We start from the raw sequence: 72,089 nt of genomic DNA, 5'->3' as shown, positions 1-72,089 counted from the left end.
AGGTTTAAATTACTTTTTAAATTTGTTTGGCTTTTTCTCTCTCCTCTCGGTAATCTCTCACCTCCATACAACCTTTCTCTCTCTCTTTAGAAGTTTACTTTTTAATTTATTTGGCTTTTTTTCTCTCTCCTCTCCATATCTCTCACCTCCATAAAACCCTTCTCTCTCTCTAGAAGTTTGGGATGGCTTTTAGAAAATGCATGTCTTTTTAGATTTATTTACCTAAAAAAATAGGTTTAAATTACTTTTTAGATTTGTTTGGCTTTTTTTCTCTCTCCTCTCGGTAATCTCTCACCTCCATCAAACCCTTCTCTCTCTCTAGAAGTTTGGGATGGCTTTTAGACAAGGCATGTCTTTTTAGATTTATTTACCTAAAAAAGCAGGTTTAAATTACTTCAGGTTTAAATTAGAGGGGTTAGAAGAAATAAAATCTACGATTTTTATGCTCAAAGATATCTTTTAAAACCTTGAGTCTATTGCGAAATGAAACTTAAAAATAGAAGGTATGGAGATATTTTCCTTGGATAAATATATAAAATAAATAATATAAAGTCTAAAAAATTGAAATTTTTTTTTTTTTTGGATCAAGTTATTTGAATATAAGATTTTTTATTAAACAGATCATTCTCAAAATGAGAACATGCAATCCTCGATCGATAAAATAAAAAAGTGGCGTTTTTTTTTAAAACTAAAAAAAGAAAGCTAGAAATTAAAATACTATATATTATATAATATATAAATAATATCACCATCCAAGTCGGATTTGGGTTGGGTCCACACGGACCTGAACCCAAATCCAAATAGTGTTCGAGTTTAATATTTGGACATGGACCTATTCCGTTGGGTTCAATTTTTGAACCCATACCCAGACCCGGGTTGGGTCTGGGTCCATTGCTGCCCTTAGGTACGAGGAATGACCATGATTGGATGTGTTGTTTTTTTTTTTTGTTAAATTAGTTTTCTAAACTAGCACCGTATAAAGATTTTCTATGCCTGTAAATCCATAAATTTGAAAGGATTGCTCACAATAATTGTACTAGCCAACCATCCATTTTGAATGGAGGGTTAAGATGGCCCCAATCACAATGTCACATCTCTATATTATTTTAATTTTAACTTTTTTTCTATAAACTATTTTGACACCAAATTTTGGTCGTCCAATCCTCTATTAAACTCGCACATCTAAAAAATATAAAAACAATATTCCCAAAAGTAAAATGGCCATATTCCCAAAATTAAAATGGCCAAAATATCTTTGAAGGTTTTGATGGGGTATTTTGGTCATTATATTTTATCACAAAATTAATTTTGGCCAAAATACCTTTGAAAGTTTTGAGGGGGTATTTTGGTCATTATATTTTATCACAATATTAATTTTTAATGTTTTTTATAGGTGCGTCTCAATGAGAAAATGACACATACCAAATTTCATATTCATACAATTTGTATAAAACAAATTTAAAATAAAATACTCTCAGACATCGGATCTAAGATCAAAGGGTGAGTGGCTCAGTTGATCAACATGGCCGGGTGGATGATAGGCGAAGCATAAATCTTCTACATTGCAGAGAAAATATATAATTATAATATGATATAATAGTATTATACATATTAAATATATAATATTATAATAATATTACATACTTTAATATATTAATATGATGAAATCCAATAATTTATTATATTATCTATCTATACAACATCATTAAACCAAAGTTAAAAGATGGACACACATGTCAAAAGAAGAAGAATAAGAAGGGACCCTATATATAAAAAAATTGTGGGTACATGTTTTCATAATAGATCCTAACAATAATGTCCCCAAATTTGAATGTATAGAGAGGAGAGAGAGAGGAGAGTGCGTGTCCTAAACCATAGGCGAAAGATAGAGGGTTGCCTTAAGAAGGGACCCTATATATAGAAACATGTTTTCATAATAGACCACTATAATGTTCCTAAATTTTAATTTATAGAGAAGAGAGAGAGGAAAGTGCGCGTCCTAAACCATAGATGAAAGATAGAGGGTTGCCTTAAGAAGGGACCCTATATATAGAAAAATTGTGGGTACATGTTTCCATAATAGGCCCTAACAATAATGTCCCTAAATTTTAATGTTTCCATAATAGGCCCTAACAATAATGTCCCTAAATTTTAATGTATAGAGAGAAGAGAGAGAGGAGAGTGCGTGTCCGTGAAAGAAAGAGGGTTGCGTGGAGAGAGAGAAGAAGTTTATTTTTTTAGAATCTCTCCAAATTTTGAGAGAGAAAATTAAAGAGATATCAACTCTAAAAAAGAAATATTAATGAGATATCTCCTAAAATTTAGAAAGATCTTGAAGAGAGAACTTAAATTTTAGCGACACGGTACATGTTTAGAGAGAGATAGAGTCTATGGATTCTAAAAGGGAAAAAGTTTATATAAGAATGTAACCTTATAATGTAGAACTACGGATGCATTTCAAAAATCCATCAGAAAAAGGTAGAATGTAGAACTACGGATGCACCTCAAAAATCCATCAGAAAAAGGTAGAATGTAGAACTACGGATGTACTTCAAAAATCCATCAAAAAAAGGTAGTTTTAATGTTGAAAAACCTTTGATTGATCATCTCAATAATCTTCTAAATGAAGATTATTTTTGTAGTCTCCCAAAATCTTGCGAGAGAGCATTAAGGAAGTACCATTCTAAAAAAGAATCATTAATGAGATATCTCCTAAAATTTTAAAACATGCTATTGAAGAGGTATCCTAAAATTTAGAAAGATGCTAGGTAAGGCGATTTTACACAGAGAGACTCCAAAGCCATGAGAGAGGGAAACAAATAGAGAGAGAGGAAATATGCAAAGAGAGAGATAAAGATAGAGAATATCACCTATTTTAGTGGGAAAATATAATTTAATAAAGAGAAAGAAAGAGAATCGTGTACCTATCTTTAAACATACCCTAAATCCATCTCCAAAAAACGTGGAGCATGTCTTGAGCGGAAGGGATAGATAGAGAGTACCCACCTAAACAAAATTTCGAGAGAGAAATTTAAGAGAGAGAGAGAGAGGAGAGAGACACACCTAACAAAACTGAAATATTTTTTTTAGGAGACCAAAATTTTAATAGAATTTAGTTTATAGAGTGATAAAAAGAAAGTAGAGGACATAGTTATCCTTTCAAATAATGCATATATAATCTATCTTTCCTAAGACCTATTAGAACTCCAACAACTTTTTAGTTCCCATGATCTCCCTTCCCCCAATTTTCAGGTACATTCTCCATTGGTTTACTTTCTCTCTTCCCTATATTTTTAGTTGCTTTTTTAACCTTCATTGGTTCGGTTTAGTTTCATGGTTTTTTATTTAGTTTTAATTTCATGATTTAGATTTATTTTGTGGTTATTGCTACAAATTTTATTCTGGATTTGGTTAAAATTATGCAAAAAACTTGAAACGAACCACTTGATCGGAAAAAAAGGGCGAGGTGCTTCAATACCAAACATACATCATCGATGATGTCTCTTTGTTGTGTTGATAGGAAAAAGGTCCAGGTGCTTCAATACCTAACATGGTTCATCGATAACGTTTCTTTGTTGTGTTGATAGGAAAAAGGTGTAGGAGCTTCAATATTAGGAAAATGTTGTCTTGATAGGAAAAAGGGGTAGTAACTTCAATATTAGTTCAATGTTACTTCATCTGTGGCTTTCATCGATGATGTAGCTTTGTTACACAAGAAAACAGCTATTGAGTTTTTCTAAAGAGAGCTAAAAAAAAATTAACTTCAGGTATTATTTTCAAGTAATTCATAGGTATTCTTCCCGTTTACAAACACATTCATCTTTAAAAGCAAATTGTTGTATTCATCTATTATTTATTTTTAAATTTTATTATTTCATGTATATTGTAGAACAAGGTTAAAACAAGGATTGGAGTTGTATAGTTATTTTATTATTTCATGTATATTGTAGAACAAGGTTAAAACAAGGATTGAAGTTGTATAGTTAAGAAAGGCTAGAGAAACCTAGCCTTTCTTAAGCTATATAGTTATTTTATTTCAACTTCATAAGCACCTGTTACTTCATAATCTTATTTTGAGGATGTTCTCTTTGAAGTAAAAGTAATAAACAATACAACCGGGTGTCATGGCTCATAACCAAAAGGCCATGGGACAACAATGAGGTTGTTTTGGTTTTAGTATAGGATGTTATGCATTTCACGTTAACATTCATGGAGATTGGCAATAGAAATCTTTTAAGTAGATTCTCCACCTATATCTATCATGCATTATGTGTGCTCATGAAATTGTTATTCATATATTTAGTATATGTTATTTGTTGTCATGCATTACCTAATTAATTATCATCATATGTCCGAAATTAGTAATGCTATTATGCCATAATAGAAAATGTGTAATATTTATGTGATTAATTAAGGGATTGGTTTATGTATTGCATATCAACAAAATTATTTTCACGATATCTTAATTCATTGTACATGCAACGCATGTAATCCAATTAGTAATAAAATTAATACATTAGATATCATATATTATTATATCATATAATTATATTACATATCATATAAATTTATTATTATGTTAGACGTAATATATTATAATATATTGATATGATATAATCTAATAATATATTATAATCTTATTTATTTATTTATTAATAAAGCAGATCTATTACTCTAAGACTATGTAGATAAACACTATAACTATCATATATATATATATATATATATGTAAGTATCTCAAAGAATCCGTAGAGAACACTATAACTATCAAATATATATGACCAATGATTTCATGCAATCGTAGTATAGTAATATGATGCAATAATTGTTTGATTCAAGACTTGAAATATACCCTCTTTTTATTCTAATGAACAATTAAAAAAAAGAAGAATTTGAAAAAACAACCGAGAAAGTATTTTTTTAGTCTAATTAATATAGGCATTTCATTTTGGTGAAATGCTTAGATCTAGGTCTTAGAAGAATTTTTTCATTTCCAATTTTTTTAAATGACTTTATTATCATTAGATGAAAATGTTAAAATAGAAAAAAATGATTTTAAGTTTATAAAGGCTAAGATCTTGAAATTCACAAAATGAATGGTCTAGATTCATTTTTAGAGGGGACTCATTTTGACCATATCTAGTATTCAAATTGAACGTTCTTTTTTGGGGGGATTGATTATTGAGATAAAGAGAGTGTGTGTGTAAAATTTGGGGTCATACAAATACCACAGATATGGTTTTTTAGAAGTGTCCTTGCATTATACTATGATACAACTGTTGCATTAGATCATTGCTCAATATATATAGGATAGTGTTTGTATAGAGCCTAGGCTCTAAACAATCAAATTAGAGCCTACCTTCAAATAGTGTCGAGAAATGTGGTTTCAATATTGGAAATCTTTGTCATAGCCTTAAAATATATTTTAATATTTAATTATAAAATTTAAAAGCTTAAAATATATTTTGATATTTAATTATAAAATTTAAAGCTTAAAATATATTTTGATATTTAATTATAAAATGTAAAGATTCAAAAACAACATATCTATGAAAACTTCAAATTGCCCTAACATGGTTTTGACATATACACTCTTTCAAAAACTTCAAATAGCCCTAACATGGTTTTGAAATATACACTCTTTTAATATAGAAAATATTTTTTAACCTAATTAACATAGGCCATCCATTTTGATAAGATGCTTAGATCTAGGCTTTAAAAGGATTTTTTTCTTTTTCAATTTTTTTAGATCGTTTTATTATCATTTAGATGAACAATGTTAAAAAAGGAAAAAATGATTTTGACTTTATAAAGACTAAGATCTTGAATTTCACCAAATGAATGGTCTATAGATTCGTTGTTGGAGGTGACTAATTTTGATCATATCTAGGGTTCAAATATAACTTTTTTTTGGGATTGATTATTGAGATGAATGGAGTGTGTGTGCAATATTATGGGTCATACAAATGCCACAAACATGGTTTTCTAGAAGTGTTGATGCATTATAGTATGATACAACCGTTGCATTAGATCACTGCCCTATATTATATGGGAATATATCATTATAATAACATGATTGGGGTTTTTGTAACAAAATAATATCTCCTCCTACGCTTGAATAATATATATATTTTTTAATTGATTACGTGGATCTAGATTCCTTTTTCTGAATGGGCAAAATTTTATTTCACTTTAGAGCTTGTAATTTCTAGTTTCGAAATCCAAAAAAAAAAAAATGAGGCTCTTTTCTTGAAAAAAGAGGGAGGAAAATCTAGTCAAGAAATGTAGCAAAATCAAGAAGATTATATTGAAAAAAAAAAAAAAAAAAAATTAAGAAGATTAGGATTTATCTTAGTCCCTCAAGAACACAAACACATTTTAATCCTATATATTATATGCCAAAGCTAATCTATTTAGGATAAGGCATTTATCTTAGTCCTATGTACACAATGGTGACGTCATTATTTATTAGCACATAAATTAGAGGAGTCCAAATAGAAATAGAATTTATTTCAAATTCTAATTTAGTTACTCCTATCTATACAAAGGTGTGGAGTCCTGAGAGAATTAGAGAGTCCAAACTAATTTCGTTATTGGATGAGCATATTTTTAGCCATGAAATCAAATACTGATAGAACCCTTACTCACTGTTACAAATTTCAGCAATGGTGTCTTGGAATCTGGAAGAAGTATTGCTTGATTTCGGCCTAACTGCTATAGATATCGGGATGCTTGAATTTGCCATGGCCATTGGCGGGCGTGCTGAGCGTAGTATAATTCTCGGGATCCTGATATTTGAATTTGCCCACTCCATTCGCAGTTGTGGTATACTTCTCGGGATCCCTTATTTCGTCTGGTTCTTCATCTGGTTCTTCATGTATGCAACGTACAGGAAAAAAATGTATGATGATGCAGTGAATGAAGAATTCTTTGATGATGAAGTGGAGATGAACATGAAACGGTCACTCGCACCAGAGATTATCAATAGCATACCAGCATTAAAGATTGGAAGTGACACAATGTCTTCACCATATTTCTCGAAGAACGACTTCTGCCTAATTTGCTGGGAGAATTTCATAAAGGGAGAGGTCGTGAAGGAATTGTATCCCTGCGGCCATATCTTTCATGGTGCCTGCATCGACAAGTGGCTTGGCCAAGCTAATTACTGTGCATATTGTCAAAGAGTTGTATCCCTGCAGCCATATCTTCCATGGTGCCTACATCAACAAGTGGCTCGTCCAAACTAACTAATGCGCATATTGCACATGCACAAGGTTTATCGTGCTGCCATGAAACATATAATTAATTTTTTTTGGTTGTAGTGTGAACTCTTTTACTTTTCATTTTTATAATATCTTTGATTTTGGTTACAATTTAAACTCCTCTCTTTTACTTTTGGTGTTCAAGAGCTTAAAATCGTTTTTTCTTTTTTTTGGTTGCAGCTTTTTTTTTTATCTAAAAATTCTATTTTAGATAAGAAGATCGTGCTATTTCTTTTGGTCTCTTGATCTTTCTTTTGGTATATATCTCTTGATACAATTAGGTATGAGACAAGTTAAAGTTACTTGGTCAACCTTTACTCAATCTCTAAGAATCATATCATATTTATCTCATGTAATTATGTCTTCTATCTCCAAGAATCATACCATATTTATTATTTATCTCTAAGAATCATGTGATTGTCCTTTATCTCCAAGAATCATGTGATTGTCCTTTATCTCCAATAATCATACTTTTTCTCTAATAATCATACCATATTATTTATCTTCTGTAATTTTGTCTCCAAGAATCATACCATATCATATTTATCTCCTATGTCTCCAAGAATCATATGATTGTCCTCTATCTCCAATAATCATATGATTGTTCTCTATCTCCAAGAATCGATTGTTCTCTATCTCCAAGAATCATACCACATTTATCTCATGTAATTGTGTCTCCAAGAATCATACCATACAATATTTATCTCATGTGTCTCCAAGAATCATACTATATTTATATCATGTAATTGTGTGATTGTCCTATCCTCTATATATAGATGTACTTATAGAGGTAAACATTCATCAATATGTACTTATTGAGACAAACATTCATCAAAATAGTTTCGTGATATAACATCATACTGTTTACCTCTATCTTTAAGAATCATACAATCCTGTAATTGTGTGATTGTTCGATACTTATTGATGTAAACATTCATCCAAAATAGTGAAGATGGTCATCAAGTTAGTTTTGTGATACGACCTCATACTATTTACCTCTATCTCCAAGAACTTTTATCTCCAAGAATCATATCATATTTATCTCCTGTAATATTTTTCATCTATATATAGAGGTACTTATTGAGGTAAACATTCATCCAAAATAATAAATACTATCATCTATATATAGAGGTACTTATTGATGTAAACATTCATCCAAAATAGTGAATATTTTTAGATGTACTTATTGATGTAAACATTCATCCAAAATAGTGAAAATTGTCATCTATAGAGAGGTATGAGGTAAACATTAATCCAAAATAGTGAAGATATAACATGTTGGACTTTGGATCCGTGGATGTGGTACTTACTGAGGTAAATATTCATCCAAAATAGTAAAGATAGGTAAACATTCATCCAAAATAGTGAAGATATACGTATTGGGCTTTGGATATGTGGACGTAAACGTAAATATTCATCCAAAATAGTGAAGATATAGCATGTTGGGCTTTGGATCCGTGGACGTAAAGTTTCGGCCTGAACCACGTAAATGTTATGTTTTCACTTGTCCATGTAAATGTTGTGTTTTCACTTCTCCACGTAAATATTGTGTTTTCACTTCTCCACGTAAATATTGTGTTTTCTCTTCTTTAAGTAAATGTTGTATTTTCTCTTCTCCATTCTCCATTCAATGTTTGTGCATGTATGCTCCCTTGAATTCTAACAATTTTGGTGGTCAAGAACTTAAAATCCATTTTTTTTTCTTGAAATAAACATTTGATGATAGCTTAATGGACGATCACATAAATCCTTCCATGTTGTTGTTGATGTTTTGCCTGAGGAAGTTGTTATACAATATGCTCGTGTAGAAGCTCACTATATATGGATTGCATAACAAGTGCTAGTGATGAGGGCCAATTTTTGCGGTCAACGAGATTTGTGCTCATTCTGAGATATTATTTGTTTCAAGATTTGTTATTAAACAGGATAATCTTACATAGATAAAAAATATATTTATCTAATTCTGATCTAAATTCTTATTCCCAACTGGGATTTTTTAAATAAAAGAAGGGATTTTATTTTTCTTGAAGAGAGAATGCTAAGAAAATCGAGAAAATTATGTTGCAAAGAAAGTAAAGAAGATCGGGAATTTATCATGTCCCACGAAATAAATTATCTTTTTAAATGATTAAATGAAGTCTCTCTCTCTCCCTATTTGATGCAATACGATCTTCTTTTTTTCAAGATAACGAGGATCTATATACTTGATAGATAAATATGTAAAATAAATAGAGAAATGATCCTATAGGACCCTCCCCTACCTATGTGTGTAGGACTCCAAAGGACCACCATTAAATTTGGCACTTGGTACGTATCTATAAAAAAGTCATCTGTACCAATTTTAATGGCGATCCTTTGGGGTTCTATACACATGGGTAGGGGAAGGTCCTATAGGATCATTACTCAAATAAATAATATAAAATATCAAAATTTGAATTTTTTTTTTAGGGATCTAGTTATTTGAACACAAGATTTTTTTTGTATTAAACAGGTCTATCTAAAAATGAGAACATGTAATTCTCAATTGATAAAATAAAAAAGTGGTGTATTTTTTTTTCCTAAACAAAGAAAGCTGGAAATTAAAATATTATATATTATATAATATATAAATAATAACACTATCCGGGTCGGATCTGGGTTGGGTCCACATGGACCCGGACCCAAATAATTTTCGAGTTTAATATTTGGACCTGGACCCGTTCCGTTCGGCTCAATTTTTGGACCCCTACTCGAATCCGGGTCTAGGTCCATTCATGCCCCTAGGTATGAGGAATGACCATGATTCGATGTGTTGTTTATTTTTTGTTTAGTTAAATCAATTTTCCAAACTAATAAATCCATAGAGATGTAAGGATTGCTCACAATAATTGTACTAAATTATCAAGATTTTAAATCTGACTCTCAAAAGGTTTTAATTTTCTGTCTCTTGAGATTTTTAATCTCTCACTCTCTATCTCATGGTATTTTTTTATTTGCTAAAACTATCAAAAAATTAGAAATAGGCTGTCCGCTATATTTTCCAAAGATTGCCCATAAAAAACCCAAAAAAAAACTATTACAATTTAAAAAAAGGGAAAGGTTTCTATATTTCCTTTACACAGCATAGAAGATCTATGCTTCCCCTACCATCCTGCCGTCCAATTTTGATCAAGTGAGCTACTCACCTTTTGATCTTAGATCCAATGTCTCAAAGTATTTTATTTTTATTATTTTATACAGATTCTACGAATATGAAATTTGGTACGTGCCATCTTCTCCTTGGGGCGCACCTACAAAAAATATTTAAAATAAATTTTCGATAAAATATAATGACCAAAATACCTCTTAAAAATTTCAGGGATATTTTGGTAATTTTATTTTATTGAAAATATTTTTTTAATATTTTTTGCTATTGTGAGTTTAATAGAGGATTGGATGTCCAAAATTTGGTGTCAAAATAGTTTATAGAAAAATAATTAAAAATAAAATAATGTAGAGACGTGACATTGTGATTCGGACAATCTTAACTCGCCATTCAAAATGGACGGTTGGATAAGGAGAAGTATATAAGTTTCAACGTTAGGGAAAACATAGAAAACTTGTCCTTAAAAATAATCTTTACTCTAACTAGGACTCCTAACTAGAATGGAAATCGAGACTTGGGTCCTTGCACCTAACTTATCCAGAGTTATTGCTTCTAAATAGATTTCTAGAGTTATTGCTTCTAAATAGATTTTGAATAAGTGAAAATCAAGATCTGAGTCCTTTTTATATAACTAATTTATCATGAATTAAATCTTTTAAGTAGATTTGAGTCCTTTTTATAACTAAATTATCATCTATCATGAGTTAATCTTTTAAGTAGATTTGAGTCCTTTTTATAACTTTTGAGTCTTTTTATAACTAAATTATCATGAGTTATGTTATGGATGCACTTGCACTTGGGTAACTTATTTTTCTCTTTCCTTCATCTTCAAACCACCATCTACCATTATCCTTTATATAAACCTACCCGAAACTTCATAAATAAATAAACCTACCCGAAACTTCATAAATAAAGGCTCCCGAACGTATTATAGTTGTCTACCATTATTCTTTATATAAACCTACCCAAAACTTCATAAATAAAAGCTCCCAAACGTATTATAGTAGTCTACTATTATCATTTATATAAACCAACCCGAAATTTTAGTTGTCTACCATTATCCTTTATATAAACGTACCCCAAATTTCATAAATCGAAGCTCCCAAGCGCTTAGCAATGGTCCCTTTGAATCAAATTCTGAAAGAAGCGTTCAATCAAATTCTGAAAGAAGCGTTCGTAGCGAAACATGTTATAATTCTCGGGATCCTTGAATTCGCTTCCGTCATAGGCGGACATGGTATAATTCATGGGATATTTGATTTTTCTCGCCAATTAGCAAACATGGTGTAGCTCTCGAAATCCTTGAATTTACCAGGTTTCTCCTCTACGCATACACAGAAATGACTGATGATGAGGACCAAGAAATGAGTGATGATGAAGAGGACCCACAACCCCGAGACCAAGTAGAAATGAGTGATGATGAGGGAGAGAAACACGAAGCAGGGGCTCACACCGGAGGTTATCAATACTATCCCGGCCTCAGAGATCGGAAGTGATGCAATGTCTTCACCATATTTCTCAAAGAACGAAAACTGCGTAATCTGCTTGAAAGGTTTCATGGCGGTGGAGGTCGTCAAGGAGTTGAATCCCTGCAGCCATTGTACCTGCATTGACGAGTGGCTTGGCAAAGCTAACTATTGGAGGGTTTCATGGAGGTGGGGCAAAGCTAACTATTGGAGGGTTTCATGGAGGTGGGGCAAAGCTAACTATTGGAAGGTTTCATGGAGGTGGGGGTCGTGAAGGAGTTGAATCCTTACCGCCATATCTTCCATTGTACCTACCTGCATTGACGAGTGGCTTGACAAAGCTAACTATTGCCCATATTGCAGAACGTCTATCATGCTACCATAAAACATGATATTTCTTCTTTTGGTTGTAGCTCTTTTTAACTTTTATTAATTCTATTTTGAGAACAAGAAAAAGTAAATCTTTAAAATCCAATTTTTTTCCTAGAAAATAATAACTGATAATAGTTAGATGGATCTGAAAATTTTGGATCACAAAATCCTCCCAAGAGATGGATCTGAAAATTTTGGATCACAAAATCCTCCCAAGTTACTCTTTTTTTTTTCTTGGAGGGAGGAAGCCAAGAAAACAAAGAGAATTAAAAAAATCAAGAGATTAGCTTGAAAAGAAAATAAAGAAGATGAGGGATTTCTCATGTCCCACATAATTTTTTTTTTTTTTTTTAAATGATTAAGCGAAATCTCTCTATGTGCTGTAAAATGATCTTCTTTTTTCAAAGATAATGTATATCTATGGGGAAAGGTTTCTATATTTTCTCTACAACGTAGAAAATCACTTGTCATCCAGCCGTCCAATATTGATCAAGTGAGCAACTCACCGTTTGATTTTAGATCCGATACTTCAGAGTATTTTATTTTTAATTTGTTTTAAACAAACTATATAATTATGAAATTTGGTACACCTCATCTGCTCATTGAGGTGCACCTACAAAAAATATTAAAAAAAAAAATTTTGATAAAATAATTTTTTAGATGTGAGAGTACTTTGGTCATTTTACTTTTCAGAATATTGTTTTTGTATTTTTTAGATGTGCGAGTAGAATAGAAGATTGAACGACCAAAATTTGATGTCATCGTGGATGAAGAGGTCGTCAAGGAGTTGCGACGCTGCCGCCATACCTTCCATAGCAACTGTGTCGACGAGTGGCACGGCAGGGATAACCACTGCCCATCATGCAGAGGCTCTCTCATAGAGCCCTGATGCTGGCTCGGCAGGGATAATCACTGCCCATCTTGCAGAGGCTCTCTCATAGAGCCCTGATGCTGGCTCGGCAGGGCTTGCAGAGGCTCTCTCATAGAGCCCTGATGCTGGTTCGGCAGGGATAACCACTGCCCATCTTGCAGAGGCTCTCTCATATGAGAGACCTGAAGCTGGCTCGATAACCACTGCCCATCTGGCAGATGCTCTCGGCAGGATAACCACTGCCCATCTTGCAGAGGCTCTCTCATAGAGCCCTGAAGTATCTCCCTCGGCAGGGATAACCACAGCCCATTTCATTGTGGCTTTTCTGCGTTTCATTGTGGCTTTTCTGCATTATATTTTGCGTTTTTATGTCTTAGAAAGAAGCCCCATAATTTGAGCATGGTTACAAGTTGTGAAAACTCTCTCTAGTCTTAAATTTCAGACCGATATTTTAAAAGATACGGTTAAACCTTCATCCCCACTTCATTATCGATCTTTCGGACAGATTTTGGATCCGATATAGACTTTTTAGATTCAAAATCTGGTTGGATCCACAACTGATTCAAAAAATTCTCTGCGCTACTTGATCAATAATTTCAAGTGCTAACTGCGAACCGAACACAACCCTCATCCTTCTCATATGGGCTTGGGATGGGTAATGGCATTGGAGTGATCATTTTCTACTTAATACGTTTTTGAGTATTCGAATTTTACTTATAATAATTAAGGAAAAATTGATATACAGCCGGGGTTCTAAACAATCAACTTAAAGCGCACCTCAAAAATTTCATTAGAAGAGATTGTTTTGAAATCTAAATATCCCCGAATTGATTATCTTGACATCAAGATGCATGGACATGAGAAGAAAATGCATTTCAAGTTTTTGAAATAGGTTCTAAACAATCAAATTAAAGCGCATTTCAAAATTTTCACTAGAAGAGGTTGTTTTGGTATCTAAATATCCTCAAAATTGATCATCTCGACATCAAGATGCATGGACATGAGAAGATAATGGATTTCAAGTTTTTTAAATAGTGCATCTTGTAATATATTCTTGGACGGTCAATTTTTAAGATTTTCAAGTTTTCATAGTTTTGCTCGATCTACACTATTTTTGAACCTTTAAAGTTTATAATTAAAAAGAAAAATATATTTTAAAGCTATCACAAATTTCTAATATTGAAACCACATTTCTTGACATTATTTGAAGATACACTTTACTTTAATTGTTTAGAACCTCGGCTCCATGCAAACCACACCCTACATATACGCCCGACGAAGCCCTTTCGTAGTTGGAGATGGCGCTCCAAGCAAGTTTAAGCACCGTCACACGGTGTGATTCACACCTGGATAATCCGGCAGTTTATTTTAGAAAAGGAAATTTATCAAAATACTTTTAGAGATGGAGTATTTAGTATTTTATCTATCGGGAACTATTTTGATTCATGATCATGTGCTTTTTATGAATATTTTGGAATTAAATCAAAAGACATTGATAGAATGTTAAATAGCTGACCTATTTGGATATATTTCCCTTTTAGAAATAGTGTCTCAAGAGTATTCTAAATAGTGGTCCAAAATAGTGCACAAAATAAGTCTACATTGTCTTAGATGAAATTAGGGAAATATTATTTAGGAAATGTATACAATGAGATCATTTATATCTAGTACATAGAGGCTGTAATTAATCTTGACCATTGGACACGAAATTGATTGGCTGAATTATTTGATTAACTAAGCTCAAATTTTAAAAGAAGCCTTTTCGAATTATGAAAGATATCCAAGTCGTTAGATTTCACATCCAAGCTGTAAGATTTCACATCTAATTATTATAGATAATTATAATCTCCTTGTACCAAAAATAAATAGTCTTGTAGTATATATTCTCTATTATTGAAGGGGCCAAAACCCTATACAAAATCACTGAAGTTGTTTGAAGAACTCAATCAATATTAAAGGGTTTACTTCCTATGAAATGGCTCGGTGGCCTTTGCAGGCCATAAAAAAGTAGGATTGGGCCACCAAATGTGGCTAGAGGGTTGGGCCATAGTAGGCTCGGATTAAATTATTAAAATGCCCCACACTTGTCTAGGGTTACAAATACAAAATAAGGGTAATTTGGATATTATTTAAGAATTCTTGAAAAATCCCTACGTGAAAGTGCTTTTAAATACTAAATTCAACCACCTCAATGATTCTTTAAAATAATATTTTTTCAAAAAATAATTGGTTTTTCACTGCAAAATAATTTACTTTTTTTTTTTTTTGAGAATAATTACGTTAATCTATGTTCTTAACAAAAAAATATGCATATAAAAGCTATAATATTTTAAAAAATACTCATATATAATTCTAAAGCTCCCCACCTCGAGTTAGTTGTTTCAAGATTTGCTATTAAACTGAATAAAACTTAGAAGGTTGTGTTCTTATTGGAAAAGTTTATATAGAGTCGACGCTCTAAACTATCAATTCGGAGCCTACTACAAAACTTTTACTAGAAGAGGTTGTTTTGATGCCCAAATATCCTCAAATTGATCATCTCGACATCAAGATGCATGGACATGAGAAAAAATTGGATTTCAAGTTTTGGAAATAGTGTATTTTGTAACACATTTTGGACCGTCAATTCAAGTTTTCATAGATCTATAAATCTACATTATTTTTTGAAGCTTTAAAGTTTAAAAATAAAAATAAAAATATATTTTAAAGCAATCACAAAGATTTTAGTCATGAAACCACATTTCTCGACACTATTTGATGGTAGGCTCTAATTTGATTGGTTCGAGCCTAGGCTCTATACAAACCGCACCCATATATATATATATATATATATATATATATATATATATATATATATATATATATATATATATATATATATATGAAAAAATTTTCCCAAATGAAAATGAATAATGACAAAAAATTTGGCCTATCCTCATCACCGTCCAAAGTTCATCGTACGGTCACGATTGTTTGGTAGTATTTCATTTTTCGATTTTTTTCTACTGATCGGAATGATCTGAAATTTGGAACGTGTGTACATCTTAGTGAGGCGGACCTAATAAAAATATAAAAAAAACTACTTCATGAAAATAAAAATGACCAAAATACCCCAAAAATGTTTTAGCGTATTGTTGTCATTTTTTTCATATAATTTTTTTTTTTGATATTTTTTATTGATTCGTCTATTTTTTATGAACACACTCCAAGATTCAACTCATTCCAAATTATAGAAAGAAATATAATATAATATATATATATATATATATATATATATATATATATAAATACTACGCAACGCCGATAGGTGAAAATGAACAGTGATTTCGCCTACCCCCATCACCATCCAAAGTCACGATTGTCTGGTAGTGTTTCATTTTTAAATTTTTTTTTTTCTACAAATCTAAATGACCTTAAATTTAGAGCGTGAATTTATCAAAAATAGGGGAATCTTTGAAAAATATAAAAAAAATATTGTACATGAAAACAATTGACCAAAATACCCCCGAAAAGTTTTGAAGGTATTTTGGTTAATTTGTTTTTCTCGCATAATTTGTTTTTGTATTTTTACTAGGATATGCCTCTGTAAGAAGTACATATCTTCCAAATTTCAAGTTATTCCAATTTGTAGAAAAAAATGAAAAATAAAATACTACCACACAATTATGACCGCACGATGAAATTTGGAAGGTGATGAGGGTAGACGAAATTACCATTCATTTTTGCCTATAGTTGTTTTGTTGTTTATTTTTTAAAAAGAGTTACTTTTATGGAGTAAATTTGTAAATATTATCACAAGACAAGATATTTTTGTCATCTCCATAAGGGATAAAATTGAAATTTTAACTAAAAGACAATGGCACCATTATGGAGATGACAAAAGTACCATTTTTGGAGATGACAAAAGTACCATTTTTTTTAAAAGATAAACTATAAAATAATAAATCCACCATTCACAACTCTTTCTACCTTGAACCTTTGTAATTCTAAGGATTTCAGATTATATATATATATATATATATATATATATATATATATATATATATATATATATATATATATATGTATATATATATATATATATAATATGCTTGCAAAATGATCTTTTGTCAAAAATAACGTGTATCTATATACTCAATAAATAAACATGTAAATAAATAATATAATGTCTCAAATTATGAAAAGATTATAGAAGATCTAATTATTTGAAGATAAGGATTTTCATTAAACAGCTCCAAACTACACGCCCAAAAAAGCGATGCATCATTTTGAAATAGAAAGATTTTATCAAACAATTAGAACATCTAATCCTGAATCGATAATATCAAAAAGTAGATTTTATTTTTCTAGAATGAAGAAAGCTAAATCAAAAAAGTAAATAAAATCAAGAAGATAATGCTCAAGAAACGCCAAAATAAATCAAGAAAATCAGAGGATTTATCTTAATCTTTGCCTATGACCTCTTTGGAGATATACAAGAATTCCCTTTCAATTCTATAAATAGGATTTACAAATATAGAATTCCCTTTCAATCCTATAAATAGGATTTAGGAATATTTATTAGCATGGATGTGGTGAAGGTTGTGGTGAAGGTTGTCTTTCTGGTTTAAAGAAGAAATCTTCCCAGTGCTTAGAGCTGAGTTTAAGCATGGTGCGATCACCCTGAAGATTAATTGGCCACTGATGCCAGACATATAGCCATCACCATCGAGATGACAGTTAATGGGACCTTCGCTGGAGATAGCATTCTCGATGAGGAAATTGTCCTCATTGTCGAAATCTCTATATTCATATTCGTGTTCTTTATCCTCTTCTGTCTATACTTCTTCTGGACAAGAAAGCGTGAAACAGAGGAGGAGCTGCAGAGAGGCAGCCTGCCACAGCAACAGCAGCAGCTCTCAAACAACGGTAACCCACAACCACCAGATGAGGAGTCGCGGACAAAGACAGGACTTGCACCGGAAGTTTTCAGTAGCTTCCCGACATCAAAGATTAGTACTGATGCAGTGCCCTCGCCATATTTCTCGAAACCCACAACCACCAGATGAGGAGTCGCGGACAAAGACAGGACTTGCACCGGAAGTTTTCAGTAGCTTCCCGACATCAAAGATTAGTACTGATGCAGTGCCCTCGCCATATTTCTCGAAGAGTAATGACTGCGTAATCTGCTTGGAGGGTTTCTTGGATGATGAGGTCGTCAAGGAGTTGCAACCCTGCCTCCATGCATTCCATGGAGACTGCGTTGACAAGTGGCTCGACAGGGATAACCGTTGCATCTTGCAGAGGGTCTCTCATACAGCCCTGAAGCACGAAATCTCTTCTCATTCTGGCTTTTCTGCATTATATTTTATGTTTTCATATTTTTGTAAAAAGGAAGTCCCATAATTACAGTGGAGCATTGTGGTTATAAATTGTCAAGAACTCTCTTTAGCCTTAAATTTCATACCAATGTCTCTCTTTAGCCTTAAATTTCATACCAATGTGTTAAAGGATTCAGTTTTTATGATTCAGTTTTTATGAGTCTTGGACTCTGCATCCCACACAGATGTTGGACTTGCTTTTTTAGATATATATCACTAAAATGAATATCATGAATGTGTAAAAAAACGAGAGTAAATTTTAAATTAAAGGAATAATTTTTTGAAGGGAATTTTAAACAAATGATTCTTCCTTTTTCTGGAGGGAAAGGTTTCTATCCTTCCCCTACGGCATAGAAGTTCTATCCGCCTCTATCATCCAACTATTCAATAGTGATTAAGAGAGTCACCCAACATTGGATCTTAGATCCGACGTGTCAGGGTATTTTTTTTTTAGTTTTTTTATACAAATTATATAAATATGAAATTTGGTACGTGCCATATTCTCATTGAGGCGCATCTATAAAAAATATTAAAAATAATTTTTGAAAAAATATAATGATAAAAATACCCTTTGAAACTTTCACGGGTATTTTGATCATTTTATTTTATTGAAAATACTTTTTTAATATTTTTCACTAGTGCAAGTTTAATAGAGGAATTGACGTCCAAAATTTGGTGTCAAAATAGTTTATAGAAAAAAAATAAAAATAAAATAGTCTAGAAACGTGACATTGTGATTGGCGCATTCTTAACCCTCAATTCGGAATTGACCTTGGATAAGGGGAGGATAGAACTTCTATGCTGTAGGGAAGCATAGAAAGCTTGCTCTTTTCTGGAGGGACCACAACTACATATTCATCATTAAGATGGATATGTGATGCCTTGGGGGATGCAAATGTAGTTATGCTAGTTATGCGTCTCCCTATGCATAAACCACTTTTTCTGTTTTAGATTTTTAAGTATGGGTGTGGTTTCTATAAGTTTGCAACCTTCAATAATCCAATTACGTCGCACCACAAAATTTTATTATAGCATGTCATTTTGTTGTAAAAATTCTTAGGATTATTTGAAAATCTATTTTCATATCTAATTATAAAATTTAAAGCTCAAAAAATGGTTAAAATCAAGTAGATCTATAAATATATGAAAATCTTGAAAATGGACGGTCTAGATAATATGTTGCAAGATGCACTATTTCTTGGACTTATTTTTTTCTTCATATTTATATACATCTCTATGTCGGGATGATCAATTAGAGGATTTTTCAATATTAAAATAACCTTTTCCAATGGATTTCTAAGGTGCATCCTTATTTCTACATTTTAAGGTTGCAACCTTATACGAACTTTTTCCTTTTAAGTAGTTTAGTTCACCAAAAGATTATGAGATTGTATACAATGTGATCATTTACCTTTGGTACGAGGAGGTCACAATTGCTCACAACCATCCGATGTGAAAACTGATATGCTCTAGTAGGTGTACATGATAGACTCAGTGGTCAATGAAATTACTTACAACAAAATAAGAGAAAAATTTCTTTTGAACTTTGAGTTTGGTCAATGAAACAAATGCAGCCATCCAATTTCACATCCAGTGGTCAAGATTAATTGTGACCACCTTGTACCAAAGTTAAATGGTTTCATTATATACTTTCCCAAAGATTTTATGCTCTAGTAGGTGTATATGATAGACTCAGTCCATCTGGTAAGACCTTATCTAGGAGCATTCTTAGATCCAAAATTTTGGGTTTGAGTTTAGAATTTTCTAAAGATCTAAAATGCAAAAGTTTATTTTATTTTATTTTATCTAATATTAATCCTCTAGAAATTTTAGATTGAGAAAAATACTAAGTAAGTATTTTGCTCGATACTCTCTATTTATTTTCTTGTCTTTGTTTCTTTTTTTTTTCATCAATTTGGTAAGATTTGTATTCTATATCTCTCTACATATATAATTTATATATGTGAGAAGAAATATAACCTTCCAATATTAATCGGATAGTTACAAGTAACTCGGTAGCAATGTCGCACATAGTTACATGAAAATAGTGGGTACTTATTGTTAGCTCACACTTAGTCATCTGATAAGTTAACTGTGATTCACCTGTCACACAACATCTATATGTGTGGAAACAACTAGGGAGACCTCCCTTATCAAAGAGGGTTGGTCGTATGGAACAATTTTAGGTGAAGTCAAATTGTAATCTTCAACACATCACTAATCAATTGATTACCTTAGGGAGATCCCGGTATCTTGGAGATCCTATTTTATGTTTTCCCATGTATCTTAGAAATCCTATGTTATAGGAAAGATATCCTAGCTAAACTAATATTGAGAAAAAGGCTATTACGTGGATGTACCTCTCATATATTTTTGTAGTGAGAAAAAAATAAAAAATAAAAATAGAAGTGCAAAATTAAAGAGAAAATAGTTACTTTTGTTTAGTGTTTGGGTGGGTATTTTAAAAATTTAAATACCTCTTTTTAGGACTTGAGCTTGTAATCCCTTGTATTTTCCGTACTTGTATGGAGTTTTTCTGATCAGTGGAAGAGCTTGCATGGTGTTTTACTAATCAACTTGAGCTTGTAATCTCTTGTATTCTCTATACTAGCATGAAGTTTTTCGGATTAGTGAAAGAACTTGCCTGGTGTTTTTCTGATTAGTAGAAGAGAACTTTGGTGCCTTGTTTTCTCCATGCATGATGTTTTTTTGAATAGTGGAAGATAACTTTGTTGCCTTGTGTGATTTGCCTCTTCGTGGACATGTAACTTGACGAACTATAGGGAGAGATTAGGAAACCAACTAATTGTCTTTTTAACAAATAAAAATTTCAAAAAAACTAGTTTTTTTCCCTTTTACTTTGTTTAAAAAATTACTTTTAATGGTTTTTTTAAAGAACTTTTTAATAAGTTAAGAAAAGGAGCAGACAAAACATATATCCACGTGTGCTATGGAAATTATATAATATTTTTAGGTTCATTGAGATTTGAGCTAATTTAGAGAAAGAAGAAGAGATGATGAACAGAAAAGCATAAAATAAAATAAAATAATAAATCAAATAGTAAAAGAAAAGAAGCAAGCAACAGAGAGAATAAAAACAATAAGAAAATGCCTAATGCAAGGAAGGAAAAATGGGCAGTAATCTGTTGTCTATCTTAAAATGTTTTGTGTTGCTTGTAGATGCCTCGTCTTGAATTGGGAACATCTTGACTAGGGGGGAGAATCATCATTTTAAATCAATATAAAAATAAAACTAAAAAATAAGCTTTTTGTTTCTTGAAATTAAGGAAGGGAAATGTATAGCTGCCAGCCTTCCAACAGTTCAAATCGAATTTTGCGCATATTTGAGGGTCAACTTGATTTTATTTTTTATTCTTATTTTCACTTTTTACAAATGTAATGCACGTTAAACTTGGGGCGTGTTTGCATCTCGTAGGGCACTCAATAAAACAGAAGCCGAAAGTTCAAAAACTTTGACCAAATTATGCAAAATGGGTTGGGTGAAAAATGGGCACAAAAGTAGCACAAATTACAAAAATAAGAATTCAATCCAAACTTATTCTTGGGCACGCAAGAATGCTAACTCAATACGATACGATATTTGCCGCATAAGAAAAGCAATTCGTTATCAGGATACAGGAAAACATAGAGGTATCTTAGATGTTCCTAAGCTCCATATACCCAAACTTGAAACCCACACTAAACACTCGAGTGTTGATAGTTTAGATAGAGAAAGAGACAAAATCGAGTGAACAGATAGAGATTGGCATATTGGTTTTGCTCCCAAGAGAACGGTGTATTGTTGAGAGGCTCAAAAAATGTTCTAAAACGATCAAGAAATTAGAAATTGGGGGACTTTCTATGTGACCCACCTATTGATATTTATCTTTGAGTTCTTGAATCCGTAATTTTAAGGGGCCGTTTGGGTACACTTAATCGTATGGAAATGTGACCCGCCTATTGATATTTATCTTGAGTTCTTGGATCCCTAATTTTAAGGGGTTGTTTGGGTACACTTAATCGTATGCATAGAAAGAGATTGAGATTTCCTCAAAAATTTATTATGGGAGTGACTGATAATTTTTTGAAATGTTTCATGTGTGTTTTTGCCTACCCATTTTTTATAAAAAAAAATATTCTTTTTGTAAGCCCTCTCTTTTCATAATAACGAGCATAGGTGATTCTTCCCTTTTTTTTCAGTTTGTCCCCTCATCTCAACTCATAGTTGTCATATTAAAATAATAATAATAAAAGTAAAAACCAATAATTAATGATAAATTATACAATACAATCATAATAAAAAATTTTACATAACATAATTCTCATAAGAGATTACTAAAATCTCAATTGGAATAACATACCTCTTTAGTCTCCTCCAATACCTCAAAATTTTATACTACAATTACCACATATTCTACTTTACTAATCAAACTTGTTCCTATTTTTTAACTTGTACCATAGAGATTTTGAATTTAGTATCAAAAATTTATTGTTTATTTGAAATTATATAGAGAGACATTTGAAAGACTTCTATAAAAAATAAATAAAACAAGGCTTGCCATAATAAAATCATGTTATTCCAATTATATTGTTCCAATGACTTATCATGTTAGAAGACATGTGATTCCATGTAAGTGCCAAAGGCATATAAAATAAGCAAAAAATGGTGTCATGATGACTGTAAATGGTACAAGTTATTATTCGAAAATCTTTTTGGAATGGTGATGATGTTATTATTAGAAATCTTTTTGGAATTGTGTGATGATGATTTTAATTCTATATTTTAGTGAAATTTTGTGACAAAAAAGAAAGAAATGATAATTCTGCATTTTAGTGGAATTTTGTGACAAGAAAGAAAGAAATGATAGTTTATAAGCATGTGCTGGTAAAATGTTCGTAATGTATTTCTCATATTTCTTCTAGACATAGCCAAACAATAACAATGTATTTCTCAGGTTCCATCTAAATACTACCCAAAATATTTCATAGACAATGTATTTCCAGGTTTCCAAGCAACCCCTAAGGGTAGAGCCTATTGTTTATTCACAAAGTTTATAGATAAGTCTTCCTATTTCTTTGGGTAAAGCTTATTATTTATTATCTAAATTTATAGATAACTCTTTCTATTTATTTGGTAGAGCCTATTATTTATTATCTAAGTTTATAGATAAGTCTTAGATTAGGATGAAGCTTTGAGTCGACATGGATAGGAATAAAGTACATTTTTTATTTTTGAGTTCATATGGATAGGAATAAAGTTCATTTTTTATTTATTGGATAGGGCCTATTGTTTATTATCTAAGATTATATTAGGATGAGGCTTTGAGTACACATGGTAATTATCTTTTTTTTGTAATTATCTTTTTTGCCAAAAGTACAAAAAAAGTACAAAAAAAAAAAGTACAAAAAAAAAGTACATCATTTAAACAGATGGTTGAGGTGGCTTGAGTCACAATGTCACAAGCTAGCTCTTAACCATCAAATCTTGATCAGACAGCTCATAATTTTTTTTTATTCTATAAATAATTTTAAAACAAAATTTGGGCATGCATAGATCTGACAAGGGTGCATATGATAATAATAATAATAATAAATATTTCCCATAAAAGATAATTACCAGAATACCAGAAATTTTGGTCATTTATTTTTATAGAAAATAATTTTTGGTCTTTTATTTTTATAGAAAATAATTTTTGGTCATTTATTTTTATAGAAAATAATTTATTTTTTTTTTTACAGGTTTTTCCTAATTTTATTATGGAACATCCAAAATTTCATCCAAATCTTTTTTGTACAAATATAATAAAAATACAAAAGTGTTTGGCGTGACATTGTGGTATGAACAATCATAGCTGTTCAATTCAAATCAAATAACTAAGAATTGTTGGTTTTGATTGGGGTCGCATAGAAACGTTTCCCCATTACGAATATTCTATCCTACGCTATATTTTCCAAAGATTGCCCATAAAAAACCGTTACATTTTAAAGATGATATTTACTCCTAACTAGAAAGGAAATCAAGATTTGGGCTATAACTTCACAAGAATTATGGTTTTAAAATAGATTTTGAATAACTGATAATCAAGATCCGAGTCCTTTTTATAGCTAAATTATCATGAGTTATGCTTTGAAATAGATTTCAGTCCTTTTTATAGCTAAATTATCATGAGTTATGCTATGGAAGCACTTGCCCTTGGGTAACTTATTTCTCTATTTCCTTCGTCTTCAGAGCACGGTCTACCTTTATCCTTTATATAAACTTAACCCAAACCTTCCCTGTCATAAGAGCAGAGCCTAGCCGAGCCATGGTGGGGACTCAGGTTGTCCTGAAGATGACTGGGGACAAATCGCCAACACCATCGAGACGATAGTTAATGAGATGTTTGCCGAAGATGGCATCGAAGATAGCACTTTCGATGAGAAAAAAATTAAAATTGTCATAATCTCCCTTCTCGGAAACTTCATATTGGCCGTCACCCTCTTCTTTGCATACTTCTTCTGGAAAAGAAAGTGTGAAACAGTGGAGGAGCTGCGGGGGGGCAGCCTGCCACAGCAACACCAGCAGCCCCTGAATAACAGCTACCGACAACCACGAAATGAGGTGCCGCGGATGAAGGGACTTACACTGGAAGTTATCAATAGCTTCCTGACGTCAAAGATCGGGACTGATGCAGTGCCCTCGCCGTATTTCGCGAAGAATGATGATTGTGTAATCTATTTGCAGGGTTTCGTGGATGAAGAGGTCGTCAAGCAGTTGCGACCCCGCCTCCATACCTTCCGTGACTGTGACCCTGCCTCCATACCTTCCGTGACTGTGTCGATGAGTGGCTCGACAAATATAACCGCTGCCCATATTGCAGAGCTCTCTCATGGAGAGCTGAAGTAAGATCTGTTTTTTCATGATGATTTTTTGATATAGGAAAAAAAATATATATTATGGGCGGAGCCTTAAAGTAAGATATGTCTGTTCATGATAATTTTTTGATATAGAAAAAAAAAAGTATTATCATTATTTTTGAGTTTATCTCTTCAGGAATAGGAGGTACATAAGGATAATTACAGGAGGTACATAGGGATAATTATGTGGAGCCTTGACGTAAGATATGTCTTTTCATGATGATTTTTTGATATAGAAAAAAACATATTATTATTATTTTTAAGTTCATCTCTTCAGGAATAGGAGATACATAGGGATAATTACAGGAGGTACATAGGGATAATTATGTGGGTTATTTTGTGTGTGAATTGATATTGATCAATTGGGTTAGTTAGTTTGAGGAACATAAATGGTTATGTTGTATGTGAATTGATATTATCAATTGGGTTTAGTTTGAGAAATATAAATAGGATAAAATTAAATCTAAATGGATTATCTTCAAGTTTAGATAAAAAAAATATATTATTACTATTATTGAGTTGACCTCTTCAAGAATAAGAGGTATGTGGACATGAGTTTGAGCTGGATTGAGCTGGGCAGGGATAATTATGTGGGTTATTTTGTGTGTGAATTGATATTGATCAATTGGATTGGTTAATTTTAGGAATATAAATGATTACGTTGTGTGTGAATTGAAATTATTAATTGGGTTAGTTAGTTTGAGAAATATAAATAGGATAAGATTAAATCTAGAGGGATTATCTTCAGGTTTGGATAAAAAAAAAATATTATTATTATTTTTTAGTTTATGTGTTCAAATAAGAGGTATGTGGGCACGAGTTTGAGCTGGGCAGGGATAATTATGGTCATGAGTTTGAGCTGGGCATGGATAATTATGTGGGTTATTTTGTGTGTGAATTGATATTGATCAATTGGATTGGTTAGTTTGAGGAATATAAATGGTTATGTTATGTGTGAATTGAAATTATTGGGTTGGCTAGTTTGAGAAATATAAATAGGATAAAGTTAAATCTAGAGGGATTATCTTTTCAACTATAACCAACTTTACTTTAAAATTCAACGCTTGATCCAAAATTTGAAATATACACTCTTTTCATTCTAATAAACAATTAAAAAACAAAAAAAAAAATTGAAAACACAACCTAAAAAGTATTTTTTTTCGTCCAATTAACATAGGCCGTTCATTTTGGTGAGATGCTTAGATCTAGGCCTTAGAAAGAAGTTTTCATTTCCAAATTTTTTGGATGGATTTATTATCATTAGATGAACAATGTTAAAAAATTAAAAAATGATTTTGAGTTTATAAAAGCTAAGATCTTGAAATTCACAAAACGAATGGTCTACATTCGTTTTTGGAGGGGATTTGACCATATCTAGGGTTCGAATTGAAATATTTTTAGGAAGATTGATTACTGAGATGAAGAGAGTATGTGTGCAATCATTGATTTTAAAATCAATCTCCCAAAATTTCATGGTCAAGGGTGCCGTCGATTGTAAATAGTGATTCTTTGGAGCTGGACCCATTCCCAATTAGGAATAATCATAATCAACCATCCTACTTAGCAGATGAATTAGCAGATGGTGATTGTAACTTCAAGATTGAGGTTGAGTTGCTTCCAACCCCAAGAGAATGATGCAGAGAAAAAAAAAAAAATTATTATTAGTATTATTATTATTATTATTGAGTTTATGTCTTCAGAAATAGGAGATACGGATAATTATGTCGGCTTGAGTTTGAGTTTAGTTTGTGTGAATTGATATTGATCAAGAGAGAAAATAGGGATGAGAGAAACTATTTTAGAAACAAATCTTTGGCACGAGAAAATAGGGATGAGAGAAAATATGTTAAGATAGAAAATAGGGAGATAAGATAAAGTAAGAAAAGTCGTTGTAGATAGAGGTTTTTTGTTTAGTTATTGTTTATCTACTTTTTAGTCTATTTAAAAAGAAATCTCTCTTCATTTTAAAAGGGAAATCTCTCTCCATTGTAAATGAGTAAATGAGTTGAGTAGAACTTGGTCTCTATATTGTTTTTTGGGTGGATTCCCTCTCAGACTTTTGAAAGATGATATATTTTTTCAACCTTTTTTTTCTTTTATTGTTATTTTTTTTGTTTTTATTTTTTCCGTGCATCACTTTCCTGCATTATATTTTGTGTTTTTATATTTTTTTGTAAGAGAGAAGCCACATAATTACAGTGGAGCGGTATAAGTTGTCAAAAACTCTCTCTGGCCTTAAATTTCATGCCATGTTTTACAGTGGAGCGGTATAAGTTGTCAAAAACTCTCTCTGACCTTAAATTTCATACCATGTTTTAAATGATACGGTTAAAAATGCATCCCTTCCTCATGATCTATTTATCAGACAGATTTTGGATTTGATGGATGCGGATCTGATCTATACTTTATAGATCTGAATCTAGGTGGATCCAACCCCATCCAAAAAATTCTCAACCCTATGTCACCATTAATTTCAAATACACGTCCTTGTAAACCCATTACTAATTGCCAACCTAACACAACCCGATCCGAAAAATTCTCATTACTAACTGCCAACCTAACACACAATCCGATCAGAAAAATTCTCAACCCTATCTCTCAGTTGCTCTAAAGCTCCAAAGTTTTTAGAGCTAGGGAGCATGTTGGCTTGCGGTCAGCATACGATAGATAGTAGGTCATATCAGAGATTTCAAGACATAGCTACATGTAATAAATCTCCAACACGGATTGAAACCTATCAAGTCACTAAAAGGTGATGCTCATCAAATGTTCTCTCTAAAGTGCACCCAAGGGTGCACCGATGAATGTGGCAACAAAATCAACCAAGTCCAAGAAAAGCTTGTACTTTTGTGGAGGAGCCCATTTTGTTAACGTGGTCGTCAAATTTTCTTCTTGTCATTCTTATATGGGTATGGTTTGTGTAAGGCGTCGGCCCTTAAAGTAAGGCACACCTTCAAATAGGATCAAAAGATGTTATTTTAGTGAAAATCAATACAATAACTTGAAAACTTATTTTCATCTCTAAAATTTGAAGATTTAAAAATAGTGTCAATCAAATAGATCTATAAGCACTTCAAAATCTTTAAATAATGCATAACAAGATGCACTATTTTCAAGACTTGAGATCAACGTTTTTTTTTATTTCCATGTATCTAAGGTCGAGATGATGGAATTTGAGGGTTTTTAAAGATAAAAACAACTTTTTCTAATGGACTTTTTATGCGTACTTAGTTTGATTGTTTAGAGCTTCAACCTTATATAAACTTTTTCCTTCTTATATTAAGAGATATCCAATAACTTTATCTCATAGATAAAGTCGTATTCAAGATCAATATGTTTCATCCTTTTGACTTTGATAATAAACCACAGTTTGAATTTTCAAGATCAATATGTTTCATCCATTTTTACTTTGATAATAAACCACAGTTTGAATTTTCAAGATCAATATGTTTCATCCTTTTGACTTTGATTATAAACCACAGTTTGAATTTGTGGCAAGTGTTCACATAGGAAAGGCGATACTATTCCCTTTCTGCATCTGTATTAAAGATAACTTTGCTGAGAGTTTGAAGCGATACTATTCCCTTTCAGCATCTGTATTAAAGATAACTTTGCTGAGAGTTTGAAGTGAGCAATGCGAGAAGTATCCACATATTTTATGTTCTCCATCCTTAATCTTATGAGAATCTTATGAATGTACTCCTTTGAAATTTTTTTGCCGAGCTGATTTCCAAGTTACTGATGTCCGACATGTTCTTATTAGCAATAAGCATATCTATATAATGTTCTTATTAGCAATAAGCACATCATCTATATAATGTTCTTATTAGCAATAAGCATATCATCTATATAATGCGACGAAAAGACGATGGAACCATCAATAAATTACTTAAGACAAAATATCATACATAGATCTGGTCATGAACATGTCAAATCGCTTGCCATTTGTCTTGAGACTGTTTTAAGCTATACAACGACTATATCTTTATTGCATCGCATAAATATGTTCCTCCAACTTCGTAAGAACAAAAATTGATTGGATATAAAGTTACTCCAATTAATTGTCAGAGCAACAATGGTACTAATAGCACCAGAATGAAGGTTTCTTTCGCAACTATTCATTAAATCTCATTTTAGACACTTCCTTCTTGCTCTGCATAGCACTTTGCAGCCTACTGTGCACTGAACCTGTCATCACTAGTTTCAAGTGCATGTCCTTCTAAACCCATTTACATTCAGTGTCTTTCTTTCATTCGGATTACATTACGAGATCCCATGTACGGAAATCAAGTTGTACCATAGAATTTAGAACATAGCTGCATATAACGAAATTTCTTCATTTCATATATATATATATATAAGATACTACGGTACACCAACGGGCGTATCTGTAAAAATACGCCCAACTGCCCAAAATGAATCTAAGCCAATCTGACGGTGACAAGACGGCCACGACCTCATTTCATATTTGAATTTTAATTTTTTTTCTATAACTCCAAATTACTTGAAATTTTAGGCATGTGTTCTTCTCTTCAAGATGAACCTAATAAAAATATCACAAAAATAATTCGTAAAAAATAAATTGACCAAATTACCCTCAAAACTTTTCAAGGGTATTGTGGTTAATGTATTTCATGTAAAATATTTTTTTTATATTTTTATTAGATTCTCCTATTTTTGAAGAATACATGCCTAAAATTTCAAATGATTTAGATTTGTAAAAATGCATTAAAATTCAAACACGAAATGAAGTCGTGCTCATCAATTTGATCTAGGCCGTTGGGCGTTTATTGTAGCGGTGCGTACTTGATCTTTTTCCTATATATATATATATATATATATATATATATATATATATATATATATATATATATATATATATATATATATATATATATATATATATATATATATATATATATATATATATATATATATTTTTATGAAAACATTTATATAAGTTTTTAACCTTAAAATGTAGAACTACACATGCACCTCAAATATCCATTGGCAAAGGTTGTTTTAATGTTGAAAAACCCTCTAATTGAGTATCTCGATGTCGAGATGTATGATTATGAAAGAAAAAAATGATTTTGAGTCCCAAAAATAATGCATCGTACAACACATTTTCTTGACCGTCCATTTTTTAAATTTTCTTATGTTAATAGATCTACTTGATTTTAACCATTTTTTCAGCTTAAAATTTTATAAGGGTTATGTTAGGGTACTTACATTATGGAGTAGTTTATCATTGTACTCAACAAAATTTAAACACTTATATACACTTATTTTTGTATGCGTGTATATATATATTCACTTTTTGAGCATGGAAAATTTAAAGTTCATCCCACTCCCACTAGTGAAACACATACTTGGGAGGATTTTTATGACATGAAATTTTGTTAACATCTTTGATTCACCAAGCTTCAATAAAATAAATTATTTTAGATTCGTAAAAATATGTGTGAGATAGTGCATCAAAATGGATTGGTCTGCACCAACACTCACTGTCGGAGAAAACATTAATTTGGACATTTTATAGGTGCCTTCTTCTTCTTTTTTGTTGTAAGATTGAATTTACTCACATTTGTAACAACAACAACAATAATCTCCGGTTGTCTCTCATGAGATGGTAACATATTTGTGCACTAACTAACTTGGAATTTTCAATTTTTGATACTAAGTAGGGGGTTTTATTTCTAATTTGGAGAGCAAACATAAGCTTATTTATTAAAAAAGCAAAAGAAAAAAAAAAAGCTTACTTGTTCTACTCCAAAGTTTAATGAGGACAGCTTATTGACATGCCAAACTCGATTAGTGGATCAAGAAAATGATAATGAAATTGTAATTTGTTATTTAATTATGAAATTGAGAGAATTCTTGTTGCTTTAAGTTACGAAAATGAATAAGTGAACTCCCAAAAAGAAACATCCTTTTTTATTTTATTTTTATGGTTATTTAAAACCTCGGTAAGTACGAAACTTTAGAAGTCATGTTGTGGCACCTAACACAATCATCCAAGCATAGAAGACATTCCGAAAGCATCCATTTGTCATTTCAAATATAATTATCATGCTGAATCAGCTACTAGGTTGGTCGATAGCCTTTTATCTCTTGCTTTGTAATTTTTATTAGATGCAATGGACGGCATAGATCTATCAATCTGGACCATTCATGTGAATTCAACAAGTGGGTCCCAAAAGAGACTCAAAAGTTTGTTGACCAGGCATATTATGCATTTTAGATAGTGATGAGTTACGAGTAAAATACTAAAGAAATTTGCTCATACTTTGAAATGTGAAGAGCTATGAGCGAAATACTACAAAAATTTACTCATGATATTGATACATACATGCATACATTTGAAAATGCTCATGGCTCGTAATGAAAAAAGAATATTGGTATTCAATTTTCATTTGAATTGAAGATTTCTAAAATAATCTATTTTTCTAATTTGCCAGCCAAAGTATTGTGCAGTCGTTCCATAAGCTAGTTATTTAAATATGAAAACAACCCTTCATTAAAATAAAATACAAATTGCTAACCCACTTTTTTGACATGTAATTTCATGAAAGAAAAATTGAACTTTCATGGTCCAACTACGTGAGAAGAGATTCTCTAGGCCTATTTGTTGTTTTTGGAGGAGATCCACACAATGTCGCCACTTCGATTATGAAAGATCAATCTCTTTATACCTCAATATTTTATTGTTCAAGTTGCAATAAATTAATATAATTGGAAAATGAAGGAACTGATGTTAAACATTAAAGATTAGGAATCTTAGGTTAAGATAAACACTTGCTTTTAGCAAGTTGGGTGATGAAGGACAAACGATGAAGTTCAAAAAACCTCCCCTACTCTACTCCAAAAGCTTAGAAGTCAGGGGTGCATAGGGACTTTTGAATTGCACCTACTTGTTATGGGAAAAGTTTATATACAGCCGAGGTTCCAAACAATCAAATTTGAGCCTACTTTGAAACTTTCACTAGAGGACGTTGTTTTGATGCTTAAATATCTTCAAATTGTTCATCTCGACATCAAGATGAGTGGACATGAGAAAACAATGGATTTCAGCTTTTTGAAATAGTGTATTTTGCAATGTATTTTTGGACCGTCAATTTTCAAGATTTTCAAGTGTTCATATATCTGACGATCTACACTATTTTTTCAAGCTTTAAAATTTATAAATAAATAGGAAAATATATTTTAAAGTTCACACAAAGATTTCCAGTATTGAAACCATATTTCTCGATACTATTTGAAGGTAGACTCTAATTTGATTGTTTAGAGCTTAGGCTCTATAAAAACCGCATCCACTTGTTATTACCATCACAATAAAAGAGTGATGATTTAAACTAAGGATTTTAATTAGGGAACGGTTTCTATACTTCGCCTACTGCATAGAAGATGCATGCTTCCCCCCATCCAGTCAACCAATTTAGATCAAGTGAGGTACTGACTGTTTGATATAGATCAAACATCGATATTTTATTTCTAGTTTTTTTTTCAAATTATATGAATATGAAATTTGGTATGTACCAACCATTATCTAAATGGGGCACACCTAATAGAAATATTAAAAATAATTTTTCGATAAATATAATAACCAAAATGCCCCTTGAAAGTTTCAAGGGGTATTTTCATCATTTTATTTTATTGAAAATATTTTTTATATTTTTTACAGGTATGACTATAAGAGAGGATTGGATGCCCAATATTTGGTGTCAAAATAATTTGTAAAAACAAAATAAAAATTGTGTAGAGATATGACATTGTGATTAAGGCCATCTCAGCCGTCCATTTAGAATGGGTGGTTGGATAGAGGGAAGCATATAAGTTTTATGCAATTGGGGAAGCATAGAAAGCTTGCCCTTTTAATTAATAAATTTATTACCTAATGGATTCCAAAGAAATTTGGTTGCCTTGCATATATGAGATGAACATACATCCTCATATTATATGGATTCCCATTAATTTTACAGATTTCTATTGTTTAAAAATAATTGAAAATTTTGTATAGAACCATAATTCATCATATTATTTCATTGTAAACCCTCCTTCCTTTTTTCTTTCAAGTGGCATAAAGAAACCCCTAAAGATTTCATCATACCCCATCATCTCTTTTATGCCCCTTTTTTATTGACTTTTGATCATAGAAATTAACTCTAAAAAAAAAATTTATATCATTTAAACCCAAAAAAATTTTTAATGGGTGGAAAGAGAAAAATAGGGTTAAAAAAGTTTTCAGGTTGAAATGATATTAAAAGATTTGTTGGGTCTAATTTTTATAGTCAAAAGTCAATAAAAGAGGGAGATAATAGATGCGGGGGTGCGGTGAAATCTATAAGGGTTTTCTTATGACGCTTGAAAAAAAAACGGAAGGAGAATGTACTATGAAATAATATGAAGAATTAGAATTCTGTATGAAATTTTTCCTAAAAATGAATAAAAAACTTAAAAATAATATATTGTTTGGATCATCAACGCCTGTGCTTTGAACATACTGTAGCCCATTGCCTATAGTAAAAATATTCTATCATGTAACCCATTTTTCAGACTCTTCATTATCTCTCTCTCTATATATATATATATATATATATATATATATATATATATATATATATTAACTAAAAATATATATTTACCTAAGTTTATCTAAACCACATCTAAATGAAAAGAGTATAACCAGGTAAGCATGTTCCCGCTGAATCTTGGACATGTGTCAAGCGCATGAGTACCACCCATGTGTACCCGACGCTGACATCCACCCAATTGTTAAGGGTTGGGCCCATGAAAAATGAATGCTTGTTTGACTTATTATAATGATTTGTCACATGTGCCTCGTGTTGGGGGTGGTGAGCTTAATTCTGTGGTTGAAATTGATGCACATATTTTGTTCACAATAGAAATGGACGAACGACATTAAAAAGTTTAAAATAGTCCTAAAAAGAAACAAAATAACTATCCTAACAATAATGTAAGAGAGAGAAAAATAAAAATAAAAATTTATTCAGGCTCGAAAGGCTAAATATGAAATCAAAGAATCAATGTAAGAATAAAGTTTATATAAGATTGCAAAGTAGAAACAAGGTTGTAATAGTCGATACCATCCAGTTTATTTAAACTATGTAGATTAAGCACTATCTTAAAATAGATGTCATATATTAATTCTATTTTAAAAGATGTATCAAATTTACACAGTTTAATTAAAATAGATGGCATAATGAATCACTCTCCATTCCCACTGTTAAGTAATATGGACAAACTAGCTAATCTCATTGCTGAAGAGGCAGACTATTAAGCACTTTACTTATTTTTTAGGGATAAATTTCAAAGCTTTAAACCCTTGACCTCCCTTATCCAACTTATTTGAATTTAACTTTTATATATATGTAGGTCATGCATATCCTAAACTAACCCCACGCTCATTTGCTCCATTAGTTACTCTGTTCTCTCCCATTTTGGTCTCTAATCTAGTTGAATGCCAAATTTCAGGACCAATCACCTCCATTTGATCTCTTCTAAATCAAAATTTTCTTCACAATCAGGTCATCTTTAACATATATATTTAGTACTGTAAGGTATTTGTGTACAGTTCTTTCAATACCCTGCTTGTGTAAAGACTATTGATCATCATCTTCGTCAAAGCCTTTTTTTCCAACTAATTGGTGTTGGCGAGTAAAGCATACTAATAATATGCAAAACAACCATAAATTGTACACATTTTCAATTTCTTATTACTAAAAAAGTGTAGAGACCCAAATCTCCACTGATTCTTAAAAAACACAAAGAACACTAATAGTTAGAGGAAAAAACATTTATTTTATCTTATATTTATAATAAAAAAAAAGTTTATATAAGGTTGAGGCCCTAAACAATCAAACTAAGGCGCACATCAAAATCCACATGAAGAAGTTATTTTGATGTGGTAAACCCTTCAAATCCGATCACCTTGACCTTAAGATATATGAACTTAAAAAAAAAAGGGACCTTAAGTCTTGAAAATACTACATCTTGTAATGCAATATCTAAACACTTAATTTTTAATATTTTTAAGTGTTCATAGATCTGCTTGATCTACACTATTTTTTAAGCTTTAAATTTTATAATTACAGATGAAAATAATTTTTCAGGCATCATAATGTTTTTTTGGAACTGAAACAACATCATTAAGAATTTAGAATCTAGAATAAGTAGGGACATTTTTATAATTTTGTTGTACTCAAGTAGCCCAAGACGAATGGTATAACCCAAATACCTTTGCTTGATCTTGATTCAAAACCCAAAATATCTATATATTTTTCAAAGAAAAGTATATAAAGAGACTATATACTTTTAGTATGTCTTGTCCGACATATTTTAAATTACGTGGTTGTAGGTTTGTCTTGATTAGACTAAAAAATATGTTATCGAACTTCACGACAAACCCCAAGCCATCTAATTTGACATGTAGTGGTTGAGAGTTATTATGACCTAATCGTAATAATTGGAAATGGTCTCATAGTATACAATCCCATTTTTTAATATCAATTATATGTGGTTCGGAACGAGGAACACGCATGGGTAACTGTGACACTTGGCTTGAATTGAGTGGACCGAGCTAAGTAAATAAATTACTTCATGTTGTTCCATATTCCGAATTACAATAGCTTTGTTTTTTTGTAATAATTGGGGCCATTTTGATTATTCGCCCACTTGTTGATGGCCTAAATTATCAAAATACCCCGGCTCCGAACCTTGAAAATGAGCATTTTGACTATTTTTTAAAAAAATTGAAGAGATATTTGAGTAAAATGATTTTTCCAAAGTACCTAAACTAACTAATTCAATTGATTCAGTGATTTTTTTAGATGGTTTGACCATTTTAAAGATGGTTTTACCAAGTTTTTTTAAAGCAGTACATGTGCATTATTTGATTTATAAGATTGGGCACTAATGTCTTCCAAAAATAAACTAACTCCTACTAATAATAAAATAATAATAATAATAATAATAATAATAATAATAATAATAATAATAATAATAAATGCAAAGCTTTGCGTGACACCAAATCCCTCCAAACTTTTAGGATAAAAGAGAGCGTCAGGAGAATGACCCATACGTGGACCACAATCACTAATGTCGTAGTTTTTGTCGTTTCAATCAATGGATTGAATGGTGATGAAGGGAGTGGTCACTATACATATCGCCACCGTCCTTCTTCCATCACCGTTCATTTTATTGGACAATGATGGTCCACGTGGTCATGTTTCATAGGATCGTCACAAGTTTGGACGTATTTCATTAAATTTTGCACGCGAAACATTACGAGAGAAACAGTCTTATATTGTCAATCAGATAGCACGTATGCTCTTGCTGGTGCAAACTGTACACTTAATTCCTCAGGCATAATTGCTAATTTGCGTATTGTTTTACTTAATTTAGAATCTATTTCATAATCAGGGTCAATCCTTTAAAAAAACAGTTTAGGCTTTGAGTCACAAATATCTATCTTCTTATTTTTTGTGACTTTTTTGGATCATCCAAATTTAAAAGGTTTATGTTCAATATTAAAAATAATTTTCTTTCATTCGTATATAAACTCATTTGAAAAAAAAAAAAAAAAATAGTCATTGAACTTTATGACTAACACCAAATTGTCAAATTTTACCATCTATGGCAAGGACTAACTATGACCTTAGCGTATCATGGGATAAGCATGAGGGTTCAAGAGTTAAAAAATCGGAGCAAAATGAGGATCTTGTAGCAAATCCATAAATAAAAAAAATACTGTGATGAAGAATGTAATGGATTTAGACTCTTTTAATGAATTAAAAATGAAGTTTGACGTGGAAAGAAAGAGACTGTTTTTTATTTATTATTTTTTAAAAAAAGAAGACACGGAAAGAAATTCAGCATGGGGGAGAAAGAGAGGGGGAAGTGGGATTTGAGAATTGTGAAAATGGCCTACACGACAGGTTTTGAGAACAGTAAAAAGGGTGAACTTGTGTTCCCATTTTTTCTCATTTAAATATTCTCAAAACACGTGAAAACTACAATGACAGGTCACTTTCACTACAATAACTCTTTCCACGTGAAACTTCTTCTTTTATTCACAAAAAATATCGAAATCCATTACGTTCACAATAGAGATCTATTAACGAAAAAAATCCAAGTGATTTGCCTCTTGCCTTTTTGATACATTATTTTAGAACTTGAATTCTGTTTTCTTTTCATGGACATAGGTTGGTACGATCAAAGAGGATTTTTTATCATTGTACTTTGAGTTGGTACGATCAAAGAGGATTTTTTATCATTGTACTTTGAGTTTTTGATATATATTTGTTGGGATTATCTACAAAAAGATCATTTTTTTTATTTTTATATATAGATGTCATAATCATTCACGCTCATTAGATATCAAATTGGATGGCTTAAAATGAGTCAAAAAGTACGATAATTTTTTTTTTTGGAATTTTGTGTCTACTCAATGAAACTCTTACAATCGTCCCGTTTGAAATTTAAGGGACCCGAATGATTTTGATTTCTATGTATAACATATAATATTTGTAAATAATGTCTTTCTTTTATAGTATAAGTTTCATAACTTGTTCAAACTTTTTCTTCCCAAGAATAACAACTTAAAATTTTAAAATTTGTGTTTTCTACCATCAGTATTTCGTATTATTTGATCTTAAAAAATTAGGATCCGAAATCCACCTTAGCCGAGTCCTCGAAATCCTTTTATGAATAATTTTGGCTTTCCAATGCCCTTCCAAATGGGGGAAATTATAGGGCGTGGTTTGCATAAAGTAAGTTGCATCTTGAAATTTTGTCATACGGGTTTGGTGTAAAAAATTCTTAGGATGGCCCGATAATATATGTTCTACCTTTAATTATAAAATTTTAAACTAAAAAAAAGTTCAAACTATAAACTCATGAAAATCCTAAAAATGGACCGTCCAAAAAATATATGGTAAGATGTCCTATTTTTGGGACTTAAGATCTTTTTTGCCAAAAGATTAAGTCCAAAAATCCATCTTAAAAATAGATTTATTAATAGGCTCACGTTTAACATAAGCGGGCTTGACTACATAGAAACCAGGTCCATTAAGTAATGCATGTATATATATTTACATAATATTTTATATTTAATAAATAAATAATATTTAAAATATAATATTTCAATAATATTTAAGGGGAAAGGATATAATGAGACCATTTACTTTTGGTATAAGGTGGTCACAATAAATCTTAACCATTGGGTGTGAAATTGGGTGGTTGCATTTATTTCATTGACCAAATTCAAAGTTAAAAAAAAAATTCTCAAACTTTGTGACACACCTAAGTTATCAGATTTCACATCGGATGGTTGTAAGTAATTGTGACCTCCCTATTCCAAAGGTAAATGGTCTCATTGTATACAACCTTATATTTAAATAAAGGAAAAAGTTTATATAGAGCCAAGGCTCTAAACAATCAAATTAGAGCCTACTTCAAAACATTCATTGGAAGAGGTTGTTTTGATGCCCAAATATCCTCAAATTGATCATCTCAACATCAAAATGCATGGACATGAGAAAAAAAAATGGACCGTCGATTTTCAAGATGAAATCAAGTTTTCATAAATATGCTCGATCTATACTATTTTTGAAGTTTTAAATTTTATAATTAAATATGAAAATATATTTTAAGGCTTTCACAAAGATTTCTTGTTTTGAAATCATATTTCTTGACACTATTGGAAGGTGGGCTCTAATTTGATTATTTAGAGCCTCGGCTCTATACAAACCACACCCCTAAATAAATATTACTACGTTTTTTTATACAAGGTGATCACAAATATGTATAACCGCTTGACGTGCAATCTGAAAGCTTGGGTGCGTCACAAAGTTTGAAAAAATTTCTTTTGAAGTTTGAGTTTGGTCAATGAAATAAATGTAGCAACTTAATTTCACATCCAATGATCAAGATTAATTGTGACCTCCTTGTACCAAAGATAAATGGCCTCATTGTATATTGCGTTGGCACCGTATAGCAAAGGGTCCACCATTGATCCCACATTGTGTTGATTTCTTGGCTACAGTTTTACCTGTGACCAGAGAAATGTTGATCAAGAGACAACCTATGATTAATCACTTTGGGCCCATTGCCATGGCGAGTGTTATAAGTAGTGAGAGGTTAGCGTTTGTGGAGCAGGCGGTTGTCGGTGTCTTTCTGCAACAGAGCACGTCCTCTCCAACTGTAGGTTCTTCTTCGTCTTTTTCTCCTTTTTATTGTTAGGGTTAGTATTTTTGTCTCGATCAAACAGAGAAAAACAAGGGTTTTGATCTGGATCAAAAGGATTTTTGTAAGGAAAAGGTTTTTGTCTCGATTAAGCGGAGAAAAACCTGGGTTTTGATCTAGATCGAAAGGATTTTTTGTAAGGAAAATGGTTTGATAGGACTGCAGTTTTATCAAAATAAGTCATAACTCCGGGGAAATTGCGATTCAAGTATTGAACATTATGGTCGTGAAAAAACTTAGGATTTTAAATTCAAAAAATAGTGTATATTGCAATAAATTTTCTCGACCATCCATTTTTGCCTAAAGATAAAGAGAAATGATCCTATAGGACTCTCCCCCACCCATGTGTGTAGGATCCTAAAGGATCACTATTAAATTTGACACAGATATATAAAAAAATCAAGTCTCACACCCATGTGATAACTTTTATAGAGATCGATCCTAACTTTAATGGCGATCCTATGGGGTCTTTCACATGTGGGTGGGGGAGGGTCCTATAGAATCATTAATCTATAATTGTTCATAGATGGGCAAGATCTGTACCGCTTGTCTAGTTTCAAATTTTATTTTTAATGTTGAAAATTGATTGTAGAGAGATTTTCAATACCGATAATTCTTTTTGGAATGACGGTTTATGGCCTCAACCTTCCAAAAACTTCATCCTTTTATGGTTTTTTTTTTTTTTTTGAATTTTTTTAAAATGCCGCAAATTGTAAATCAGTTTTGTTTTTAATTTATTTTTTCTTGTTTTTTGAAGTTGTTTTAGGTTCAATTTACTTTTACTACATCTTTCTTATGTTCTTTGAAATTTTTTCTATTCTTTTTTATTTTTAACACAAAAATACTCTATCCTGGATTCACTAAGTAACTTGCCTCAGCTCCCGGCACACCGATGAAAAGCTTAAACTTTTGTGCTGATATTTTGAGGATATTTCTTCATTTAGGAATTTGATTTCTTTGTTTCAGGAAGAATTTGATTGTGCTGCCTCATTTTGCAGTCACTTATGGCTGCATTTTAGCATTTCAGCAAAATTTTGGGAGCTGAGACTCCATATTTTATCTTAAATTCATGCTGGGCAGTTTTTTCCCCTTAGAATTTGATTTTATCACATCACTTTTTATCATTCATTTTGATTGCTTTGTGATCCAGACCTGTAAATTTTTTCTTCAATTTGCTTTGAGAAGTTTATATCCTCTAAAGATTTAATTTTTTCTTTTCCTAACTCATATTATATGCGGAATACTTCATTACCATTCAAAAAAAATGTTTTGATTTTGTTTAAAAAATATTCCGTTAAGCAGAATTTTTCCTTTGGATTTTTACTGAATTGGTTGGAAAGTTTGCAAATTCTGGCTTCTATGTGATTCTTTCTTATTTCATGGGTATTTCATAAAAATAGAAGATAAAATATGGGTAATTCTTGGGAATAAAAATTCTCTGAAAATATGCAAAATCTTTGCTGTAACATTTTTTGAGCACTTGTAATATTTAAATTCAATTTGAGAAATTTATTTTGGTTTGATCTTTCAAGTATATGAAAAAATATTATTAAATGACCAATGTTTAAGAAATTGAACTGGCCTCAAAAACAGGCCAAGGGCTAGGTACGAGTAACCGATAAACAGGCCGGTTCAACTATCCTAACCGAGGCAAGTCTCGGCCGGTATAAAAAGTGTTTACAAAAATTTAAAAAAAATTCAAAAGGATTTTAAAAAATGAAAATTGTATTTAAAGCATGATTAAACTGAGCACATCTAAATGAAGTTGAAAAATAGAGAAAAAAAAAAATTTAAAAAAATCAATTTGTGCCTAAGAGTATTTTTGAAATTTTCTAGAAGAGATGGAAAAAATATAAAAATAAGTATTCAATGCCAAAATACTTTCTAATCTTTGCCAAAATGATAAAAAAATAATAAAAAATACAGTACAATCAAATTCCTTATTTTATGATATTTTATATATTTTTTTGAATTTTTTAAAAATATCTGGCCGAACCACCAAAATAGGATCGGCTAGTTTCCGGTTGCGGTTTGAATCACTGGTTCCGAGTTGGATCGGCCAAGTTTGCAAACACTCATTTCTGAGTGAAATTAATAGAATTCAAGAAGAGTTTTATTCCTTCTTTTAGATTTGCTGGGTCTTGTCAGAAATATGAATTATTTTGGTACATAGGCTCACATATAATGAATTCAATCAAATCACTATACTTTATGGTTTTGAGCAAGCTTTCTAAGCTTCCCCCACCACACAAAACTTCTATACTTCCCCCTATCCAACCAGTTCATTCTGAAAAGGCGTCTTAGATGCCTCAATCACAATGTCACCCTCTATACAATTTTATTTTTAATATTTTTTATCCAAAAAATGTTGACCCCAAAATTTGGGTGTCCCGTCTCTCTTGAACCGGCACCTATAAATATAAAAATATAAAGGGTGCGATTTGTATAGAGCCTAGGCTCTAAACAATCAAAATAGAGCCTACCTTCAAATAGTGTCGAGAAATATTGTTGCAATACCGAAAATATTTTTGATAACCTTAAAATATATTTTCATTTTTATTTATAAAGTTTAAAGCTTCAAAAATAATATAGATCGAGAGATCTATGAAAAGTTGAAAATCATGAAATTTGACGGTCCAAAAGTGCGTTATAAAATACATTATTTCCAAAACTTGAAATCCATTTTTTTATCATGTCCATGCATCTTGATATCGAGATGATGAATTTGAGGATATTTGGGCATCAAAACAATATGTTCTAGTGAAATTTTTGAGGTAGGCTCGAATTTGATTGTTTAGAGCCTCGGCTCTATATAAACTTTTCCCAAATATAAAAGCAATATACCTAATAAAATAAAATGATTAAAATACCCCTAAAAGTTTTAGGGGTGTTTTAGTCATTTATTTTATAAAAAAAGCTTTTAACTATTTTATTTAGGCGCGCCCCATTGAAGTGATGCCATATACCAAATTTCATAATTTCATGTTCATATAGTTAGTAGAAAAAAATTAAAAATAAAATACTATAAAGTGTCAGATGTAGATTAAGTAGTTAGTGGCTCACTAGATCTACATTGAACGGCTAGCGGAAGGGGGACTGTATATCTTTTATGCGGTGAGGGAAGCATACAAATCTTTCCTTAGAGAAAGCTTTCTATACTTCCCTTGTAGCATAAAACTTCTATACTTCTTCTATCCAACCGTTCATTCTGAATGGACGGTTTAGATGGCCCTAATCACAATGTCACCCTCGATACTATTTTATTTTTAATATTTTTTAATTGATAACTTTTCTTTGTGATCCCGCCACCTCTCCCATGCAATTCTCTCACGCTATGCAAATCCTGAAAAAACAGTTATGTTTCTCCCTTAATTTCTCTCTCTAGACCAACTTCTTGTCATATATTTCATAAATGTTTCTAAATCCAGGCCGACATGCTTGTATGTACGTATGCTTTTGTCATATACTTCATAGATGTTTCTAAATCCAGGCCGACATGCTTGTATGTACACATGCTTTTGTTACTCTAGGCCCACAAAACTTCATCTCAAATATCAGTGTTTCTCACTCTATTCCATGAAAATGTGCCCCACGAATTATTACCGGGTGGAACCATTATAATATTCTCTCAATAAAAAGTGACTGTAGTTTTAGAAATCTCTCTCTATAGAAACCATATTTGAGTGTTTTTCAATCACTTTATTCCTCTAGACCCCACAAAAGATTATCATGATTTAAGTTCTAAGTAAAAAGTGATTGTAATTTTAGAAATCTCTCTCACCATTCATGTAAACTACCCAAAAAGTAGTCATAAAAATGTGTATTCGCCTAGACCCCACAGAAGGTTTTCATGATTTAGGATCTTAGTAAAACGTTATTAGACAACATCATCTGCAAAGTCCGACTTGGTAAAACGCGTTGTCTTGCTTTTGTAATCCTTGAAGCACTTCAAAATCTGAGAAAAATTTAAATACCAAAAAAAGATTTATTTAAATCTTACCTGGATTGGAGATGAAATAAATTTTTTTATAGGGGCAATGGATGGAGCATCAGATCATGAATATAGAAAGAAAAACCACAAAAAAAAAAGTATAGTATAGAAATCTGATAATAGGAATTCGTTTTTTGCGAAATTGCCATGGAAGGTGTATGACAAGTCCTAAAATATTGATGAATGTTGAAAAGTTGTTGGTTTTAAAAAAAAAGAAATGATCTTCCATGAAGAGGGTCCTTTTTTATTTTCTTTATTTTCTTTTTTTGATTAAATAATTCTGTTCCTTACTTAAAAGAGAGAAGTACCCCAAAACTCTCATGATTTTTTTTTTTTTTTTTTTGTTCTCTGCTTACTTTGGTCTTCAATTTGGAGGGTCTTGATTCTCCTGTAGAACTAGTCAAATAGAAATTCTATTTAAAGACCTTAGAAATTCTATTTAAAGACCTTGTGTTTTTTTTGGGTAATCTGAATCAATAAGTTGGACTTTATTTAATGTTAATAATTAATTAGAAATTGAACTTTGTGGTTTGAGTTTCAATTGAGAACTTGTAGACTTATTTTATTTTATGAACTGTGTCTCCATTCTTGGTTCAAGAGGTCTGAAAAATTAAATTTCCATAGTAGTTTATGTTAAAATTATAGCTGTAATGCATTTATATCCTTTCATTTTGTATCATTTCATTATGTTGGGATGAAATTGTAGTTATTGTACAGCCTTCTAAATCAAAATGTATGAACTCTGAAATTAACAGGATTATATGGAAGGTCTAAGCTAATGAATTATGACCTCAATAGACAATGGCTTCCATAGCCCAATGATTACAGTAGCTTTTAAGAAAACTTAACTGGCAACCCAAGAACTGATGAACACAATGTAGAAAGCAAAGGACAAAAGTAGTTTAATGCTTCAAAAAGTGGAAAGCGCTGCTTGTGCAGCCAGAGATAGGGGTGGCAATGGACCCGGGACCGCAGGGGTAGACCCGATCTGGGTCGAGGCACGGGTCCAAAAATTGGACCCAAAGGGTTGGGTCCAGGTTCAAATCTTCGACCGGAGCATTATTCGGGTTCTGGGTCTGGGTCCAGGTTCAGGTCCAGCAATATTTTTCGGGTCCCAATATATAAAATATATTTAAATACGTAAATATTTTAAATTTTGGGTCGGGTCCGATCGGATCCAAGTTCCTTATCATATTTTTTTCAAGTCCGGGTCCAGCCCGACCCGACCTGTTGCCAGGGGTCATGGCGTGTCTAGGCAGCACCTCATGAATGAGGCACCCCAAACAGGGTGCATTCGGGCTGTGGAGTCTCTAGGGCTCTGAGTTTGATAGCAAACCCGCTAATTATGAACATCTTCTTTTTTGTAGTTTTTGAATGTTGCGTGTTATATGTAGTGTTGTTGACATGTGTCTATATCCTAAAAGTCAGTAAAAATCTGACACTCCAGCCTAAAGCCGGTGTCACGTGTAGACACTTCAACCGACAATTGATTGGTTAAAATTATTTAAAAAATGTCAGGCGTCCTTTGACAATGTTCGATTTCAGATGGTACACACAAGCTCTACAACCTTTCTCAACCACACACAACTTCTAACAATGGTTTTTTTTGCATTAGTTTTTTATACATAGCATTTGAAGCTTAATTACTAGAAATCTAGAAGATTGAAACTTGCACAAACTTGAAAAAGGCCAATAAACCCAAATCCAAACTTGAAAAAGAAAAAAAAAACACACACACACACGAAACAAAAAACTAATCGTGAACAAAAAAAAAAAAAAATCATGAAAAATATCAACAAAGACAAATCCAAAATTGAATTGCACTAAAATTTCAAAACCGAATCAAAGTTGGCTCGAATTGGCATGCTTTGCTTGAAAAACCACCTCCTTTTAACACCTCTTTAAATCTCACAAACATTATAATCTTTCCTTTGATTTTGTGAGAATATGAATGAACTCAAAAATATATATATCAAATATTTGTTTTTAGAGAGGTTTTCCCTTCTTTAAGGGGTTCTTTGTTGTGTGTGTGTGTGGGGGGCTGAAATCCTACCACCTTGGCTCAAGGTGCTAGGCACTGGCGAATTCTGCCCTTGGGCCGGGGCTCGGGGGCACCCACTTTGGTTCAAGGCACTAGGCTGCATTTGTTTGCTTTTGATTGATCCTATGATTGCAATTAAAGGATGCCTTTAGTTTTTTGTTGCAATTAAAGGATGCCTTTAAAGGATGTCCTCTAAAATGTTTTATCAGGATAAACTATGTCAAAGTTTTTTAGAAGGAAAAACTATATGAAATCTTAACTTTTAGAAAGATAGAGCAACCTTAAAATTTTAGAAAGAAAAATTATAATAAACCTTTAGAAAGAGATAGTTAACCTTAAAATTTTAGAGAGAAAAATTATAATAAATTTTAGAAAGAGAAACATCCAGAAAAAGTTTAAAGAGAGAAATATCTTAAAATTTTAGAGAGAGAAACTATATCAAATTTTAGATAGATAAAGTACCTAAAATTTTTAGAGAGAAACCATCTCAAACTTTTTAGAGAGATAAACTATATCAAATTTTTAAGTTCTAGAAAAAGAAAGTATACTAATTTTAGAGAGATAAACTAAAGTATATTAAAATTTTAGAGAGATAAGTTATATCAAATTTTAAAGATAGAAACTACTTCAAAATTTTAGAGAGGGAAATTATCGCAAATTTTAAATTTTCGAGAAATAAATATATTAAAATTTTAGAGAGGGTAACTATACTCAATTTTAGAGAGAGAAAGTACCTAAACTTTTTTTAGAGATAGAAACTATCCAAAATTTTTAGAGAGAGAAACTATCTCAAACTTATTAGAGAGAAACTATTTCAAATTTTAAGTTTTAGAGAGAGTATTTTAAAATTTTAGAGAGAGAAATTAAATTAAATTTTAGAGAGAGAAAAAGCACCTGAAAAGTTTTGAGAGATAAACTATCTGAAAAATTTTATGGAAACAATTTCAGATTTTAAATGAATTGGAGGTGCTTTAGATTGTTTAAAGTTGACTTCTCATACAAACCACACTCCTGAGTTAGCAATCATTCCTCCAAAAACAAAAATTCATGTGCTCTTTGCATGTAGAGATATCCCGAGCTAGCTAATCGACTAACTTATAGGTTAGTTGCCCAGTGGCTTATATTTTGGTTACTATTAGTGGAGGACCACAATCATCAAATCTAATTTGCAAAAATTCTTATTTTAATATTGAAATGTAAAATAGTATTTTATATTTTACATTTTATATTTTTCCATCAAATCTTACTTTGAGAGCGCATATTACATTTTAATTTGATTTATTATGTATATCAGATTATGTTCAAATTTGGGGATCCATACTTTTCATCACCACAAACCTGGAATGGAAAAAATGCAAAAAGTTATTGGTAAGAAACGAAATAACAAAAATACCACCTTACAGGGGTGTAAGGGAATTTTGGTTATTTTATTTATTAATTATTTTTTTGTATTTTTGGAGGTATGCAATGCTGAGAAGTATGGTTGCTTAATTTGAGTATAGTACAATATATAGAGAAAAATTAAAATTAAAATACAATGCATGTCTCAAAAAATGAACTTGAACGTAAAGTATTCAGGAATTTCTTGTACTGGGTTAAGGAATGTTGTAAATCTGATATCTGATAGCTGATATTTAAGTGATTTGATTAGACTGAAATAAGAAATCCGTGCTGTTGTTTGTTTAAATTTAGACAAGTGAGCACCATCCCCTCTTGCTTCCATGGAGGTGGTCAAAGCAATTGCCAAGCAGGCATCTGCAGAACATGACAGGGCTGCTTTGAGATTTGATATGAAAACTCACAGTTATGGTCAACTAATCTCAGCGACTTGGCAGATGTTACAGGTGAGCAATTCTGGCTTTGGATACTGCTCGGATTTTGTGGAGAGATTTCTCAAGATTATCGTATATATCAGCTAAATTTTCATCCTGATTTTGGAATATTACTAAGTGTCGGCCTCAAAGTTTCTTATTTTCAACTGGGCTTATCTTTTGATTAGTCATCAGAGTTTTGTACATGGAAGTCACAACCATCCTTGTTCTTTAAATTCTAAATTGGGTGGTTGCAAGACTCACAAAGTTCAAACAAAAAATTCTTGAAATCCGCGACTCACCCTCAAGCCATCCAATTTGACACCTCCATATACAAAAGATAAATGGTGTTTTTTTGACGACAATCCCTATAGTTATTTCCTTTAAAAATGTACTTATTCTTATGCTTTGACAACTACCCCTTGTAATTGTTTTCTTTATGAATGAATGTAAGGAGAGGACACTAGTATTGTCCAGTGGACTATGGAGGTAACACAGACCATGTGGTCATCACTGTCCATGAAAAATGGATTTAGAAGGAGTGGGACCAACCATTGGGCTCATACCGCCTTCTGGTGGTTTTTTGCTCTCTTCATCATTGTCCACCATTTCAGTGGAAGGTGAAGACCAAATAGACTATTGTTATTTTATAATCCATCAGATTATAATACACTTTCCCTTATGGTTCACATACCCTTTCAGAGTAACAGTCGTACAACTAACAGTTAGCATTCACAAAAAAAAAAAAAAAAAAATGGTCTTTTGTTATGCATTAAGTGAATCTAATTATCACTGTGTGAATTCATTTAGGAACTGGAGGCAGCAACAACCAAGTCATTCCAATCTGAAGGAGTTGTTGGAGGAAAGTGGAGTCTTGGTGGAGCTCGGGTGGGAATCTTGGCGAAACCATCTGCTGAATTTGTTGCTGGTGTATTGGCAACTTGGTTTGGCAGCGGAGTTGTGATTCCCCTTGCAGTCAACTATCCAGAGGCTGAACTCTTCCATGTCTTAAATGATTCGGTTTGTACTACATTCTTCTTGTATTTCTATTTCTACTGTGCATTTGATAATATTAATTAGTGGAAGCATCATAGAAGTGGACAAGAAAGATATATTAGTCTCTCTTGTTTGATTCGCTAGCAGTCTTCTTGTTTATTTGCCATGTTTGAGAATGCGCCATATGATTTAACTATTAAGCTGAATTTTATTTCTCTACTGAATATGCATGCATTATATCTGGACATTAGTCGTCTCTGGTTTTGAACACTGTTTAATCAAATTTTAGAGAGGACAGGGTCTCCAGAAATAGATTTACTATTTCCACACAGAAATCCAGGGGGATATTTTGGAAGTCCGTTTTTCTCAAAAAAAAAAATTTTGGAAGTCCATCAAAGATCGTACTTATAATATGTTTTGTGTTTGAAGCGATGCTCATTAGTCCTTTGGATTTGGATCTAGGTCTCCAGAATTGTTCTCATGATGTTGATACTTTCATGAATCAATTATGATTGATCCTTTCTTTGTGGCTGAAATGGCAGTGCTGGTAGAAGAGGTGGGGGGGGGGGAAGAATATGATTTTCCATTTAATTTTTCAAATGAATTTGACACTAATGCTTTCATGGTTCACACAAAATTTGTTCATTACATGATTTGATATGGACAGAGGCATGTGCATGCGGAAACTGATGTTTGGAGATGTGTGGTCCTACTTCTAAGTGCTGATGTGTGATCCTACTTCTAAGTGCAAACATAAAAAATTCTACATATTACTTAAAATATATTATTTATTTATCAACTAGCTCATTGAACTTAGCTTTTGAAGACTGGCCCTGATAACATCTACAAATATTTTGATATATAGGAGGTTTCTGTGCTTCTAAGCACCGAAGAACACAGAGAGATAATGGAGATTGTTGCTTCTAAGTGTGGTGCAAAATATTCTCAGATCCCTACTGTTCCTAGTACTCCTCTGGCTAACGGGGTGCATGAAGTATATGGAGATGTGGAAGCAGATATCCTTTCTGCCATGTTTGACCTCATGAAAGTATCAAAAACTGCAGAAGGTAAGCTGCATTTTTTGAGGAGCCATCTTTGTCTTTGTGGTGCACATTTCAGGACTGTAAGGACTATTTGTAATGCTTATGCAGGAAATGATCCTGCATTGATTGTCTACACTAGTGGCACAACAAGCAAGCCTAAAGGTGCTGTTCACACACATAACAGCATCGCAGCACAGGTATCATCCAATCAATACCATCGTCATATATTTTGAGTGGAGTCTTGAACCTTTACCTTGCTTTTAGCAGAACGATTGCATATTTGTCATAAAAAAAAACGGTGAAAGTTTTTTTCGTTGTCTTGGACATCATCAATTGCTTCTACACGACATGTATAGAATTTGATGTATAGTTTCTGTTGATCTATTGGAGTTCATAACTACTTTTCAGCATGTTCGCTCCATGCAAACTAGAAAACTGTGGAAAATCTGTAGAAAATGTGGAAACAATGTAGGAGAAGATACAAAAGTGAAGCAGATATCGATATGAGATATAGTGAGATTTTAGTTATACAGAAATTCTTATAAATTTGAAAGCCACCCTATTTTTTATATGTCTGAAAAGAATTTAAAATTCTTTCATTTGACCTTGAAAAGATGCATAACATTCACTTTCTTTTTACCTATGGGGTAATTTAATCAGTTTAATGAAGAACTTTTTATAGATATCTTTTTTCGTGGTAAGATTAATCTATGAACTATGAGGCATCTTAGTCACTTAAAAAGGTTTAAATGACATTCTCCTATTTCTTAGACAGAATGTGAACTTTTATATATAATATAACTTAAAGAACCCGACATGGTAGTATTTATTTGAAGTGTTGAACATGATAATGGATATTTTGGGTCGTTCTAGATATTAGGAGAGAAGCAAATTGCATTGCTTCCAAGGAAGAGAAGCATCAATTTACTGACCCCCTTGTTGTACAAGAGATTAGTAGATATAAGAAATAGGTCTTTCTAATTTGAATTTAGAAAGGGAACAATGGGTGAAAACGAACAATCTGCATGAATCATTTATTTTGAAATATAACTGCAGTTAAGAGTTGCTAAAGGGATGGGATATGGATAATGTCTACTTGACGTATTTGAATCTAATGAAAATCATGTTGAAATAAGAGTTATCTCAGAAGCATTGTGCTCCAGCACATTAGTTCATGTACAAAACCAAAATAGTTAAATAATGAGATGTATAGACTGGAATATTGTATCATGAGAATATAAATGACAAAGGTCTTTGGTGCATATGAAGTAACCTGTCCGTCATTTGCATTAATCTTTTGAAATATGGGGATATTACACCCATAGTACAAAATCATGAGGTTCATTTAAATATAATTTGAACAAAAAATTTTATCGGAAATATTAGGAACAAATAACACATCAGTAAGTGACGAGAAAGCAGTATTTGGGGACATAAGATTCATAGCTATATTATCAAAATTAGGGTTGGACATGTTATGACTAGCAGCCATATATACAAAAGATTTCTCTTTGTATGGCTGGTAACTAATGAATTGAATGTTTTGGGCATATGATTTAGTGTCTGCAACTTTTCTTTGATTTTATAAGGGATTTATTATTGCTTTTTTATCCCACCAACATTTATTGCATTTTGGGCATAACTAGTTTTTTTTTCCGTGGGTTTGTGGAATGTTTTAAGGGGAAATGGTGATGAATTCCATATAAGGGAAAAAAAAAAAAAAAAAATAGAACTATTGGATTGCACATGTCAAGTTTTCTTCTCAATGTAGGTTGTTGCCAATGTAATGATGAATGACGGAGAATATGGAATGAGTTATGCAATTTACAGAATGACGCATTATATTTCACATGCATAAAATCTAAAATTTGCATTTCTATGGACATCGTTGCCAATTAAATCTTTCGAGATATATTACTATAGTAGTTGGAATTATTTCCTTCATGGGAATTACATTTATAGAAAAAAATTTCTATTGACATGTACATTCCCAAAGTGACTGTATCAGTTCACAATCTGTATGGTTGCCTTCTCAACCTCAGGTTCTTCAGCTTTTCATACTTCTGTTCATAATCAGGGATTTTAATTTCTTGTCAAATTGATGTGTAAATTGCAGGTTAAAGTCTTGACAGAGGCATGGGAATGCTCATCTACTGATCAGTTCTTGCACTGTCTTCCGCTGCACCATATCCATCCCATGCTTTTGACAATAATACATATGTCCTTTAATGTGAATTGGAAACTGATTCTGCAAAGCTGATTTTAAATTTATTTGATCAATACATCCTTAACTCTCCACTATACATATTCATGGTTTTTTCACAGCTCTAATCACCCCACTTTATGTTGGTGCTGTGGTGAGTCTTTCTTCTCTTTATTTAGTTATTTGTTTTATGAAAGCTTTGTTGGTTACCTGTACATTTTATTCTGTCGTGGCAAGCTTTTAGATACTTTGTGGATTTTATATTGTAGAAATTGTGTATAACATTTTATTTTTTTATTTCAACCTTCAAAGGTTGACTTCTTGCCAAAGTTTAGCGTAAGAGGGATCTGGCACAAATTGCGTGAGTCATATCCAAAAGATGGAAATGCAGTTATTGGTGGCACCATCACAGTGTTTACAGGAGTAAGTCATGTTTGTGAGCTATTTATGTGGTCTACTTGATTTCTTAGCAATTATGCCTATAATTGTGTATGTATGTGGTACTAGTCCTATTATATTTCATAGGGTATTGAAGTAAGTCTAGTCCTATTATATTTCATAGGGTATTGAAGTAAGTCTAGTCCTATTATATTTCATAGGGTATTGAAGTAAGTTGATAAGGATGTTATTGAAGTATTAGAAGGAACTACCTTTTACTCTGCTGATAATGAATTACTGAAAATTAAAAACTGATTGTTTTCTTTACAGAAACTAAGATTCAAGTATCCCCAATGAGTAGCTTGTTAACAAGAAGATTGCTCGTAATAGATCAGTTTCCTTGTTGGTTCGTACAAATATTGAGGGAAGCCAATAGTCGGTGCTAGTGACATAAATACCTCTCATGATAAATTGTTTCATGGTCTTTGAAGCTTGGGTTGTGAAGAAATTACAAGAAAGGGTGGTTGGATTCCACCACTTTTATTTCTGAAAAAATGTCATACTTGGCGAGTCCTGTTGGACTCACCTGAGTCTGACAGAAAACTGCCCAAGCACTTTAGTGAATGCTAGGTTTCCCAGCAAGTTGGGAGCCCTCCGGAACCCGCAGGCTGCTGGTCCGGTTGGCCAAGTCTGAGTTGGACCCTGTGAGTTTGTAATCAATGGAAATGTGTGTACATAACTACATATACAAGGAGATTACACTTCCTCTCGTCTTGATGCACTTGGATGTTGTTCTAATGGTATCACGCGTGATCTATAGAAGCAATCTTTCTTTGTTAATTAAAAGCAGCATTCTCTTTATGTACAACCCGCACTAGATTTCTATTTTGCTTCTTTGCAAGGAAAAATCAAAAGCATCTCTTATCTTCACCAGCAGAAATAATGTTCTGGTGCATTTTGTGATTCTTTTAACATTCGATAACTGTTTTTGTGTTCAATTATTTAATGGATTTATGTAATGACTATTAGATTGAAATTCTTTGATTAGGTTCCAACTATGTATACTAGATTACTACAAGGATATGAAGCAATGGACCCTGAAACACAAGCTGCTTCTTCATATGCTGCACGCCAGTTACGACTCATGGTAAATCTCTGTAAATTTTGCATGTCATCCAAATGTTCTTCTCAGATGTGTGGTTTTGTAACTAAGTGGTCCACCTGTGGGGCTGTGTGCTTTAACATTCCATCTTATGTTCTTCTCCGATGTGCGGTTCAGCTGCACTTCCTTATCCTTTGATGAAACAGTGGGAAAGCATAACTGGTCATTGGCTTTTGGACCGTTATGGAATGACTGAGGCGAGTCAAATTGATGTTTGGCATTTATTTTCTGTGGACATTTCAAAAAATAGTAGAATAAAATGGTTAAAATTTACATTGATCTTTTATTTAGCTTATCATTTTATTTCTTTTATTTACATTGTATTAAGCATTCTAACTTAGTTTCTGTTTCTATGATTGTGTACAGTTTGGTGTGGCTCTATCAAACCCTTTGAAAGGTGTTCGAAAAGCTGGCACTGTTGGTCTACCGCTTCCAGGAGTTCAGGTTAGCTCAAAGTCTTAACAAGCGCGACATTAAAATTTGGCTTCTATAGTCACTTGATTCAACTTCATTAAGGAACAAATTGGGCAGTATAACATGCTGATTAAAAAGCATTAGAAAATTTGTGTTCAATAGGTTGTGTGTTGTTCTTTGTTTGAAAAGCCATTGAAGTACTTTCCAGGCAATGTTACCTATTTTTGAGGAATACATCGCTATTCAATTTATTGATCTTCTAAGTTTGCAGAAATTTCTCATCCTATGAATTTGGTTGAAAATTTTAGATATCATGTTGGGATTGTATTACGACTTTTGACCATTCCTGAATTCAGTGAGTGCATTTAAGCTCTGGAATTCATTGAAGTTTGCTCTGTTATTTTGAAATTAAATTCTTGTACTTTAATTTACCATCCATGTTGATTTGTCGTGATCCCACACTGCATTATAAGGTGCATATGGCATTTATTGGGAACCTTCCCCATGGCCATAGCGTCATGTGATTTGATGATTATGGATTAGGCATATGAATATCTTTCATATATAAATGTTACTCTATTTGATCTAAGATGGTTACTACCCATGACTCTTTTTAGCTGTTAAGTATTGTGGCTCTATACATAGCCTTTGTTTCGAGTGTAATCATTGGACTCTTAGGTTTCTGGTAGCTTGTTTACTCTTTTATGTTCACTATTGGCATTATGTCTTATGGCATAACGTCTATCCAATGCCTATATTTATAATTGATTTTGATGTATCATGAGGAAGCAGTGGTGGATACACTTTCTGGAATTCTCTTTCGTTTCTTCAGTTGCATTTCTTATCCTTCTCTAATACCTTCTAACTGCTGATTGAGTTCAAGCTTGCTAATTTAGAATTTAGGAGTTTCAACTACATGCTGCACTTTGGTCATTTCTCCTCCTTCATTGTTGGATTTAAGTTATTCTCTCTTCTTTTGTAATGTACTTCTTTAATGTTTGTCAATAATTTAATTTTTTTATCCACTTTTTACTCTTGTTTTCTTTTTGTTTAATTAAATTCCAGTTGCACTAAGATTTCGCATGTGAACACTTAGCTGATATGGAATGAGGAAGCATCATGTATCACCAACACTGATAATGAGAATCTCCTTTCCAATTATTTGAAGGCAAAAATTATAGTCGATGAAGATAGTGACAGCAGTGATGGTGAGCTTGCGATTAAATGTGCATCACTTTTCAAGGAATACTGGAAGCAACCCAAGGTTAGTGCTATTGCCCTTTGTCTATACTGTTGCTTATTGTTGGGTTTCTTGCATCTTATTTCGATTATTTCTATTACAATGTTTCTCTATGCTTCTCAAAACAATAATGATACATAATAAGCTGTTTATTTTCTCCATTTAACGGGAATACTGCAATCCATCGCAATAGATTCAATATTGAGAGGGTTTTTGCTATTTGAATATTAGATTTACATATAACGGAGTCACATATTATCGAAAAAATAAATACTGGCTACAGCCCAGTCCGGTAAAGTGGCAGACTAGATTAAATTCCAGTGAAAGTGCTTCTTTCTGGTGGTGAAAAATCTTATAATTCTCAGCTAGAAGTGACATTGTAAAAGTATTTTATCAATTTCTTTCTCTTTCTTCCTATTTTTAATCAGCTACCTTGAAAGCATTGAATTCCGACTGACTGACCAGGAAGGAATGGTTTCAACACTTTCCAATTATTTTCAATAGCGAAAACTGGAGGCTTCTTTAGATTGGAATATCACATGAAATTGTCAAAATCTTGTCAAATGAAAAAGAAATATGCAAGTAATATTAGTAGCAAGCAGAAAATACTAAGGTCAAATGAGAAGAAATATGCCAGCATTATATTAGTAGCATGCAGAAAATACTAAGCTGCATATAACTATTCAGAGTTCATAACGTTGGTTACATCTGATCTTTGTTTCAGATCACAAAGGAAGCATTTATGGATGATGGCTTCTTCAGAACAGGAGACACAGTTACTATGGATGAAGATGGATATTATATAATTTCAGGACGCAAGTGACCCTCTCTTTCCAATTTTTATTAGTTTTGCCGTTGATATGGCTCCAGAATGCCACAACTTGTTTACTGATCTTTTTGACATTACTGCACTTTAAATGTTTCTGTTTCATAAATTTTTTATTGCACAAGTGCAATATCCTCATGGTTCTGTTGATTTTTGTGGTTAAGATTATCATTAAGGTGAATCTCATGCAAGTAATACACACTTTGACTTGATTTGGAGGGATACTTATGTATGAGGTATCCATCCAACCAAGTAAGCGTTTGTGAGAATGAGTGATTAACATTTTATTCGGTCTTGGGCAGTTTAATTGAATTCACAGAAAACACATCCAAACTTTTAAAGTAGTAGCAATGTCGAAATTGCATCGACTATGTAATGCATTGTCTTTTTCTTCCACAGTTTTGCATAACATAATAGACAGTCGAAAAGTCCATACTAGTAATGAATACTTTTGTTTCTTTCGATAAGTAATTATCAGTACTTCTTCAGCTCCTCACGATTTAATTGGTTTCATTGTGCTGTTAATTAGTTTCTATAGCCCCTACTTCTTCTGTGCTCCTTTGAGCTTTTCTTCTTTTTTCTTTTTTCTTTTTTCTTTTTTCTTTTTTTGGGGCTATTTGACTGATTTACAAAGAGTGTCTAATAACTGGCAGGCACTAATGCTGACATCATGAAAGTTGGTGGGTATAAACTCTCAGCATTGGACATTGAAGCAGTATTATTAGAGGCAAGTACTTTCTGATGGTTTATCGAATTGTGTATCGTCGAATAGTATTATCCTGCTACCTGTTTACTCATAGATTATTTAGAGATCTTGATCACGGAAAAACTGACATTCTTCTAGAAAAATGATTCAAGCCAAAATTGAGTTTGCGATATTTGGCTATCATTTTAAGATGTAACAATCACTGGATAATTTCAAGATCATGTCAAAAGATGACAATTTCTTCTCTCTTGTGATTTTGAATAACTGCATGTTCATATTAAAGATTGATGCCGATAGATTATTATCGATAGTTTGATTCCATTGAAAACTTGGTTGTTTTCAGCACCCAGATGTGGCCGAGTGCTCGGTGTTGGGTTTATCGGATGAAGATTATGGTCAAGTTGTTTGTGCAGTAATAGTGCCTGAAGCTGGTGCAAGGGAAAGAGCCAAGCAAGAATCAAGACCGGCCATGACCCTTGAAGAGCTTCAGGCCTGGGCTAAAGATAAGCTTGCACCCTACAAGGTTTGTGCATGCTTTCCTTTATATTTTGGAGTTGGGTTTGTTTCGTCAAGTGTGTGCTAGCATGAAAAAGTGGATAGTGGGTGGATGGGTGGTCCAGATCTTGCTGATGCCGAAGCGTGCTGTCAATCTGGGCCATCCATCCATGATTTCAACTCTCTGTTCCTGGTGCGTGTGTGCACGCATGCATATTTGCTTTGTGTGTGTATGTGTGAGAGGGATGCGGAAAATGCGATTTCGTAATAGGCATCGAAGCACAGGAGAGAGAGCGAGAGAGGCTTGAAACTTCTCTTGGTTATTTGGGTATGGTTTCCTCTTGTACTTTTTCCCCTTTGCACTTTCCTAACTTCTTGTGTTGCTTTCAAGTCTTCCAGATTCCCACAAAATTATTTGTCTTCGATGCCTTCAAGAGGAATCATATGGGAAAGGTGTGATCCATTGTTTTTCATTCTTTCCTTTATTTTATAATATCTTGATTTAAACTCTTTCAAGACTTTGGATCATCATTTTTTTTTTGGTGGTCGACAATCCGTAGGTGAACAAGAAGGATCTGAAGAAAGAGCTTGAACAGCTTGAGCAATGAGACCACACCACTCGAGGGCGAAAACGAAGGCCTCATACCTAGGTTTAGTAGTGTGTGTGTAACAAAATATTTTGTTGATTAATTTTGTATCAGCTTTTTGTTAGTAGTTGACGATCAAAAGGCATGCATGTAATATTTATGAATTTATCAATGTCATTGTATGGCCCTACTGGTTTTGAAATCTCAAACCTATTGCTGCAGTTTTTGCACCCTACGTCCGCTAGGTGAGGGCCATGAGGTTATACTTTTTTTTTTTTTGACAAGGTTACATAGAAATGGAACTTGATGTTGGGTTTATGTGCCCTTTAATGTCTTATATGTGCTTGTAAAATAAAATGATATAGTGGAACATGAACTCAATAGAAGTGTGGTCCCTCGTGGACCATACTAAGCAAACAACGATTTGCTGATACCGATCTGTGCTTAACGATCTGGGCCAGTAGGATGGAAAAAAGCTATGTTACTTGGCCATGAAGAACAAACCGATGAGGGTTTATGGGTTTGATTAGGTCGAAAAACATACCCGGATAAGTGAGCCGAGGGACTGTGTGACCCTTGTGTGTGATGGTGGCTTACTGAGACGGGGGCCAAAACCTTATCCATGTTCCATCACACGGCATGCATATTGATAGATCGTTCGGGAAAGCCAGATATCCATTTTTGGGTGAAGTGTATGCATGTGCGAGAGATACCCCTATGCGTCGTAGAGCTGTGGTCGCATCAGGTCGTGGTGACTTAACTCTCTCTAGGGGAGAACCTGTAATCCGCAAATTGGGATTGCGACCCTTTGATTCATCGACCTGACTTTGGTGACCCGTTAATGAGCCTGTGCTTAGACTGTGGGTCATGGGAAATACTGGATCAGTTCGATAAAGCTAGTGTGGTCTGTAGTCCACAGTTGAAGGTAGAGTACCCCGTTATTACAAATTAGATTCCTAAAACCATATGGGTCATTTTCACATCATATTAATTTAATTGTGTTAATTTTATTATTAAAATGATTTTAGTTTTATTATTTGAATTTTACGAATCTCTCAATATTTTATTTGTGATTTTTGGACTTATAAAAATACAGTTATTATTCTTACAAAGTTATAAAAATTCAAATATATATTTTAAATTATTTTATTCAATTTTAAAAATAATATTTTTTTCCATGGGTGCTCATAGTGTATATAGGCCCACCATGTGGCATGTGGGTGGGGGCTTACATGTGCCACAAAAGGGTGGCACGCCCCACCTTCTTTGGATTTTCTTGTTTGCTTTTAAGATAAGGTTAGTTTGATTTAGTTTGATTTGTAGTATGTGGTCAAATCTTGGAAGGGATATTTTGACCATGGCTTTAGCTATTTTGTAGCAAGTTTGTTTTAAAGAGATATAGTCAATTTGAATTGATATGGATCTTTCATGCAATTTTATAAAATACATGATATTTATTTTATTTAAATATATTGATGGGAAAATAGTTTAGGAAGGGGATAATGGTTCACTCACCTTCCTTAAGGTTGATGACCCATCTATAAAATTTCTTAATGTTGATGACCCATCTATAGAATGGATGACTCAGATCTCTCATCTCACGAGTCACCCTTGAAAAAACCCTAAGAAACCCTAATCTTATTGAAAGCCTAAACCCTAAAAAGCCCTAATCTTATTCAAAGCCTATAAAAAGGGATGGTCTCTACCCAAAAATCTCTACACCTTATGTCTTGTATCTAATTCTCATCTTTCTCTCCCATATCCACAAAAGGGGCACGCACCACTCTCTTATGTTTGATCTCTCTCTCACATTGTGAAAAAGAACTTAAGGGTTTAAGTTATAGAGTTATTCTCTCATATCTCTCAAATATGGATTTATGGCTAAGGGTTTTAGGGTTTAGCAAAAAGAGAATTCATCTCTCTCAAACTAAGTTGTTAAGAGAATTCACCTAGGGTTTAAGTATGTGATCACAGGGATTCATGTTCCATTGGTGCGGCTTAGCCAAAATTTGCTTTCCCGATTCGAGATTGAAGCTAGACCGTTGATTCCACGTCATCGGATGGTGGTGACTCGGTTTGAGGTGTAATAAGCCCGGTTGAGGTAATCTTCGATATTCTTCTTTTTGTTTCTTGCAATCTTATCTTTTATTCTCACACATAGTGCATAACTGTTTTAATGACATCAAGTTGTTAAAATCTTGATTTTATTGTTATGCTGATCTTATTTTGAAATTTATTTTATTATAATAAAGACCACATGTAAGTGATCTTTTGTCAAAAAAAAAGGGTGAAAAAATATATATATATATATATATATATATATATATATTCTACAGTAAAATATCACGTAGGTATGTCTTTCACTTGAAACATTGTGCTATGAAAACCCATCCTTTACTGTCTTGACCCAAACCCGATTCCTATGAGGAGAGGTCTCTTTCTCTACGGCTGTGCTTGGCAATTAGAGCTCTATCTCTCTCTCTTGGGTTTTTAAAGGTGTGGTTAACAATTGGAATTACAATTTCGGCGGCCATCTCTCTCAGGTGACTTTAATGTGATGTCTTTGACAATTGGAGCGGCAACGTTGGTGAGCTCCATTTCCGACAGGGTACCACATTTTTTGCGTTACCTATTGTTTTAAAATCAGATGATTTTTTATTTGGATTATTGATCTGGACAAAAATTAGACTGACCAAAATTAGACTGACCAAATCGGTTCCAGGAACGTATGAGTCTGGCCTAGTTCCCCAAAACAGCATATATATATATATATTTAATACATTTTAGGTTCCTTTTATATCTCCCACCCACTATTTTTTGGGTTAGTTTTCTATGGTTTTTTTACTACACAAAACTTATATATTTCTCCTTGTTCTATATGGTTTCTATATGGTTTGGAAGAGATAATCCCAATCACAATGTCATGTCTTTACACTATTTTATTTTTAATTTTTTTCTACAAAATATTTTGACACCAAATTTTGGGTGTCCACACCTCTCTTAAACCCTTACTTATAAAAAATACATATATGAAAATATTTTCATTAAAATAAAATTACTAAAATACCTTTTAAAATTTCAAGGGGTATTTTACTTATTATATTTTATCAATACATTTTTTTAGGTGTGCCCTATTGAGAAGATCATGTGTACCAAATTTCATATTCATAAAATTTGTAATAAAAAACAAACAAACGAAATACTCTAAGACGTTTAATCTAGATCAAACGATCAGTGGTTCACTTGATCTAAATTGAACGGCAAAATGAAGAAATACATATCTTGTAAACGAAATATAGGAACCTTTTCATATATTTTTTTTAATATTTTAATATTATTTTATAAATTTATTATTTTTTTTTAAGATCATCAATTCATACTCAATCCAAATCATCCATCCAAAAATCTGACAAGGATCCGCGTGACACGCTATCCGCGTGGGAAATGGAATGGCTATGCACATTATCTTCTATACAAAATAAACCTTTTCTCCCATCGTTATGCAATTGATTGGCGGCCGACAACCAAATGCAAAGAAGGCACCTAACAAACTCATGCGATGCAAGAGGCGTCCATGAGAAAGGGTTAACATTTTCTATTAAAAAGATAAGGAAGTAAATTATTTAATATATTTTTTATATTGTTTAATTTAATTTTAAAATACACATACAAAATACATGATCATGAGTTGGAGTAAGCGTAAATGTGTAAAATATTGAACAATACATCTTTCCTAGATAATTTGATAAATTTCCCCAAAAAGAATGTAGGAATAGAATGAGAATAATCGAAGGGCATATCCATTAGACTCCCTAAGCAGATCTGGACTGTTAGCATGCAGCCAATCCATATATTGTAGAAATACAGGCTTGAAAATAAATATATTTTTAAAATATAATTTGATTTTAATTTTTAGAGTATATATAATCTTTAACATAGAGATCATGAATATGCAAAATAATAATAATTTTGAAAACAAAGAATAATAATTATATTAAGAAAACATTTGGACCGTTAGTTACAATTATTTTTAGATGGATCACCTACTTGCATCCATCTTTAAGATGGATGTTTTACACCTTTGGACCGTTAGAAATGCGGAATATATATATATATATATATATATATATATATATATATATATATATATATATATATATATACACACATTTTCTTATTAGAACAGATTGCAAAGCCGCCACTGATATTCTTACTAAGGATGTGCAAAACCTTGTCTCTAAGCAAATCTTTGCTCGATGGCAGGCAATATTATCATCTTTTGATTTTTCTATCGAACACTTAAAAGGTACTACTAACCATCTTCCTGATTTTCTTACTCGTGAATTTTTGCAGGGATGAATGCGGAAGAAGAAAGAGGCGTACCAAGATTAGTAATAAATTATAAACCTTTAAATAAAGTTTTACAATGGATTAGGTATCCAATACCAAATAAAAAAGACTTACTAGATAGACTTGCTACTGCTACAATCTTTTCTAAATTTGATTTAAAATCTGGTTATTGGCAAATACAGATAAAAGAAGAAGATAAATATAAAACTGCATTCAATGTTCCATTTGGACAATATGAATGGAACGTAATGCCATTCGGATTAAAAAATGCTCCATCAGAATTTCAAAAAATAATGAATGAAGTATTTAACCCATATTATAAATTTATGATAGTATATATTGATGATGTTTTAGTCTTCTCAGATACTATAGAACAACATTTTAAACATATTCATACATTTGTACAAGCAATTAAACATGCAGGTTTAGTAGTATCAGCTAAAAAGATAAATCTTTTCCAAACAAAAATAAGATTTTTAGGCCACCATATTCATTATGGTACAATTATACCAATAGAAAGATCCATTCAATTTGTTGATAAATTTCTTGATATTATTCTAAACAAAACTGAATTACAAAGATTTTTAGGATGTTTAAATTATATAGTAGACTTTTATGAAAATTCGGCTATATATATATATATATATATATATATATTAAAAGTAAGAGTTTATATAGAGCCTAGGCTATAAACAATCAAATTAGAGCCTATCTCAAAACTTTCAGTAGAAGAGGTTGTTTTGATTCCAAAATACCATCAAATTGATCATCTTGACATCAAGATGCATGCACATGAGAAAAAAATGAATTTCAAGTTTTGGAAATAGTGCATCTTATAATGCATTTTTTTACCGTTAATTTACAAGATTTTCAAGTTTTCATAGATCTGCTCAATTTGCACCATTTTTTAAGCTTTAAATTTTATAACTGAAGATAAAAATTTAATTTAAGGCTATCACAAAACTTTTTAGTATTAAAACCATATTTTTCAATACTATTTGAAGGTAAGTTTTAATTTGATTGTTTCGAGCCTCGGCTCTATACAAACCGCACCGTATATATAATGATCCTTTGAGACCTCACACATATAAGCTACATATGACCCCTTTCAATCACCGTTAAATCTCTTACATATCTCAATGATATATGGGGTGTTGAGTCGTAAATGGGGTGCTGAGTCACCCAAAAAAGACAGAGACACCAACCGATTAAAATGGTAAAAAAAATAAATGGGAAAAATGTGTTGTCATTTTTGTGCATGGACGGCGGATGCACTAACCCGCTCCTTTCAGCACATCAATTAGAGGGAAACCATCTTGATGTGAATGTTTTTCTAGAAAATTCTACCCCCTTTTATCTCTGATCTTCACATTCCCTCTCCCTCTCATTAAAACCCATCGTCTCTATTTCTGTTTCATTAGTTGAAGCCAGCGTTTTAAAAAACGCCGAGTTGAACCGGACTCGCCCGGTTCGACTCGGAATTCGCAAAAAGGGTCCGGATCGGTTGAAAAATCGGAAATCGTCCGGTTCTAGAGAGAACCGAACGATTCCGTACAGTGACTCGCCGATTCACTGTACGGAATCGGCGAGTCCGAACAGTGAATCGGCGAGTCCGTACGGATATTTTTTTTTTTTTTTTTTTTCTTTTTGTAATCCATGATAGATTTTTTTGTAATACTTGATCGATTTTTTTGTAATCCATGATCGAATTGTTTTTGTTTTTTTGTAATCCATGATCGAATTTTTTGGTTTTTTGTAACCCATAATAGAATTTTTTGTAATCCATGATCGAAATGTTTGTTTTTTTTTCTTGTAATCCATGATCGCTTTTTTTGTTTTTTTTTTTTTTTTTGTAACCCATGATAGAATTTTTTGTAATCCATGATCGAATGTTTTGTAATACATGATCGAAATGTTTGTTTTTTTTTTTTGTAATCCATGATTGAATTTTTTGTTTTTTGCTTTTTTTGTAACCCATGATAGAGTTTTTTGTAATCCATGATTGAATTTTTTGTAATCCATGATCGAACTGTTTTTTTCTTTTTTTGTAATCCACGATTGAATTTTTTGTTTTTTTTTGTAATCCATGATCGAATTTTATGTAATCCATGATCGAATTTTATGTAATCCATGATCGAATTTTATGTAATCCATGATTGAATTTTTTGAAAATTTGTGATTTTTTTTTTTTAATCCATGATCGAATTTTTTTTTGTAATCCATGATAGAATTTTTTGAAAATTTGTGATTTTTTTTTTAATCCATGATCGATTTTTTTGAAAATTTGTTTTTTTTTTTTTTTAATCCATATTATTCAAAGAGAAAATGAGAGAGATGATGATTCTGAGGCCACCCTATCCCAGCCATATTATTCACATATCGAGTCCCAACAACAGGATGAGTACGAAATACTATAAATTAAATGCTGAATGGCAGTTCATGCAGGGAAAGAACATATCAATATTCGCATATTCATTCAAAAACATGAAAATTCTTAATGGAGTACCCTCATTTTTTATTGAATTCCTAAAAAACAATATTTATAATGAATTTTAATAATTTTTTTGAATTTTTTTTAAGCTTTATTATGACCGATTCACCCGATTCCCGATCCGAATCGCCGATTCGTCGATGCGGATCGGTTTTTTGGAAGCCCGATCAGGGTCACCGATCCGTTTTTTAAACCATTGGTTGAAGCAATCAGTGTTCGGAAAAATTGAACTCGAACGGTTAACCGGATATGGACTCGGAAGCGGTTTAATTGGCTTAACCGGTAAACCAGCTGATTCAATCGTTCTAACTTGACAAGTCCTAGGCGGTAAAAAAAGTATTAAAAAAAAAAAAAAAAAAGATGCAAAAAAAATATACTAAAAATATGAAAAGCATATAAAGAATGATTAAAAGAAAACACATGCAATTGAAGTTGAAAATTAATAAAAAAGTAGATCTTAATAAATCGACATGTGCTTAGGTATATTTTCAAAATTTTCTAAAAAAAAATGGGAAAATATAAAAGTGAGTATTAATGACCAAAATAATTTTAAATTTTTACTATAATATAAAGAATATTAAAAAATGGATTGCGAATGAAATTCTTTATTTTTTAGAATTTATAGATATTTTTTTGAATTTGTTTTTTTAAATACTGGTCTATCACCAAAACTGCTCAAAACTAGAACCGATCAGTGGCCGATTCCTATCTAACCAAGTAGTTAGCGGTTAGATCGATCGGTTTTTCCAACAGTGGCAGCAATAGAAAGTGAAAAGAAGATCTCTCTCTCTCTCTAAAAAAACCAGTGAAAACCAATTTTCTCCGTCAGAGAACCATTCAAATATGGGAGCCCTTTGATGGTTTTTTCATTTCTCCTTTTAAGACACACCATTTCCTCTTCTTCTGTTCTCAATCCCAGTGATTCTGCAACCTCTGCTTTCTTTGCAAAGAGACGGCCAATGTCCATGTGTTCAAGGCTGATCTCCCTCGACTCAAGAAAGAGGAGGTGAAGGTGGAGTTAGAAGATGAAAAGGTGTTGCAGATAAGTGGAGAGAGAAAGTCAGGACAAGTTTATGAAGAGGTTCAGGCTCCTTGAGAATGCGAAGATGGATGGGGTGAAGGCGGCCATGGAGAATGGGATTTTCACTGTAACTGTTCCATAAAGTTGAATTCCCAAAGCCTGATGTCAAATCTATGGAGATCTTCAGCTGATTTTTCAATTTTCGGGCCAAATTTTCGGGTTTCCGACTAAGTGTAAAATGAATGTGAGAGAATGAATGATAGGGATATGCATTTGCAGGCGCATAAAAATATTGAGTATGATGGGGTATTTCTGTGTATATTAAGCGGTGTGTTTCGATGAAAAAGATTTGAGTTTTATTGTGAAACCAAGTGAATAAAGGTTTGAATGTGTAAAAAGTTGTTTCAAGTTTCTGTCTCTAATCCCACACTTTTCATCTCTCTCTACTTCAAGACCCAACTTTTATTTTGCCGAGCTAAAAGTTCGGGTTTGGGGGCTTTTAGGTTGAGAAACATAGATTCAATAATGGTGAACATACACAAAAGCTCAGTTTCGGGAAAGAAAGTTGGCTTTTTACTTAGTTGCACAAACAGAGAGCAACTGCACATATTTTTCTCTTTTTTTTACCATATTTCAATTGGATATTTTCTATTTCTTTACTTGTGACTGAGCATCCCATTTATCATTTCAATTGGTTGGTTTCTATGCCTTCACCGGATGATTTGGTACCTTATAAATCATCGAGATGTGTAATAAGATTTGACCGTGATTGAAGGGGTTTCTATGCAACCCCGTACTTGTGAGGTCCTACAGGATCATTACTCTCTAATAAATAAATAAATAAATATATATATATATATATATATATATAAGAGTTGATATGAACTTTGACTTTACCTATCTCGAAAAGGTGTAAGTTGGACCCAAATCTGAATTCGACTGGAGCGGGTTCCAGGTCAATTATACTGAGACCCGATTCATCTAGCCAATTATCTGGGCCAAACCCACACTTGGGTTGGATCACCTCTCTGGTTGTCTGATCAGACCATTTCTCCCCCATCAACTCTTGCTTTAGGGAGTAAATGTTACCCATAAATACAGTGTAGACATGATACCCAATATGCTAAGGGAAAGTCTTCCTTATGTAAACGATGCAAGAGTGCACAAGCACCCTTTCTACAGTTCTGATTGAAATTGAAATCATACCACGTTTAACTATTCAAAATTAATTTTCTATTTTAGTTAAAATTGTGTTTTACCTAAAATCTAAAGCGTAGATTCTTTTCTAATTAGTCAACACCAACAGAAATGATAGAACTTTTATTTTCAACAAATAATTGACCAAAATACCCTTAACACTTTTAGGATTAGTTTAGATAGTTTATTTCATTTAAAATATTTATTTATATTTTTATTTATTGTGAAATTAAAAATTAATTATATATTCAAAATTTCAGGTAAAAAAATTAAATTAAAAATTAAAACAAAATTAATTTTCAGCCGGTAGATGTGGTATAGTTGGGTATTATTCAGTTTTTGGAGGTCTTTTTAATCTAGTATTTTGGGACTACCTAAGAATCAACGGATTAATATTTTTAAAAATAAAATTGAATTTTAAGTTATCTAATACTTATATCTCATCTCAAACAAAAAAAAAAAAAAAAGGAAAAAAAGTAGTCTCTATTCATTCTTGAGATACTGTTCTTTTCAGGTGCATGGAGTGTGGGATCTAAAAATTTTCTTTTTATGTTAGTCTGTCTATATTACATTCCAAAATTTAGAATCTCAAAATTACTCCTAATTTGGCTTTACCTGAAGGAGCAGATGGACAATGTATTCCTACAGGAGTATAAAATCTTTTGGCTTACTTATTTATAAAATGATTTGTGGGAGGGTAAGGCAATAAATTTAGTTAGTAATTTCCTTCCATTCAAAATTTCAAATAGATAGAACCAAAATAAAATAAAAACAATGAAAAATTCCAACTTTCCGGTCAACCTTACCATATTCAATCCATGCCAATCCAATCCGAAGGTGAGAAAATAATTTAGAAATCATTCAAAAAGGATGCATGGACATGAGAAGAAAATGGATTTCAAGTTTTTGAAATAGTGCATCTTGTAATGCATTCATGGACGGTCAATTTTCAAGATTTTCAAGTTTTCATAGTTTTGCTCGATCTACACTATTTTTTAAGCTTTAAATTTTATAATTAAAGAGAAAAATATATTTTAAAGCTATCACAAATTTCCAATAGTGAAACCACATTTCTTGACACTATTTGAAGATACACTTTACTTTAATCGTTTAGAACCTCGGCTCCATACAAACCACACCCAACATATACGCCCGAGGAAGCCCTTTCGTAGTTGGAGATGGAGCTCCGAGCAAGTTTAAGCACCATCACACGGTGTGATTCACTCCTGAATAATCCGGCAGTTTATTTTAGAAAAGGAAATTTATCAAAATACTTTTAGACATGGATTATTTAATATTTTATCTATCGGGAACTATTTTGATTCATGATCATGTGCTTTTTATGGATATTTTGGAATTAAATCAAAAGACATTGATAGAATGTTAAATAGCTGATCTATTTGGATAAATTGCCCTTTTAAAAATAGTGTCTCAAGAGTATTCTAAATAGTGGTCCAAAATAGTGCACAAAATAAGTCTACATTGTCTTAGATGAAATTAGGGAAATATTATTTAGGAAACGTATACAATGAGATCATTTATATCTGGTACATAGAGGCTGTAATTAATCTTTACCGTTGGACATGAAATTGATTGGCTGAATTATTTTATTAACTAAACTCAAATTTCAAAAGAAGCCTTTTCGAACTATGAGAGATATCCAAATCGTTAGATTTCACATCCAAACTGTAAGATTTCACATCTAATTATTATAAATAATTATAATCTCCTTATACCAAGATAGAGAGTCTCGTAGTATATGTTCTCTATTATTTAAGGGGCCAAAACCCTATACAAAATCACTTAAGTTGTTTGAAGAACTCAATCAATATTAAGGGGTTTACTTCCTATGCAATGGCTATGTGGCCCTTGCAGGCCATAAAAAAGTAGGGTTGGGCCACCAAATGTGGCTAGAGGGTTGGGCCATAGTAGGCTCGGATTAAATTATTAAAATGCCCTACACACTTCTTGGGTTACAAATACAAAATAAGGGTAATTTGGATATTATTTAAGAATTCTTGAAAAATCCCTAGGTGAAAGTGCTTTTAAATACTTAATTCAACCACCTCATTGATTCTTTAAAATAATATTTTTTCAAAAAATAATTGGTTTTTTACTGCAAAATAATTTACCTTTTTTTTAAAATAATTACGTTAATCTATGCTCTTAACAGAAAAATATGCATATAAAAGCTATAATATTTTAAAAAATACTCATCTATAATTCTAAAGCTTCAGACCTCGAGTTAGTTGTTTCAAGATTTGCTATTAAACTGAATGAAACTTAGAAGGCTGTGTTCTTATTGGAAAAGTTTATATGGAGTCGAGGCTCTAAACTATCAATTTGGAGCCTACCAGAAAAATTTCACTAGAAGAGGTTGTTTTGATGCCCAAATATCCTCAAATTGATCATCTCGACATCAAGATGTATGGATAATAAAAAAAATGGATTTCAAGTTTTGGAAATAGTGTATTTTGTAACACATTTTTGGACCGTCAATTTTCAAGATTTTCAAGTTTTCATAGATCTATAGATCTACATTATTTTTTGAAGCTTTAAACTTTATAAATAAAAATATAAATATATTTTAAAGCAATCACAAAGATTTTTAGTCATGAAACCACATTTCTCGACACTATTTGATGGTAGGCTCTAATTTGATTGGTTCGAGCCTAGGCTCTATACAAACCGCACCCATATATATATATATATATATATATATATATATATATATATATATATATATATATATATAGAGAAAAATTTTCCCAAATGAAAATGAATAATGATAAAAAATTTGGTCTACCCTCATCACCGTCCAAAATTCATTGTACGGTCACGAGTGTTAGGTAGTATTTCATTTTTTTTTTTTTTTTTTTTTACGAATCGGAATGATCTGAAATTTGGAATATATATACATCTTAGTGAGGCGGACCTAATAAAAATATAAAATAACTAATTCATGAAAAAATTACAAAAATACCCCGAAAATATTTTAGAGTATTTAGGTCATTTTTTTCGTATAAATTTTTTTTTTGATATTTTTTATTGATTCGCCTATTTTTTATGAACACACACTCCAAATTTCAAGTAATTCCGAATTATAGAAGAAAATTTAAAAATAATATATATATATATATGTATGAAAATACTATGCAACGCCGATAGGAGAAAATAAATAGTGATTTCGCCTTACCCCCATCACCATCCAAAGTTCATCGTACAGTCACGATTGTCTGGTAGTGTTTCATTTTACATTTTTTTCTTCTACAAATCTAAATGACCTGAAATTTAGAGCGTGTATTTATCAAAAATACGGGAATCTTTGAAAAATATAAAAAAAATATTGTACATGAAAAAAATTGACCAAAATACCCTCGAAAAGTTTTGAAGGTATTTTGGTGAATTTGTTTTTCTCGCATAATTTGTTTTTGTATTTTTATTAGGATGTGCTTCTGTAAGAAGTACATATCCTCCAAATTTCAAGTCATTCCAATTTGTAGAAAAAAATAAAAAATAAAATACTACCGCACAATCATGACCGCACGATAAAATTTGGAAAGTGATGAGGGTAGGCGAAATCACTATTCATTTTCTCCTATAGGTGTTTGGAAGACTTTTTCATATATATATATATATATATATATATATATATATCAAGATAGAAAGAGTTGTGAATGGTGGATTTATTAATTTTATTGCTTATTTTTTTAAAAAAAGTTACTTTTATAGAATAAATTTGTAAATATTATTACAAGACAAAGGGTATTTTTGTCATCTCCATAAGGGATAAAATTGAAATTTTAACTAAAAGACAATGGTACTTTACAAATAAAGTTTCGGATACTAACTTCTAAAATATCATTGTACTTTTGTGTAAATTTCAAATTTGCTTTTGCTTGATGGTAAAATTACCTATTTAAATAATTTTTTAATAAAAAAGTAATAATTGTTTTGAAAAATACATCCATCACAACCCCTTTTAACTTGAACCTTTTTATTTTGAGGGGTTGGTAACTCTACACAAACCTATATATATATATATATATATATATATATATATATATATATATATATATATATATATATATATATATATATTTGTAGAATACCCTTGTCTTTTAGTTAAAATTTCAATTTTACATTTTATGGAGATGACAAAAGTACCATTTATCTTGTAATAAAATTTCTAAAATTTCCCCATAAAAGAAACTTTTTTTTAAAAGATAAACTACAAAATTAATAAATCCATCATTCACAACTCTTTCTACCTTGAACCTTTGTAATTTGAAGGGTTTCAGATTTTATATATATATATATATATAATATGCTTGCAAAATGGTCTTTTGTCAAAAATAACGTGTATCTCTATACTCAATAAATAAACATGTAAATAAATAATATTATGTCTCAAATTTTGAAAAGAATATAGAAGAATTATTTGAAGATAAGGATTTTCATTAGACAGCTCCAAACTACACGCCCAAAAAAGCGATGCATCATTTTGAAATGGAAAGATTTTATCAAACAATTAGAACATCTAATCCTGAATCGATAATATCAAAAACATCTAATCCTGAATCGATAATATCAAAAAGTAGATTTTATTTTTCTTCATGCATCATTTTGAAATGGAAAGATTTTATCAAACAATTAGAACATCTAATCCTGAATCGATAATATCAAAAACATCTAATCCTGAATCGATAATATCAAAAAGTAGATTTTATTTTTCTAGAATGAAGAAAGCTTAATCAAAAAAGTAAATAAAATCAAGAAGATAAAGCTCAAGAAAAGCCAAAATAAATCAAGAAAATCAGAGGATTTATCTTGGTCTCTGCCTATGACCTCTTTGGAGATATACAAGAATTACCTTTCAATTCTATAAATAGGATTTACAAATATAGAATTCCCTTTCAATCCTATAAATAGGATTTAGGAATATTTATTAGCATGGATGTGGTGAAGAAGGTTGTGTTTCTGGTTTAAAGAAGAAATCTTCCCTGTGCTGAGCGCTGAGTTTAAGCAAGGTGCCATCACCCTGAAGATTAATTGGCCGCTGATACCAGACATATAGCCATCACCATCGAGATGACAGTTAATGGGACCTTCGTTGGAGATAGCATTCTCGATGAGGAAATTGTCTCAACCCTCATTGTCGAAATCTCTATATTCATATTCGTGTTCTTTATCCTCTTCTGTCTATACTTCTTCTGGAAAAGAAAGCGTGAAACAGAGGAGCTGCAGAGAGGCAGCCTGCCACAGCAACAGCAGCAGCCCTCAAACAACGGTAACCCACAACCACCAGATGAGCAGCCTGCCACAGCAACAGCAGCAGCCCTCAAACAACGGTAACCCACAACCACCAGATGAGGAGCCGCGAACGAATACAGGGCTTGCACCAGAAGTTATCAGTAACTTCCCGACATCAAAGATTGGTACTGATACAGTGCCCTCGCCATATTTCTCGAAGAATAATGACTGCGTAATCTGCTTCGAGGGTTTCTTGGATGATGAGGT

At 32.0% G+C, this 72,089-nt stretch overlaps 1 protein-coding gene across 3 annotated transcripts; it reads left to right on the top strand.

Moving 5' to 3' along the window:
• Positions 1 to 39,505: 39,505 nt before the first annotated feature.
• LOC148781891 (malonate--CoA ligase-like) lies at positions 39,506 to 57,719 on the top strand. Of its 3 annotated transcripts, none has more exons than XM_088866707.1 (17): positions 39,506 to 39,575; positions 47,342 to 47,493; positions 48,271 to 48,480; positions 49,322 to 49,523; positions 49,608 to 49,696; positions 51,616 to 51,689; positions 51,808 to 51,856; positions 52,015 to 52,125; positions 53,129 to 53,227; positions 53,347 to 53,439; positions 53,609 to 53,686; positions 54,825 to 54,920; positions 55,621 to 55,711; positions 56,376 to 56,449; positions 56,772 to 56,951; positions 57,323 to 57,376; positions 57,484 to 57,719. In XM_088866707.1, the coding sequence occupies exons 2-17, from the start codon at positions 47,371 to 47,373 to the stop codon at positions 57,529 to 57,531; spliced, it is 1,671 nt and encodes a 556-aa protein (XP_088722833.1). In that variant the 5' UTR covers positions 39,506 to 39,575; positions 47,342 to 47,370; the 3' UTR covers positions 57,532 to 57,719. The 3 variants fall into 3 exon arrangements, with proteins under 3 accessions (XP_088722833.1, XP_088722834.1, XP_088722835.1); XM_088866708.1 differs by having other exon boundaries at positions 39,534 to 39,575; positions 47,347 to 47,493; XM_088866709.1 differs by lacking the exons at positions 39,506 to 39,575; positions 53,347 to 53,439 and having other exon boundaries at positions 47,211 to 47,493.
• The last annotated feature ends 14,370 nt before the right edge of the window (positions 57,720 to 72,089 follow it).

The sequence above is a fragment of the Amborella trichopoda genome, chromosome 5, assembly GCF_054954075.1.
Source record: "Amborella trichopoda isolate Santa Cruz 75 chromosome 5, AtrichopodaSantaCruz75HAP2 v2.0, whole genome shotgun sequence".
NCBI classification, from domain to species: Eukaryota; Viridiplantae; Streptophyta; class Magnoliopsida; order Amborellales; family Amborellaceae; genus Amborella; species Amborella trichopoda.
Note: the sequence above shows the minus strand (reverse complement) of the source record. Positions and strands in the feature narration are given on the sequence as shown.

Excerpts from the sequence above, each read along its gene's own strand:
- LOC148781891 (XM_088866707.1), top strand. The coding sequence starts at position 47,371 with ATGGAGGTGGTCAAAGCAATTGCCAAGCAGGCATCTGCAGAACATGAC. Across the intron at positions 49,524-49,607 it reads AGTATCAAAAACTGCAGAAG|GAAATGATCCTGCATTGATT; the intron begins GTAAGCTGCATT and ends ATGCTTATGCAG. Across the intron at positions 53,228-53,346 it reads CACGCCAGTTACGACTCATG|ATGTGCGGTTCAGCTGCACT; the intron begins GTAAATCTCTGT and ends TGTTCTTCTCCG.